The sequence below is a fragment of the Takifugu rubripes genome, chromosome 1, assembly GCF_901000725.2.
Source record: "Takifugu rubripes chromosome 1, fTakRub1.2, whole genome shotgun sequence".
Classification (NCBI taxonomy): Eukaryota; Metazoa; Chordata; class Actinopteri; order Tetraodontiformes; family Tetraodontidae; genus Takifugu; species Takifugu rubripes.
The window spans coordinates 26,300,687-26,358,786 of NC_042285.1; the positions used below are offsets into that span (position 1 = coordinate 26,300,687).

The window sequence follows — 58,100 nt, forward strand, 5'->3', positions numbered from 1 at the left end:
CTGTCGTCATAGCAACAGAGGTGACAGCGTAGCCTGACACCGGATGAAGCCGCCCGTAACTTCACGTGTCGGGGTTCCTTCTGTTTGGGAGCGAATTTGGAGAAGCAGGCGGCACCTGAATGCAGCAGGATAAACATGTTTACCCCCCCCCCCCCAGGAGCAACAAAACAAAGCGGCGCTTTCCTCCCTCGTTAGGGAGCCGTTGCTGCCTGACGAGAGCGCGTCGGAGCCTCCGATGTAAATGTGGGGGGAGCGGGGCGACGTGTTTGTGCTAATCGTCTTTTCCTCCGATTCTCCACAGCTGCTCTTTGCTGTTTGTGTCTCTGCAGGACTCTTAAGGTCTAATCTGTCACAGGCGAAGAAATTAATTACACCACGCTGTTAAAAGCCTATTAAAATGTCTCCCACTCTTTGTCCTTCCCATTCATCACCCTTTCTCCTGTTATTCCTCTTATTTTTGGTCTTAATCCGTTCCCTTCCTCTCCTCCCCCCTCTCTTCCGCCCCCTCCAGGCCATTGACAAGTACTGCCGGGTGAGTGGAGGCTTCTCGGGGGTGAAGGACGTCTACTCCTCCAACCCCACCTACGACGACGTGCAGCAGAGCTTCTTCCTGGCCGAGACGCTTAAGTAAGTCCACCGTTTGCTGCTGTAGGTGTCGGTTTAGATGCAGATGGGTGATGGAAAAGCCCCAGATTAATGTCAAGAACATCGGTTCATCGGCGCTGATGAGTGAGGCGCATGCGGCTCTCTGGCTCCCCCTGCCGGTGGCCCGTGTCTCCACACTCTGATTCATTTATTGTAAACAGAACAGGTAAAAGAGGGTTTTAGCTGCTTTGTTAGCATCCAGCCGCCTCCCTTCATCTATATTCATCTACCTGCTTCTTTACCCCCCCCCCCCCACCCCGCCGCCGCCCCTCCCCCACCACAGGTATCTCTACCTGCTGTTCTCCAGCGACGACCTGATGCCATTTGAGAGCTGGGTCTTCAACACGGAAGCTCACCCGCTTCCCGTCCTCCACCTGGGCAACATCACCCTCCCCGGCAGCGAGCCGGCGCGGCGGTAGACGGGGGGGGGGCCACCAGGGGGCGCCACCGGACAAATGTGGATTCAGCTTCACGGGTTGGACGGCTTCAGGACTGCGGATGCCAAACCAGATAAGACAGAGGGGGGGGGGGCGAGACACTTGACTGAACACCTCTGCTTGCGTCGGTGGCGGCGAGCTCCCCCCGCTCGCCCTCACGAGCGGCTCAGACTGACGCTTTTTCCCCCGACGGGCCGAGCTCCGACGTCGGGGGGGTGATTTTTGTTGATACCTTCCTGTGTTTCTTTGATATGTGACCAAACTTTGCTCCCGGACAGACTCGCGCCGGAGCGCTCGGAGCGTTGGCGCCGATTTGTGAAGGATCCGTCGCGTCGACTCCGTAGGAAGTCAGACGGGCTTTTTTTTTTTTTTTTGGGAGGGGGGGGGGGTTATTTTCTAAACAGAGACATGGTTGAATCAGCCCTCCTCATCCTCACCCACTTCAGTCTTCATCAGTTGAACTTTGCCGTTGGCGGCGGGCGGCGGGGTGGTCGCCGAGGGCGGTGGGGTGGTCGCCGAGGGCGCCGGGGTGGTCGCCGAGGGCGGCGGGATGGTCGCCTTGACTCCGCCTTTTTCATCGTGAGAGCGGCGACCCGACGTCTCCGTCTCAACGAGCGGTTTTTTAACCATCCTGCTACTTTTATATTCACCTCTTTTCACGTCTCCACTTTCTTTTTTGTTCACGAATCAAACGTTTCTGGCCTGAACTGAAATTCTGTGTGTGTGTGTGTGTACGTGCACACGCACGCACGCACGCACGCACGTGTGTTCCCCCTTCTTTCACGTCTCATGTCCACTGTATAAAGTCTGAAAACAGGTTTTTGTTGCCTCAGAGATGTAATTTTGGTCAGAAGGTTTTTGGTTTGTTTTTCTGAGTTGATGAAATATTTAAGTTCCTTTGGAATCATAAAATATCTGTAAAGAACCTGATCAGAAATTAAATTGATATATGAAGAGTTTGTGGCTGTTTTCTATGACGTTTGCAATCTGTCCATTTCTAATCCCACTCCGCCACTTGTGTGGACGTGGAGGCGCGTCCACGTCTCCCCACGCTCGCCATGGACACCGGCGTCCTCTCGTTTCTCACCGTGACGCCCCGGCTTTGATGTCTGAGGACATCCGGTATGAACAGATCAAAGGAGCTCAGAGGGGAACCGTAGAATCAGCAGCACTTAGAGGAGGTTGAACTCTCTCCACTAGGTGTCGCCACATCTCACATGCTGTGCCCCTCGCCCCAAGCGACCTTTGACCTCCCAGAGCTCTTTGTTAAAGGTTGAGCTCGACGCGTTTCGAGGCTTTGCCGGGAAATTCTCTCGTCGCCTTTTCGAGGCCGAAGTTTTTATTCATCGGCGCCGCCTGGGAGACGTCGCCACCCAGGTTTTGACTAAACAAACACCGAGGGACGATTGCTTTCGTTAATGGTTCCGCTCAAGTTTATTTAACCTCAATTGATGTTTAGTCACATGACTCAGCCGTGTCACCAACGTTTGAATATTTGTTCTCCACCTCCCATCAACATATTTATTTCCTCCCTCCATCCAAATGCCTCCTCCTCCTCCTCTCTTTAATCATCCGACCCGGTTCTGAGTTTCTGTTCCCCGTCTCCGATATGAAGCCGACATCATCGCTGCCTGTTTCTGATTGGAAACCATTGGCGACCATCCAGTCGCTGGGGGCGACGTTCACTTTGCAAATGGAGTGTTCTGTATTTGTATTTTTTCTGAACTTAACAAAAAAAAAAGACAAATTATATGTAAATATGTTTAAAATGGACACAAATTCAATAAAGATGTTACTGAAAGAGACCACTGGACGAGTTTCCTTAAAGATGACGGACCCGAGGTCGTGGATGTTTGTCGTTGTCATTAAACACATTTATCTGCTCGCACATCTATTGTGGTGACCTCCAGAGTTAGCCCCGCCCCCTTCCTGTTCCACCCAGTCATTCTGAAACGATTTATGCATTTTCATCAGCAAACGTAGTGGAACCTTTTAATGATGTCCTCCTCTGTGTGTGTGTGTGTGTGTGTGTGTGTGTGTGTGTGTGTGTGTGTGTGTGTGTGTGTTTAATGTGTTAATGGCATGGCTGTTTACCCATCCATGTCCTGGACACACTGACTCACTCCTCAGATGGCACTAAGAGAAACAGGTGGCACACACACACACCCACAAACACACACACACACACGGTTGAGCAATGTCCTGAACCACATTAATCTGTTGTCGTACACGCAGAAATAAGAACACCCTCGGTCCCCGGCTTTGATTTCCCTCACTGTTGTCCTTAAATGTTAATCTCCCCGATCGGTTTGATTTCCATCAGACATTTTTCGCAGCGGAAGGCGGCGCTGGCGCCGTAGCCTTTGAACGGCGGCGCCACGGTGGCTCTCCGAGGCCTCAAAGGCAACTACAAGGCCGAGTCTCAGTTTCAGGAGTGGTTTTTCCTCAGCTGTTATCTGTGCATTGGCCTCTCTTCTTACATCACAGTTTCACTTATTAGTGTGCAAATGTTGCCCCAAAACTAACCCTGTCACCCTGTCACCAACCAGCTGTGTGCTGCTGACTGACAGTCTTAGTTTTGGAAGCTAACGATTAGCATAGTTAGCTCAGGGGACTTGAGCTCACATGTCTGGTTATCCGTTAAACTTTCCTGGCTGTAGAATTATGCTCAAAGTTGCACATTGTTTGGGCTAAAGAGCCACAGGACCTTTGGTAGAGGAAGCATCACCTCCATACAGTCCATAATAACTCGAGAGGCGCCCATTTTCCTCGCAGCCGTCCTGTCCACACTGTAATCTCTGTAGGTGTTTTCCTGTCAACATTTTACCTGCGTGGCGACATTATAGCAGAGGAAAAGCAGGAAGCGTCTCTAATTTGGCTGAAATTGTCACGTCTGCTCACTGTGCTGCGCTAGAGCTCAGCAAACCGCTGGGACCTTCTTCCCTCTGTCAAACTTCAGAGCCTTGATTACACGCAGGGCTTCTAGACCTGCTGGGTGTTGGTCATCCTTATAAATTCCTCTCACCAAATAAAAGCAGGGGAAATGAGGCGCTGGGAGCAAAGAAACACCCAGGTTTTAATTAAAGTTTGAAGGTGATTTGGGATTTTTTTTTAATGGTTCCTGTGACTTTACTGAGGGTTCAGAGTCCCCTTCTCTTTTACGTGCAACAGTTCCGACTTTATTAGTTCTTAATTGGGTTTTAGGCAGACAGGGTTCGGTTCTGGCTGTCTTAAGTCGCTCTGTAAGCATTTTTTTTTTCCTTTTTGGAATATCGACCTGTGTGTTTTCTGTAATAAAGCCGGATCTTCGGGAACCAGCTGCTTTCTTTGATGTCAGAATGACACCAAAGAAGAAGAAAGACGGGGAAACCCCCTTTGGTCTACCTGATTCTAAATGGTTTTCCGAGTTAGATGACCTAAACGCTGTTGGGGTTTCCCCAGCAACGCACATGCAACCACAACCTCCAGCTGAAAGTCAGAACTGTACAAATACTACTTTAATATTAAAGTCACTTTTAATATTAACGTTACATTCTGTTTTATAAAGTACAGCTACTATTAATGTTACATTCTGTTTTATAAAGTACAGCTACTATTTCCCCATGATTTTAATTTTACCTCCAAATTAAAATGATTAATTAGCTTCTGTTCTTTGATTGTTGTCGGACTTCCTCTTTCTAAATAATTTTTAAAAAAGCACTTAAATGAAGAACAACAGTCGTAGGTACTGTAAAAGGGACAACATGACAGATGTGTCATGTAGTTTCTTGACATCATTGTCCATTATTCACCTCTGGTTTTATCAGTGTGTGACGTCACCAAAATAGAAACGCAAGAAACAATCCCTGTGATGGGTGGAAAAGGAGTGAATTACACAGGAAGTGTGACTTTTTTGCCCCCTGCTCTGACACCTGAGGCGTTTTCTGTTCTGTCATTAAACACTAGCTTGGAATTATTATAACTATATAAATTCCCCATGACTTTCAGAAGAAATTGTACAGTCACAAAAAAGTGTGATCACATTAACTGTACGTGAGTTTTTACGACGAATGACGTGGGACAAATGAGCAAGACTCTAGACAAACATGGGTTTTTAAATTACTTTACACAAAAATATCTTTAAACCGCTACCTAAATCGGTTTATTTACAGGATCGGGGAAACCGAATTATGAATAAAATCGAATCACAGCACGCAGTGGATCCGCGAGCTCGGTTACCGAGCAACACAAAAACCTCTGGGCCAATCACAGCCCGAGCTCGGCGCATTGATACAATCCAACTCACCGGACTAAGCGATCTACTACTGATCATAAAAGTAGTAGCTTGGTGCTGAATTATTAAGGAAATCGCTGGTGTGAGTAAATGATGGATTCAGCATCCGTGAAATCGTATTTAAAAGATTGGAAAAAGTAGTGCTCCGGAGAGGGACTGTATTTTAGTACGGCGGGTTATCAGGTTCCGGAGGTGGTAGTTCGGCTTTATAAAGCAGGCGTGTCCTCCGTGCGGGGAATGTTGGAAATATCTGCGGAGCTGCTGCGTGAGTGTCTCTGTCGGGAGGATTATGTTGAGCTGTCTGTACGAAGTTCAAACTAACATCTGACTCGAATGCTTCCAACGCACGGATTTGTGAATGTATGTATAAATGTATATTTTCCAACCTTTCGTTCGTGTGCGCCACGGGAAAAGTTGCTGATTGTGAAGACCACGAAAGCTTTGCAGCTGGTTAGATGATTGAAAATGCGCTGTCAGCCCGTTTAACGGGGTTTAACTAACTAACTAACTAACTAACAAGTTATTAGTTTTACAGGAGTCGTCGTTGTGATTCACCTGTGCTAGCATTAATGTGCAGCGGCGCTGACCACGTTAACAACTTTAACCTTTAGAGAGTCGCCTCCTGGTAGTTTTACGGGAGTTTGTTGGCTTCCACTGAACTCCACCATCGCAGTTAATCGCGGGTGAACTTTGCGTGACGGTGACTTTAAATGTCGGACGTTTTGTTCGACGCTGGTCCCTGGCGACTCGGCTCGCTGTTTGTCTCTCAGCCCTTCTGGAATAAAACAGGCTCGCGAATCGTTCTAGAAGCCTCACGCGCTGCGTGGAGCTACGGCTCGTCTCGTGCTCGCTTTCTGCCCCGCTCGTGCTGAGTGGGTGCTCGACCATTTAAAGGGACAGTCCGCCTGAAACCAAACTCCGATTGTAAAGTTTGAAATCGGTTCAGGACCAGTTCGACATTTACAAAATTGTAAATTTTTAATTGTTACTCTGATTTAAATCCCTGCTGGGATCGACTAATTTGTGCGTTTTTGCCAGTTGTGGAGGTGATCCAGAGCCAGGTTGATGTTCTCCAAAGACCAGTAAGAGCCCAGGATGGCTGCACGCCGGCTCCTTTTCTGCCAGTGTTTGAAGCTGTTGACCTTGCGCAAACATAAATACAGCTTAGAGCTAGCCGAGAACCGTCAACATTTATGCTAAAAACCGTGGCGTAATTGAGACTTTCAATACGAAATGTCGGCGCTAACAGACGGGAATAATTTTGTTTTCATATTTCGAAACCCGGAATGTGTGCGTTTTGCCTCATTTGCGTATTTTTAAAGGTGGACCTATAATGCGTTACAATCAATGTGTGTGTCGTATTTCTACGTTGTTTTGAACGTATTGCCAACGTATCTTTTTTTTTTTTTTTTTTTACAACCCGATATCGCAGTTAATCAGACAGCCGAAGATGGATCATTTGGAAGAATCGATGAGCGGTTCCGTCAGCGCCCTGTCCTGGGAGCAGGTCAGCCGTCTGGACGAGGTCCTGACCGAGGTTGTTCCCGTCCACGGAAGGGGGAACTTCCCCACCTTGGAGGTGCGTCTGAAAGACATTGTGGCACGCGTGCGCTCACGCCTGGAGCTGAGCGGCATCAAAGTGAAGGACGTGAGACTCAACGGGTCCACGGCCAGCCACGTCCTGGTGCAGGACATTGGCTGGAGCTACAAGGACCTGGACGTCATCTTCAGGGTGGACCTGCCGTGTGAGGAAGTTTTCCGGGTCAGCAAGGACGTGGTGCTGGGCACTCTGCTGGACTTTCTGCCCGAAGGTGTGAACAAAGAGAAAATCACGCCCATGACGCTGAAGGAGGTTTACGTGCAGAAGCTGGTGAAGGTCAACACGGAGCAGGACCGCTGGAGTCTCATCTCCCTCTCCAACAACAACGGCCGCAACGTGGAGCTGAAGTTCGTGGACTCCATCCGCCGGCAGTTCGAGTTCAGCGTGGACTCGTTTCAGATCGTGCTGGACTCCATGCTGGCCCACTACGAGCCGCCGCAGGCGCCCATGACGCAGGCTTCCCACCCGGCCGTCTGCGGCGAGAGCGTGTACGGGGACTTCGACATGGCGCTGGGCCACCTGCGGGACAAGCTGATCGCCACCAAGAGACCCGAAGAGATCCGAGGGGGGGGCCTGCTGAAGTACTGCAACCTGCTGGTGCGAGACTTTCGACCCGCCGACGAGGAGGAGTTCAAGGCCCTGGAGCGGTACATGTGCTCGCGCTTCTTCATCGACTTCCCCGACATCGGCGAGCAGCAGCGCAAGGTGGAAGCCTACCTGCAGAGCCACTTCATCGGCGAAGAGAAGAGCAAGTACGACTACCTCATGATCCTCCGCCGAGTGGTCAACGAGAGCACGGTGTGCCTCATGGGCCACGAGCGGCGCCAGACCCTCCACCTCATCTCCCTCATGGCCTTCCGGGTGCTGGCGGAGCAGAACGCCATTCCCGACGCCTCCTGCGTCACCTGCTACTACCAGCCGGCGCCGTACGTCCGAGACCACAACTTCAGCAACTACTACGTGGCCAACCAGAACATTCCAACGTGGCTGCCGTGTAACTGACAAACGGCGGCGCTGGAGGCGGAAGCGGGGCTGCTGCTGCTTTAGAGGACGAGACGGAGTTAAGGAAAAACAAAAAAAAAATCTCCCAAAACAAACAAAATTAAAAAAAAAAAAAAAAAAAAAAAAAAAAAAAATAGTACTGAGGCGACGAGCGCTTCGACCCTCCGGAGGCACAGTTGTATTTAAGTGGACGAGTATTTAGCTTTGTTTTTGGAATCCTCTCATTCCTAATCTGCAGAATCGTCTGGGTCATTTCATACAAAGCGACTTTTTAAGTGTAGATTAATTATTTTCTGTTGTTGTTGTTCCTCTTCCTCAACTTTATTCTGAATGGAGTTGTGTACAGTGCCTTAATATCCAGGGTTAAAAATGAGGAGGGGGCGGGGGGGGTGTTTGAAGAAGGGGAAGAGGAAAATGTTACAGCCCTGATTTTGTTTTATGATTAAAAAGAGGAAAAAAAGAGTGCGAAGGCAGAAAAAAAAGACTAAAATATGATAAAGGTGGGGAGAAAAGATGAAGACCTACCCCCCCCCCCCCCCCCAAAAAAAAAAGAAGCTGAGCACCGTTAAGTTTAATTCACTGGGGAGGGAAGGCGGGTGGTCACTCAAGAGTGGGCTGGATTACTTTGGATTTCGACCTGTAAATATTGCCGAACACCTGTGTATTTGTCTTATTTTCCACTGTGAATCTCAATGTCAGGCGAGCTCTCCCCCCCCCCCCCCCCCCCCCCCCCCCCCGCCCCGCCCCCGCCCTCCCAGTTTACTCAGCCGTGCGCTTCCCAGCTCCGGACGGACCTGCTCCTGCGGGCCGTGCAGGGGCGTGTCCCGGGGCGGCGGGCCAGCCGGTTCCCCCCCCCTCCCTTAAAAGGAGCAGCACGTGGTGGGATGCCGGGGCGCTCCCCTTCAGCCGCCGCTCCTGAAATGGATCCAGGCTCTGAAGCTGCAGGTCGTCTATAATTATCCTCCCTCGTCTTGGTCCCTCCTTCAGAACCAGACCCCAGAGCTGGGTGTGTCCCCCTGCAGCCCTCCATGTGTGGGGGGGCTGAGTCACTTCCTGTCCCGCTTCGGTCCTCCGGCTGTTCCAGCCCCTTTTGTGGTCATGGGAGGACAGAGCCAGCAGGTTTCCACTCTCCCTGACCTCTGCACCAGTTGTAACAGGGACGGTCCGGTCTATTTCCAGTCAGGGCTATACTGGGCTCCTCGTACTGAGCTCTGGCTACGCGACCCCCCCCCCCCACCACCCCCCCACCTCGAGGGGGGACTTGTAAACCTCTGAAATGGCAGCTGCCCCCTCTGGAAACCCTTCCTCCTCTCCTCACACCAGCTCCTGTTTGCAGCAGATAACCAGGAAGCTTCTTATCTAGAGGAAGGTCGCCCCCCCACCCCGCCCCCCCGCAGGTCACACCCTGGAGGTCAGGGCACCTCCTGCTGGCTCAGCTACCGAGCTTGGCGACAGGAACCCCCAAAGTCACTTTTTAAATTAAAAAAAAAAAACCACTCTGTTTTCGCTCTGGACCAAAGAACTTGAGCACCAGCAACTGGAGCCTCCGTGTGCCTTTTTGGAGAGTGATTTAGCTTTTTAAGGGTTTTTAACGCCGACCTGGAGGAGAGTTTGCCGCTTTCACCCCCCCCCCCCTTTCAGTCCTGTCACACAGCAGCTGTCGTCTGTGATCCAAGCACACCTTTGGGAGAATATATTTGTTTTTTGGGTTGAAGAGCTAAGACGTTTTGGTTTGAATTTTTTGGTATTTTGTTTATCTTTAACTTGGCTTTCTTTCTTTTTATTTAAGTTTCAGTTTATTCTCGTCTAATTTAACGTTGCTTCCCTCTCTGTCGAGGACTTTTTCTGCGTGATTTGGAATGCTAACGCTAACAACCTGCCTAGCGTGGCTTGAGCAGACAGCTCTGGCCCAGCTTTCCCAGTCCGAGGCCCAGTAGCTGGAGGTGGCCCTGCTGGGACCTCCAGCCCCCAGAGAGGGAGGGTGGGTGGGGGGGTGCTGGAGGGACTGGAGCTGGTTCTCAGGGACATCTTATTTGGGAAGTGTGTGGTTGCAGCCCAGGAGCACTTCCTGTGATGTCGTCGTCCCCCCCCTTTTCTTTCTTTTTTTTTTTTTTTTTTGATGGGCTTTGTTTTCAATTTCAAGCAGTGACATCCTGCTGTCTGAGCCCCCCCCCCCCCCCCTTCCTCCCCTCCTGACAGTCAGCTGATCTGTGTCCGCAGGTCTGAACCCGGTAAAGCCGTGAGAGGACGGGTCTCCTCTGGCGGCTTCTCTCTGACTCAACTCGATGATGGACCCACCCTTGAATGTAGCCCCCGCTTCCCCCTCTGTCTTCCTGTTAACGGTTATTGCCCCCCCCCCCCCCCCCCCCCCCCTTAGCCTCAGCTCCTGGGTCCTGGAGCTCGTGTATCTTGTGTATCGGCGCAGCGTCGGCTGGAGGGGGTGCAGAGCCGTCGAGGGGCCGCTTGCCTCGGACCCCCGTGGAGGCGCTCGTCCGGTTTCTATGTGAAGAGCTGCGAATGTTGCGCAGCAGATTTGTGTTTACGTGGACGCGCGCACGTGCGAGGTCGCCGCGAATAAGTGAGGGGGAAAAAACCCATGAACTTTGTGGCACTATATGTTTTTGTGGAATAGAGGAAGAGCGCTTTTGTCGGCTTTGTGACGATGAGTTTGGTTACGACCGCGATGCTATTTCATTTATTTTCGGCACTTTTACCTTACTTGAGTTTTTCCTTTGAATGGAAACGTGTACACGTACATCGGGAGAATGTTTGACGAGGAAATATGAAATAAAGATTATTAAATGCATCTTTTGCCATGTGTGTGGAGCTTTTGTACGCGTTTAAACTAAATTCTAGCATGTTTGAGGCTAATCTTTGTTAGCATCTACAAGTTCTTCTGGATCCAGCCCTCGAGGGTCACGATCCAGCCGGCAGACAAGGGTTTGGTTCTACCGGGTAGGTCAGGAAACCCGGCTGGATTACGGCATCTCCAGTTTAACGGGACGTAAACCCATGAAAACGGCTCCTGGAGGGGAACTAGCCTGTATCCTCGGGGCTGAGCGGGTCTGTGAGCAACACTCATCATCTAAAGGCTTCAGATCCGGGGCGGCCACCTCCCGACGGAGTCTGAGCGGCGCCTCACCCGAAAGTCCTTTGGGTCGTTTTAAGAGTTGCAAAGCAGCACCTGGGCCCCCCTGCTGGCCCTGAGGTTCTCTGTGAAACCAAGATTTGCTTCACGGCAGGAAGTGAGGCGACGTTTCTGCAGAACCGGAGCTCGGAGAAGGAAAGTCGAGCTCTTTCTCCATCGCGCCTCACGGTTAAAACCTACAACTTCCGGTTTCTGTCACTCCCGACATCCTGACTGACGTTGGCAGGTTATGTCCTTGAACGCACCACGCTTTCACAGAAGCTGACTAAGTTCTCAGCCCCCGACCAGCACATCGTCACCCCGCACCACCGCAGGTGACTGACGCGCGCGCGCGCACGCTCACGCTTCCTGCGAACTAACCCACTACAGCCGTGACCTGTTTTAACCTCATAATCAATCATTAGACTTTTCTGTGTCCCCATATGATGGTTGATTACCCGGAAAGTTGTCAGATTTATTTACACACGCACGCGCGCGCGCACACACGGCCAGCAGAGATGGGCCTGAACGCAGAACGGTGGATTTCTGGGAAAAATACTGATTCTCGTGTTTTCTGGAAACGGAGACAATAGTCCGTGAACGTCGCACGCACGGGGGCGTGGTCGCTGGTTGCTAATAGCAACCAGAGAATTGACTATTGAAGATTCACATCGAAGTCCTTTTGTGGTCTTATGGTCGAGCCCACTTGTTATCGGAACCTTCCGGCCGTAGAGGTGTGATCTGAGAAACGCGCGGCTCGCCCACGTGTTTGCGCGTGGGAGTGGGTGCGATGACTCACTGGATCGTTTGAGTCCATGAACCTTTGAGCAGCGCTAACGTGATCCAGTATGGCTCTGGATCCGCGGGGACCTGGTACCGGGCCGCTGAGGTTGTCGGTTCGATCGCAGGTTTTTCAGGAAAAGTTCCGCTTTTGGCGGGAAGCGTCGCGTGTGTTTAATTATTAAATACAGGCGTGAAAAAACGTGGGAGTTTGAGCAGCTCGTGAGAAAAGGCCGCGCGACTCAGAGGGTGAACAAGCTGAGCAAACCCCGCCCCCCCGGCCCCTGCTGTGGACCGTTTCATGTATAGACACTGGTCCCGAGAAACAGGTGATGCGCGTGCGTGTCCTGGGAGGGAGATGTGTGGCTGAAACAGAGAACCGGTATATTCTCGTGTACCCGTTCATGCACCGGTGGGTTGGTTCCCAGAAACATGTGCAAACACACTCACGCGCACGCACGCAGGAAGCGCGTCCGAGGACCCTGAATTTGGTTTCTTCCGGTAACCAAAAAAAAACCACGTGGTTGACAGCAAGTTGATCGGACTCCTGTGTCGCTGCGTGGCCACGCCCCTTCACCTGTCCCGCTCGTGCCGAGCTCGGACTCAGGCGATCCAACACGCTCGCGCACGGCGTGGTCACGCTTTACCGAGTAATTAACGTACAGTAGCGTACAGCGTGGTCCTGCTCGGGGTTTCTGTCCGTTAAAGAGTCTCTCTGAAACGGTTCGTTTACGTTAATGAGCAGCTTAATTAGTTGCTAACCAGGGTTGTTACTGGAGTCTATCCAGTTCTCTCTCACACACACGCACGCACGCACGGCTCCAGTTGCAGTTTAATCCGATGACCTGGTCAATGTCCTCCGAATATCACATTTTCTCCCCTTAATTCACCTTCAAATCCAAAAGTTTGCCAATGGTTTTATAATTAAATACGCGAAACTGTAAATGATCTCCTGAACTGTGTAAAAGACCTGGAAGTTTCTCACGGTCACCACGGCGACCAGCTGTCGTCCTGGTGGGTGTTTGCAGTAGCTAATCTCCACCTTTCACACAGGGAGGTCTGTGGAAGATGGATTTGCTGCTCCGCTCCTTTCACCTACTCAGCAGACAGAACCCCCCCCCCCCCAGAACCAACCAGGAGATTAGGTGAGAGGCTTTATGCAGGATGTGGGCAGGTGTTGCGAGGAGGATGAAGGTCCTTCATCAACCACTTCAGCACTTCCCAGCTTCCACGCGTTTCCATGTAAATATCCAGCTATGCTAATGCTACGCTAATGCTTTTCTGTGCGTTATTGGTCTCCAAAGGGCCAATTAGCCTCAGAGGACTCTACAAGGTCCACCATTCACAGGTGTGGCGCTCCACCCAACCCTGCTTCGAGAAACAGGAACTTTCAAGTGTGAATATTTGGGCGCCCTGGAGCGTAAAGTTAGCGCAGGTTTCTAACATTCACAGGTCACTTTTTCCCGTTTCCGTCCGAAAAAAGAAGAATTTGAGAGGAAAATCATTTTAATCGCTTGGAAAAACGAAACTATCAACAAAGTCTGTCAAGTGTTGACCAGCGTAAGGAAAGACTCAGAATGTGGCTGATTTCTACATAATCACAGCTTTGACAGCCAAGAGTTTATTTCAGTTTTAAACCCCCCCCCCGAAAACATCCCGACAGTCGGAAGGTCCGCTCCCCCGTTTATTCTCGGCTTTAAACCTCGTGGAATCCTCCCAGGTCCCAGACTCCCATCATGCTTTGCGAAAGAAATCGCGGTCGGCAGATTGAAGCAACTGCAGACAGATTGAAGCTTCGTTGGCGAGGAAGAAAAAGGTTGATTCCCCCAATCAATGGGGTTTCAACCCCCAGGTCAAAGGTCACGGAGCCACTGGAACTCTGGACGAGCAGCCACGTTCTCCACACGCACGCCGGCGTGGGTCAGGGTGGAATGTTGGAGTTTGCGTTTCCGTGTCCGGACTCTGGTCCGGTTCTGGTTCTGGTGTTGGTCCATCTCTAGCTGGGTTCCTGGATGAATTTGTACTGGGAGAACCTGTGCAGGTGGCATTTCTGCTGTTTAAATCTATAGTTCATTTGTCTTTGATGTGCATGGTTCTAAAGTGACATGTGGGGGGGGGGGGGGGTCCAGAGGGTAGACCAGACCATGTGACAAGTTCCAGCGCTGACTTTTATTTTGAAAGTCTCCCAAAGTCTCTCAAACAAGTCCACAGTGAGGAAGGGGGGAGGTGAGGACGAGGCTTCACGTCCAGGGTGGTGTCCGACAAACCCAGATCCAGGATCAGTCTGGGGCCGGTGATAACGGCGCCGCCCAGGCCGCGCGCAGCCAAACGCGGGTTAGCTCCCGAGGGAGGGGGGGCTCCAGCGTTGGTTCTTGTTCTGACGGGGAGGGTCAGAGGTCCCGGCGTCGTCCCCTCACAGACTGGAGGAGTCGGGGGGTCGGTACGGCCCGTTCACCTGGAGGAGAGTCAGAGTCGTAGAGGTCAGAATGGGGGGGGCGGTACTGCTGCTGTATCAAACGTTCTACAGGCTAACTGGTCCTTTCCTGACCCTCACAGGCAGGTGAGAACGCTTTAGAACCTACACGCCACAGCTCCGATCAGGTTTCCATTAAAACACAACAGCTGGAGGCTGTGACGCACGCCCCCCCCCCACCCCCATCCCCCACCCCCCCACCAGGTTTAACCACTTACTCGGGCGTCGTACTCCAGCACAAACGGAGGGATGTCGATCTGCTCCGGCCTGATGCAGGTGAAGAGCTGCTGCAGGCTGTCCAGGTAGTGGACCTTCTCCTTCATCCCCGACACGCTGAAGGTGGTGAAGAACCACGTGGACACCTTCAACGAGGACGACAACCGAGACACATCTGAGGACGGAACACCTTATCCTGCGTGGCGGACCCAATTAGCTAAAGTGTTGGTGCTTAGCGGCGGCGCTTTAGTCTCACCTTGGAGCGAAAGTTCGGATGCACAAAGTAAAAGGCCTTTAGATTCTTCTTAAACCTGAACACAGCGATAATAACGGCTCGTTAGCTAAATCAACAACAAACCCAAGGATGCATAACCGCCGTGCGCCATTAGCCAAATGCTGCATCTTTAGCATAAATACCATGCAATTATCGCTTTGGGTTGGGGAAGACTTTAAAGAAGATTACAACACGACACCGAGATCAAAGCAGAGATCAAAGGACGCGGCTGTGATCTGATGAGGCTCTTTAGGGCAGCGTTTAATGGGAGGGAGGACGTTTGCGCTGGGAGGTGCGGCGGCAGATAAGCGCTCATAATTCACCTGCTACGTCGGGGCAGAACTCAGAAACAGCCTTCAAAAGCCACAGACCTCATTGGAGGCATTTAACTTTAATCGGGGCGTTCAGGCTCCACCTAAACTGTCGGAATCCTCAGACGCCGACGAGATCTCGGTCCTCCTGATGTCAAAGACCTTCCGACCTCTGAGTGGTGGCGGAAGCCTGCAGATGTTTCCCGTTTCTGATCCAGTCTGAGGACGCGGGAGGATGATGGTGCTGATCCGGGCCAGCGCTGGAGCCTGAGGCTACCGAGCTAATGGGGAACGTCTCGGGACCGTCGGTCTTCTGGACAAACTAGTCAACGTCTTCCTCCTTTGCCAGATGCTTTTGGAAACCTCAGAGGGGACGTCTGGCTTCCAGGAAACGAACCGAGCCTGGAGCAGGGCCGGCGGTTCCGTCAAATTGATGTGGGACCGGGGAAAACATCTGAGATCTGGCTGAAGATCTGGCAGCGCGAAGACGGACGGATCAAAGTCAAAACCGTGGGGACTAAAGCTCGCGGACCCAAAGAGGACTGAAGGTTCTGGGTCGGTGAGCAAACCCAGATGGTCTCCAGGAGGATCGCCAGCTTCTATGAGTGTTGAAGAGAGGAAGACGAGGAGGAAGAGGGCTGAAGGTTCCTCTGAGCCACAGCCATGAAGATCGTCCACCAGAAAGGATGAACTATCAAAGTGAGGACATTCTGTCTGATCAAAGCTCAGAGGTGGTTGGTGGGTCGGGAGGTTTGGACCCAACGTCCTCTGTGTGGCTCCACCAGATGGGTCAGAAGGGCCGACGTGAGCAGGTTCTGGTTCTACGTCCGACCCTGATTAAATGGGATGCTGCTGTACTTCACAGCTTCGTTAGTGGACAATTAGATGGAATAGGCAACAATTAATGAAGCCAAGACAATGTTCTCGGCCGGTTCTGACCAGGACGCTGCTGCCAAACCTTTCAATCGAGTCCGTCAGCACCAGAACACACTCCAAGTTTAGCGTTCTGTTCCTAATACGGCAACTCGCCGCTCCAAAACCAACAGTGAAACAAGAACGCTGAACGGCTCTTACGCTCTTCCAAAACTCAACGCAGGCCACCCGGGCCAGCGGCGCCGGAGCGTGAAGAACGCCGCTGCAGACGTCAGAACGGCGCCGCAGCGCCAGCAGGAGGTCAGAGCAAGGTGAAAAACCTCTAAAGTTGGTGGTTGATCCATCATCAGGAACAGTCAGACTGAGCTATCGTCTCATCCGTTTAGCGTCACTTCAAAGGAATTTCCTTCTGGATCAAAGCACCCCAGATGTTAGCATAGCACAAAGAGTTAGAAGTCGGACTGACTTGTAATCGACGATGTCGTGCAGGTTTTTCAGGAACTCGGAGTCCAGGTGGTTGTGCTCGGCGGTCAGGGTGTGGAAGTAAACCATCACGTACTCCTTCGCCGTGATGTGGTCCATCACGTGGATGAAGTAGAGCAGCGCCTGCGTGGGCCAACGTCACACCGCCCCGTTACAACAGGCCAATAAAACCCGCAGCTTCTCAAATGGTCCGTTCGCAGGTTACCTTTTCAAGGTCCAGGAGAGTGACTGGGATGTTTCGCCCGACCACCACCATCGCCGTCCTCCCACACATGTCCACGCCTGCAGACACGTAACGCAAACTTAAAACACGCCGGTTTTACCCGTTAAATCCCCCGACACCGACGGATAAACACCGATTCTTGGCTTAAACCTGACGTATATCATCCAAACCGAGTTCAAACACACAAAACTAGAGCATAGATCCAGCGGGGCGACGCTGCCACCTAGCGGCGAACGGAAGAAATGCCGTCACATGACGCGCCCCGCGAGCGCGCGCGCGCGCGCACGTACCAGTTTGATACAAAGCTTTGAGCGCGGCGATGTCCGACAGATCCTCTGCACGCGCTCGACACAGCCAGCGACTGTAGCTGTGGGACAGATCAGAGAAGAAGAGAGAACGTTGCAGAAGCCTCCATGTTGGAAATGCTGCGATGATGATGACGATGATGATGATGAAGATGAGGGGTACTTTCTCTGATGCTGCTTCTGCACGGTTGCCTCGGACATCTGGCCCTGCAGGATCTGCTTCCTCTGCTTGTCCACGTCGCCCTCCATGCGGGCGAAGGCGTGGGTCCCCACCTGGCCCAGGTCGGACTCCAGGTTCTCCTCCTCGGAGGCGTCTGCATCACAACACAGAGCGAAGCGTGATCACCTTGGCAGACGGAACCAGAACAGAACCATCGGCCGCGCATCTCATGCGCATCCAAACGTGCATTCCTTCCGAGTCAGCGTGCACGCGTCACGGTGCTGGTGCTGTTGATCTTGGGCTGCACCCTGGAGCCACATCCCGGCCCCCTTTTGAAGCGGGCTCCACGTTTCAGAACACGTGAAATCCAAATAAATGAGCCCTTCTGTGCTTCTTGGCCACGTTCGACCCGTAAAATACGGGAAATTTGTTCGACGCCGTTTCTCTGGAGCTCCGAATCTCCAGAGAAGCTTCAGTGCTGCTGAAAATAGACTCTCAGTTCCTGGAAATGTTTTCAGGCAGAGAACGACCACGACGCCGCTACGCTCTCAAAGGATTCTGGGAAATCAGAGCGTTAACACAAACATGTGGGATCAGGGGTTCCTGTGATGCGTTCAGGGCCACGTGCTACTTTGACTGGGAAGCCTCCAGTTTGTCTTCCATTTATTTCTATCAGTGTTTTTATGTCCCACGTGATGAAGCGGATCGTTAGAACGCGGAGCAGCTGCCGCCTCCGATGGCGGCAGCTGCTCGCACGCACCCAGATGTCGCTTCTCACCTTCCAGGACGCCCGGTTTCTCCGAGATGCGGATCTGCCTCTCTGGGACGATGGGTTCGCCCTCCGAGTTGCCGATGTCAGCTGGGATCAGAGGTCTGAAGGCCCGCTCCTCTTCCTCAGAGCGAGGGAAGTACAGAGGCAGCAGCTTCTTATAGACGGGCTGGAGGGGAAGCACGTGCACACCTGGGTTAAATGGAATCGCTGGGACATGGGCAGCATGGGGGGGGGGGGGGGGGGGGCGCCGATATGAACCTCTTCTGTGTCTGACGCGGCGAACACCACGGCCTCGATGCTGTTCCCATGTTTCTCCAAGAACCTGCGCACCGTCCCTGAAAACCACACACACATACAGGTTAACAGGAACAAAGGGTCCATCATCCATCTGGCTAGTTCAGGAAGTGACATCAGAAAAACCCCAGACAAAAGCAGAAGCGAGGGATTATTGGGTGGAAGTTGACCCGAACCGAAGTGTGTGGGACTCACTGAGGGCCATGTGTGTGGAGTCCTCCAGCGGGTACCCTCTTTTGCTGGTGGTCACTACGCACAGGCCGACAGACGCCATGGACTGCTCCCTGGGGAGGGACAACCCACCAATATGAACTCATGTCAGCCTCACGTGCTCTACACACTCCTCATGAAACACCTCTGAGGTCAGAAACGGCCCAGATACGACAAATACGGACGCCGTCGGGTTGGAACAGGCTGTGAAATCAGCCAGCAGAGGGAGGAGGAAGGGTGCGAGGGGGGAAACGTCGTTTCCCGTTTCTAAAGTTCCGCCTGGTTTAAGTCCGGCTGACCCGGCACTTACACAACCAGCTGCATGATGTTCCTGTAGCAGCTGTACAGCGAGCTCTCCGCCGCCGTTCTGTACTTGGTCTTGAATTTTGGCCCCACGGTGTGGATGATGAACCTCGCTGCCAGCCCAAAACCTTTGGTCAGCTTGGCCTCTCCTGTCCGGCATCCTGCACGCACACACCCCAGGTGATCACTGGTGTTCTGCGGTAATGCTGCCCCCAGTGGCCACTCCTGGTGTGACACTGCCGCGTGTGTTTCCTGGGTCTTTTTCTACCTTTGAGTTTGAGCAGCTCGTCTCTCAGTTCTGGACCCGCCAGCTGGTGGATGCTGTCAGAAACCGGGTTCTTGTCGTTGAGCGACTCACTGCTGGTGTTGACGATGGAGGTGCAGTTCAGCAGGGCGACGTCGCCTTTGCTGTCGTGAAAAAAAAGAGGCGAGCGCTCATGTATTAGAGTGGAGAGGAAGCGAACGCGCTGCAAGTCCACCGCAGACAGACCTACCACGTCTTTACACAGGATCAGGTCACCTTTTAACCGCAGCGTCCTGGCAAACACCACTCACCCAAACATAAACAGATTCTCTGTCTCTTACGGAGGCTTTAAAGAAACCAGGAACAATGTTTGAGAAGCTGGTCACATGACAAGATTAGCCTCCAGGAGCGAGGAGGAGTGGAAACACACATACACAGATTTAACACACACACATACAGTCAAACGTTTCCCACGTGTGAAGGCCATTTTCTCCTAGGACTTTGGCCATGTCGGTGCACCAGGAACGCATGCATGTGCACGTGCATGCGCACGTGTGCCCTGAAGGCAAAATGATGGCAGCGTTATTATAACAAGGCTGCTTTTATAAAGAGATGTAAATGGTCATGTGTTTCTCCACAAAGAGGATTTAAGATCCGCTTTGGACTCCGAAATGTTCTAGGAAGCCTTCATGCCACACACACACACACACACACACACACACACACACGCACGCACGCACGCACGCACACACAGCTGCTAAAACCTACAACAGTTTAAAAATGCCAACCCTCTGAAAGTGAACCAACCACAACCACATTCACACCCATACAGAGGACGAAGCTGTGGTGTCAAACGATCCAGTTTAAACCCACAAATCTAAAATTTCACCCATAAATTAAATATGAACGGGAGAGAAGTCAGGATTTCCTGAACAAAACAACCCCCAAAACCCTTGGGATTTAATAAATAAAGACCCAGAACATCCACAAACATCAGCCAGCAGCAGCTGTGGTGTGAAGAGCCAAGTGTGGGACTCACAAGAGGATGATCTTTGAGTTGATGTCTGGCCTGAAGGGGAAGGGAGAGGGGACGTCCTGGCCGTCGCCCTGCTCCAGGGAGGTGGCCTCGCCATCCTCCTCCAGCTGCTGAGGCCACGTGGGGAGAGTCTGGATGTCCACGAACTGGGAGCGAGCACCCAGAGGATCCATCCCCCCCGACACTGCAGAGCGACCCTGGACGCACAGGCACAGGGAGAGAAATCTGCAGATTTAAAACTTAATGCCACAAATCCTCGTTGATAAACTCACAGTAAGAAAGTATTTGTATGGAGCAGTAAAAAAAATGGATATTTTAATTCACAAGTGATAGTTCCAAATATAAACTAGAACACTGGTCTGCAGATTATTATTATGATTATTATTTCCTTTCATATAGTTTCCTTTTTCGACCGTTTTGAACAGATTTTTGGGGATTTTATAGAAAAACGTTCACGGAAAAAAGCATGAAAACCAAAATAACTGTGGTTTATACAGTAATCTTGTTAAATCGCCACAAACAGCTGCAGTTTATAACATTAATTATAACCAATTAGAGTAATGAGTCCGTTGTAGTTGTAAATATGACCAAAACACCCGCACGTCATGATTCGGCTCATACCTTCCTAAAGAAATGTATAGAAATGTTTCCCAGGAGAAACCTTTGCCTTATAAATCGAAAGAAATGCACTTTGGCCAGTCTGCAGCTGCTAAGCAGAAATCAGCATTTCCTCACCAAGCAGCTTCAGTTTCCTCCAGCCAGAGGTAATCTTCAGCAAAGAAGACTAACGACGATTAATTAACCCTGGCAGGACAGGCCCAAACATTGGGAGATAAATGTCGTTCTTTTGTGTCCTCAAAATAAAGCAAAGAGCGGATAATGAAATGAAGTTACACAGGTTTTAGCCAGTATGCTAGGTGCCTGAAGTGTCAAGGCTGACAAACGGGAGCAGCACCTTCCGCCTAAGAATTTCAAAGTATAATTCCAATTACGTGACAAAAAAAACCCACACTGTCAAATCCCGGTTTTCTTTTTTTTTTTCTTTTTAAAAAAAATAATTGTTTATCATCTATAATAATTTGAATCATTATTGACCCACTCGCATTAGAAAAATAATACATTTAAATTTATTGTTCGACTTGTGAAGCCCAAACGAATGAACGTACATGTAACAATGGTTACTGATATTTTATGTACTTCTACAATAGTGTCTACAATAAAGCCTCATTTGACCAATCATTACGTTTGATATCAGCGGTTGTCTAGGCGCTTAAAATTGGAATGACGTCGACATGACAGCATATTTATAATGGTATCTTATTTTGTATATGTAACATCGGGCATATCCGGTTATGTTCCCAAACTTGAATTCCTCATCAGCTGACTAAGGATCTACTTCCGCTATGGTTCATTAAGTCACTGCACTTTCCAAAACTGCCACATCAGTGGTTCAGAACAAACTCTGACCGCTGATAAAGTAGCAGTTACACATAGCACTCGATATTTAGAGCTAACACCGATAACAAATCTAATATCTGACAGAATTAAAGAAAGGAACGTAGTTGCACAACCTTCCGCCGACAGGCAAAAGCAAACGATTACAAAAGCGTTCGATGAGACGTAATTGATTTCGCAACAAAACGCTATTTGAACGCCATTTTTGGATACTTACACATCACAACATGACGAATATTATTGTAGGAACTATGAATGTTCGAGTACATGTTTTATTTATTTTCCTGTATGTATCGACGAGTGATCGATTGATATAGTCTGATAAGTGTAGTACCTAGCACAACACAAGCGTTAGCTAAGAGCCGCATTTCAGAGGTAAGGAGACGACTAGAGCTAATTCATCAAATGTCCAGCTAGCAGAATCGTTGTAGATTTGCTGTACAACATGCACAGATACGAATCTCCATCAGAAATGTTGTTAAAAGCTGCGTTCTTTCACAAACGTCCCCACGTGGGTTCATAGATTGAAACGTCTTGACCGGGTATGTTTGTTTCGTTGTGCAGTCGCTACTGGCCGGACGGAGCTTACGGAGTATTGAGAGGCCTGTAACTATAGCTGACTATTTGGGCAATGCCTGTAAACAAAACAAACGTACCATTTCCCCACATCACAAAATGTGCTACACCGTGCTAAAAAATGCAAGTAAAAGTGCATTACGGCTCATTACATGTTGTAATTAGAATTCATTGACACTGTTAATTCTCTTGTAGTAAAGTTAATCTTGGAGGTGAAACGGAAGAGAGCCAGCTTGTGTGTTGTGAATCTGCACATGCTACAGCAAAACTGAAGCTAAAAATCATCAACAGTTGAAATGTATGACTCAGAATAACATGAAATAAAGTTAATAACACCACGTTAGTGTTAACAGTATACTTATGGAAAAATACCACTAACTGGTTATTTGCTCTGTAATTACTACACGCAGTTTGGGTCCAACATTTGCATTAACAGTGGTGTCATTCCTGTTAAAATAAGCTTTACTGTCTCCAATTTGTTCTTTTGAAACAGAATTCATCACAACCTGCTGGTCATGGGGTTGACCAAGCAGTACCTGCGCTATGTTGCCAGCGCGGTGTTTGGAGTCATCGGTAGCCAAAAGGCCAACATTGCCTACGTGACCCTGCGGGGGGGAGAGAAGGGTCGCTACATTGCTGCGGCGGCGTGTGAACATGTGTTTATCTGGGACGTGCGAAAGGGAGAGAAGGTTAGATTTACAAGCTTTGTGGTCACATCATCAGTCACCATTTCAGATGTTAACTAACCTTCCTCACCCATGTGTAGGTGATGATCCTGGAGGGTCAGAAACACGAGGTGACCTTTCTCCGACCCTCACCCGATGGCGTCAGTATTGCGGTAGGTTACGAGGACGGCGCGGTGCGGATATTCAGCCTATTAAACGGCGAGAGCAACGTTTCCTTCAATGGCCACAAGTCTGCCGTCAGCATCATATGCTACGATGAGCTTGGAGCTCGGCTGGTCACAGGCTCCAAGGTGAGTCGGGAAGATTTCCGGGTTTTCACTTGGTTTTTTTTTTTTGTGACAGATTTGATCGCATTCATATAAAAATCTACGTCTACGTTTTAGGACACCGACGTTATCGTGTGGGACATCATCAACGAATGTGGACTGTACAGGCTGAGAGGCCACAAAGGCCTCATCACACAGGCCCTGTTCCTCAAAGACAAGAACCTCCTGGTCACGAGGTAACTGGGCTTCAATCTCATACCTCCCTTGTTCAGAAGCTGTCAGCTGGGTTGTAGCAGCGGGGTTCTGTCTTGTCCACAGCTCCAAGGACAGTTTTGTGAAGTGGTGGGACCTGGACACTCAGCACTGCTTCAAGACCATAGTGGGACATCGTAGCGAGGTGCAGTTCTGGAGACATTTAGTAGCACCTTCCTGTGTGGGTGTCTGTGAGACGGGGGTGTCCTCTGTGTGTGGCAGGTGTGGGGGATGGTGCTGCTGGACCGGGAGAGCCGGCTGTTGACCGGCTCGGCAGACAGCGAACTCCGAGCCTGGGACATCACCTACCTGCAGGAGGTGAGCGTGAACAACATGAACCGCGATTTATGGTGTTTTAAACATTCCGTTTGTCGCTCTTTCTTCCCGTCTCGTTGCCTCCTGCTCAGGTGAAAGCCGAGGGGGAGCCGGAGGAGAAAAGGGGGAAAATTGAGCTGGTGGAAGATGAAGACGAAGGCGACCAGGAAGATGAAGCTGATGAAGGTCCCGAAGAGGTACAGGCGACCAATATTTGGTTAATGGTGTATGAAGCACAAGGGGACTTCAAGGAAGATCAATCTGGGCTGCTGGGAATGTTTTTACACAAAGGTTCCACTCAACAAGGCGAGACAGTGGAAAGGAAAACTGCCCTTTAACAGGAAGAAACCTCCAGCAGGACCACGCTCAGTTGAGGGGGGGTGTTCCCACCAACATCAATCTTTTCTTGTCTTCTGTCTTTTTCCTTCTTTCAGCGCATCCTGAGTTGTAAGAAGGTCGGCTCCATCCTGAGAGAGGCCAGAGACCGAGTCGTCTCGCTCGCCGCGGACGCCAGGACCGGCGTCATCGCCTGTCACGTGAGTGACGCCGACGTATTTTCCAGTTCAGGAAACGCAACTCGGCCATCAGAGACGGTGACGCGCACCCGAGTCACGCCTGAGAAAAATCATCAGGTTTTCGTGTCATCAGGGGAACGATTCCATCCTGGAGGTCTTCAGAGTGCTGCCAGAAGCAGAAGTGCAGCAGAAAATGAAAAAGAAGGAGAAGAGAGCCCGAAAGAAGGCGGCCCGGTAGGTTCAGGGCTGTAAAAATGATGATGATGGTGAAGATTTATGAACCAAAGACAAGTTGATCAATCTAGAAGGTTTAGTGTTGTTTAGTACTCAAAGCTGTAGCCAGTCCACAGTGGGGGGGGGGGACAGTGTGCTGAAGGTTCTGCTGCCCCCTGCTGTAGAGCTCAGGAAGAAACGGGCGAGGACGCAGGAGAGTTGACGGTGAAGAGGACGCTGAAGGACGAGATCACCAGATTGACCCACATCAAGGCCTCCGCGAAGATCAGGTCAGTCTGACGCCGAACCCGGCGTCTGTTTCTGGGACTGAGTCAAAAGTCCCTCTGCTCCCCCCTCTCAGATGGGCGGAGTGCCTGTCGTGTCCTGGCGGCGAGCTGAAGGTGGCGCTGCTGCTGCAGAACAACACCATCGAGACCTACAGCCTGAAGGCCGCCAGCACGACGCCCACCAGCAGCAAGACGGCCCGCTTGACGCTCGGCGGCCATCGGACGGATGTGCGGACGCTGGCCTTCAGCTCGGACAACCTGGCCGTCCTGTCCGCCTCCGGAGACACCATCAAAGTCTGGAACAGGTGAGGCTCCTCGGCGGGAGCGTTGCCCTCACGGCGGCGGTGGTCTGACGGGCGGATCTCCTCCGGTTACAGGGCGACGCTGCAGGTGATCCGTACCATGGCGTGCGAATACGCACTCTGCTCGCTCTTCGTGCCTGGAGACAGACAGATCATCCTCGGAACAAAGGTTAGCGAACCCGCGCCGCTTGGTCCCGTGAGTTCTCCGTCAGGCTGCACGCTGAGCGTTTCTCTCCTCAGAGCGGGAAGCTGCAGATCTTCGAGCTGGCCTCAGGAAGCCTCTTGGAGACCGTGGACGCTCACGACGGCGCCCTGTGGTCGCTGTGCCTCGCCCCTGACCAGGTACTTCTGACCTCCTGCAGCGTTCAGAGAGTCTACGCTACGTCTACTCTGACGGGATTTCAAAATAATTTTCCGTAGAGGGGGCTTGTAACAGGAAGTGCGGACAAGACGGTGAAGTTCTGGGAGTTTGAGCTGATAAAGGATGGAGAGATGAGCCATAAGTAAGTCTGATTTCCTCTGCTGAGCGTCTGTAGCTACATGCTAGCACTAATGGAGGGGGACCCGTGTCAGAACTTTAGCTTAAAGTGAACATCCGTATACATTAAACCCAATCACTGTAGACGCCAGATCTGGCCTGTTTGTGAAATTGTATCCTGTCAGACTGAATTCAGCTGAAGCAGCACTTGATGCTTTGTCACACAGGCGTCTGACGGTGAAACACAAGCGCACTCTTCAGCTGGAAGAAGACGTCCTGTGTGTGAAATTCTCCCCCGACCACAGACTTTTGGCTGTCTCTCTGTTGGACTGCACCGTCAAACTCTTCTACACAGACACGCTGAAGGTAACGATCCATAACCTGATCCATAACCTGATCCAGCCGCACGCTCTCACATTTACGTCTGAACCAAATTCTCCTCTCTGCTCCAGTTCTTCTTGTCTCTGTATGGACACAAGCTGCCCGTCCTTTGTCTGGACATCTGTCATGTAAGTAATCAGAGACACAAATAATTCAGAAACGATTTATGGCTTTACAAACGTCCTGCTCTGCTGCCACCTGGTGGCCAGAGTCACAACGACCGGAAGGCGTCGGAAGTGACGTGAAGGAGCTTTAGGATGCAGCTGCTTTACAACCATATTTAATTTGATTGATAATGTAAAAGAATTCTAGCCTCTTGAATATTCTCTTGGCCCAGAAAATGACTCTTTAGGGTCCACAATCAGAACACAAACTAAAATAGAAGCAGCTGGAACTGATGAGGGTCATATTTTAGAGCTTCTGGACCATCGGTTTTCATCATCTCTCAGTTTTAATTGATGTGATCCCAGCTGCTGTGGCCTTTTCAATGAAAATGTAAAGAAATGACCAACATCGCTGCGTCTGGCCTCCTCTTGTGTCGACCAGGACAGCACGCTAATCGCCACCGGCTCTGCTGACAGAAACGTGAAGATCTGGGGTTTGGACTTCGGCGACTGTCACCGCTCCATGTTCGCTCACGACGACAGGTGACTCCCAACACGGAAGCGCAGCCTCCGAGCCTCCAGCTCTGACCTCACCGCTCTCTCCCTGCAGTGTCATGTTCCTCCAGTTCCTCCCCAAGACTCATCTGTTCTTCACGGCCGGGAAGGACAAGAAGATCAAACAGTGGGACGCCGACAAGTTTGAGCACATCCAGACGCTGGAGGTGACGTCCTGCCTCGCTCGCTCATATTTGGGGTCACGGAGCTTAGTGAAATACTCGGCACATTTATGCTGCGGCCTTAATTAGAAGCATTTTCTGCCAAAGCAGGAAGTTTGGTGACATCAAGACAAAGTTAGAGTTGAAAGATCCACACGATGAAACAGGAGATTTAAAAAATAAATAAATGAAAATCCAGGGAGAAAATAGTTTTTTCCCCCTCGCGCCTCGCTAACGAGGCTAAATCGTCCTCTCAGGGTCATCATCGGGAGGTTTGGTGTCTGGCCGTCAGCCCCAGCGGCGACCACCTGGTGTCGGCGTCTCACGACAAGTCGCTGCGCCTGTGGGAGAGAACCAGGGAGCCCGTCATCCTGGAGGAGGAGCGAGAGATGGTGAGGAGGGCGGGTCCGGGGCAGCTCGCAGCTTCCTGCTCCTACTGACTGTTCTTCCTTCCTGTCAGGAGCGAGAGGCGGAGTTTGAGGAGAGCATGTCCAAAGGCGACATCCCAGTGGTGAGCGCTCAGAGGTCCGACCGCTCGCGTACGTCAGGCTGATCTCTGACACATCGGTTTCTGTCCGTAGGTACCCGGAGAGGCTCCAGGAGAAGCTGCCCCAGCCGGCAAGAAGACCATCGAGACGGTCAAAGCTGTGAGTCCAGAGTGCTGGATCGCTTGATGGCGTTTGGATGCACAGGAAGCCAGATTAGCTTCGTTGGGGGGGTGAACCTTTAGAGTTCAGGTCCCTTTTTGCTGACCATGCGCTTTTTCTGTGCAGGCGGAAAGAATCATGGAGGCTCTGGAGCTGTTCAAGGACGAAAACAGGAAGATGGAAGAACACAAGTACGTCTGCGAGGCTGCAGGCAAACAGGTAGCGACCCAGAAGCCAAGTCCTGATGCTTTGGTGTCTGACTGTGGGGCCAAATGAGCAGAATCCTCTTCCCAGTTCTAAAAGACATTCTGGTTCCGCAGCTTCCGCCGCCCAATCCCAACCCGATCCTCGTAGCCTTTGGAAACATCAGCGTAAGACGAGAAGCTCACCTCAAAAAACCTCCCGTCTCAATCAGCACCTCTGACAGTTGTAACCTGTTTTTGTTGCAGCCGTCGCGCTACGTTCTGGACGTCATCAGGAAGGTCAGATCCAGGTAAGACCTTCACCTGCGCTCAGACGCTCATCCTGGTGTGTGTGTGTGTGTGTGTGTGTGTGTGTGTGTGTGTGTGTGTGTGTGTGTGTTAACATCTGTGTGTCTCCGTCAGCGAGCTGGAGGTCTCCCTGCTGGTCCTCCCGTTCTCCTACGTCCCCGAGCTGCTGAAGCTCTTCAACGGCTACATCCAGCAGGGCCTGGAGGTGGAGCTGGTCTGCCGCTGCCTGTTCTTCCTCCTCAGGTAGGTGGCGCCGTGCCCGCCAAGCTCCGTCAAGGCGGTTCACCCTTTAACGGGGACTTGGGCTCCTTCCAGGATCCATTTTGGGCAGATCTCCAGTAACCAGATGCTGCTGACGGTCATGGACCAGCTGCGCACCAACACCGTGGCCCAAGTGCGCCAGATCAGAGTGAGTATCGGTGACATCACTTCCTCCTCTTCGTGGCTCCTCCTCATCGCCTCCTCCGCTTCCCGCTAGGACGTGATGGGCTTCAACAGCGCGGCGCTGCAGTTCCTCCAGCGGGAGATCGAGAGCAGAGAGGAGGTCACGTTCTTCGCGGAGGCCACGGGGAAACTGAAGGAGAGGAAGAGGAGGAGGACGAAGAGGGAGCGGGTCGTGCTGACCATCGCTTGAGTGGCTGCGGACGTTTTTGGGCCCCGAGTTCACTCGTTTTTGTAGGTTCTGAGTCCGATCTGTGTACGCAGCAGTCCCGTCTGCTGAAATAAACCTGGAGAGAAACAGCCTGAGCTCCTCCATCGTCCCAACACACCGAGACCCGTTAATGATTTAGGGGGTCCGGGCCGGGGGGGGGGGGCACAGGTGGTTGTTACCGGAGCTCCAGACCACCTGGGTGGACCCGCGAACGCGCAGCTCCTCTGGTCTCGTTACCCGGCTGAATTTATCGTCCAGTTCTGCTCGTACGTGTGGTCGGTATGTTTTACGTGGGGGGGGGGGGGGGTTTCAGGTATCCTCTCAATCACCTGAGCTGCTGCACGTCCCCTCTGACACATCTGGCGGCTTTACGGCGTTTTTCTCAGAATATAATCCCTCCATGTGCACTTCAGGCGGAGTAGGAATATTTATGCCCTTAAACCGCCTGGACTGGTGATGCTGGGATGGTTCAGTCCACATGTCCCACTTCATGTTTACCCACCGAATCTGCTATACACCGCCCTGCCGCTAGGGGGCAGCCTGGCGTCGCCTTAAACAACTCCTGGAGGGGAACCGGTCTGATATAATTCTGCACCGAAGGTCTCTCTTATTTATTTATTTTTAATTTCTCAACAACAGTCACACGGACGATGGGTGGCGCCCAGAGGGAATTATGGGTAAACGGTTTATCCTACGACTGTATCAAAGACCGGTTGTGTTTTGATTTTCCCACATCTTTGAGGACAACATAAAAGGACACCTGGAGGCCGGAGCCCCCCCCCCCCACACACTCACACACACACCTCCGCTCCTCAGAAAGGCGTCCAGTCAGACAGCAGAGGAGTTGGACCGGCTGGCGGGTCGTTCCTCGGCCCGCCGGGCCACCAGTCATCCCTGGTGTTAAATCTGTGTCCAGCAGTCATGAATGAGCTGCTGAGATATGAGGTGGCGGGCGGATTTGATGAGCCAGCAGCCTCATAATGGGGCTGTTCCAGCAGCGGGGAGGGGGGGGGGCGGCTGCTGGTGAGTGATGAGGTGACGGTGCATGTGGAGACGTCCAACACGCCCGACCGACCACCGGCTGAACTGCACACGTCTCGCACACGGACATGAATGTTTCCTTTCTCTGTTCACGCCGCTTCTGCTCCACCGCCGGCTTCACACCCTCCCGGACAGGGCGTCCGCTGTGAGGATGCTAACAATGGGTAGCATTGTTAGCATCCTCACGCGTGAAAGTCAAAAATAGTTTCATGTGGTTGGCTAAAAAAAAAAAGCCCCTTTATCTGTATGGTGGAGTGGAAACGTTTTAATCACCAGCGTCTGCAGAGACCAGGAAGAGGAAACCATATTTTAACTCCTGCACCACACCGAGGTCGGTCCTCTGTGGGCTCACGCACACACACACACACACACACACACACGCGCGCGTGCATGTATGTCATGTCAAACACGGGGTCATAACACTGCAGCACACAGAAATAAAGTTAAGAAGTAAATTGACCTCAATTTTTTTCCTTTTTTAAGAAACAAGAAAGGTCTGAAAGGCCACAAAAAGGAGATATATTAGCTTTCACACACACACACACCAGTGCACCTTTTAAGAGCGTTCCCCAGAACTCTCCACGGCTGATGTAATTAGTGATTTTAGAGCTCTGCACTTCGTATTACAAGTCATAAACAGACATTCAATCCGGGCTTTGAGAGAGCTGTTTATTCTGGAGTTTTATGGTCCAGGCAGGACCTTTCTGTGTTTATTCTCCAGGAACAATAATGCCACTATGCCCCCGCGCTGGAATGCCGTTCATTTGTCCAATTAAACACAGAAAATAAATACGAGTCCAGCCGACTGGTTCGCTCCAAAAACACCGGGACTGGAGGTGTCCTGCTGGAGGATTTACAGGGTGACGTTGGCCCAACGACGGAGCCCTGCGGAACTCCGGCTAATGCTTCATTTATTCCCCGACATAAAGGTGGATTAGCAAAGGGGGGGGGGGGGGGGGGATTTTGGAATCACACTTTTGAATTTCAGCTGCAGCTTTAAAAACAAAACCCCAAATGCTGTGGTTGCATCATTTAAGAAGAAGGCCCTAGCTAGCCGCAAGTAACGCCAATGCTGCAGTAAATTAGCATGCGGTCACAGTCGGGGTAGTGATTTATGAGCAGCACGCTGACCCGCCGTCCTCCCGACAGACTTGCAATTTCCTGTGTGAGAAAACACCAACTTCATCCGCGCAGCAAAGAAACATTTTGTCCGTGAATAATCGGCGAGCGGCTCGCCGCGGACGCCAGATGAGACGATCCGGCCGTCACTTCTTAGAAACTCCGATACGCACGTCATAAACGTCCGAATGGATCGAAACACGTGGCAGCAACGTCTGAAACCGCCGCGCCCGTTATTAGAAAAGCCTCCAGTAAAACTGGGAGCTGGACGGGATTTGGTCGCAATTGTTCATTCACATTTTTCACTGTGGTTAAAAAAAACAAAAAAAAACCCAAGGCTAACATGCATTTTAGCTTTGAATGAGGCTGAACTTGACTTTTTAATCTATTTTTAAAGTCCAATAAAACCAAATCGTCTTTGGTTTTTCTGCTGAACTTTGGTAGCATCCCAGTAACCAAAGCAGCCAATTACTGCCTTTGGCCTCCTGTGAACTCCGTAGCCCCAGTCGTTCTGGGAGGGGGGGTGTGGGGGTTGGGAAGGGGGGGGGGTCACACAGATGTGACCAGTAGCTCATCATGCAGCCGTGTCCAAAGCCGTGTGTTTGGTCTAACATTGGATCAAGGTGTCAAAACTACCACAGAGCCACCAAGAGGAAACAGGGAACATTCAGGCAGAACCGGGAAAGATCCGAGGAATGCCTGTGAAGTCTGGAGGCTGGTCAAGACCCACATCTGGACAAGGTGTGACACTTGAAGGCCAGAAGGTCAATGGGTGTTTTCAGCTTTTAGCAAGGCCAGGGATTTTAGCTCTCTGTGGTTCCAGGTCGACACAAACACCGAAGGATGATGTTCACCTGTGTGTAACAGGTACGGAACAGAAACCAGGTCGCATATGGAAGACGGTAAAGCAGAACGTTCAAAGGGAAGCTAATCGTTGGTGCTGCTATCGTTAGCAAAGGGTTGAACCGCGTTTGCGTTCATATGTCCAACACACAGAAGTGAAACCTGGTTCTTTTCAGTCCTGTACGGAACACATCAGAACAGCCTCTGGGGTTGTGACATCGCTAATACTGTTATTCCCTTTCAAGACCCCCCCCCCTCTTCTGTCAATCGCCTCGCACCCACTCACACAGGCCAGAGACCACCCAGAAGCACTAGCGAGCTGTCAATCAAATCCCATGAAGGCGTAAACACAGAGGGATTTTGTTTCCGCAGCAATATCGCTCCGGTTTGCGCTACCTTATTGCAGCTAGCATTTCGCTGCTGTTGTCATTATATTTTTGGTAAACTTTTTGAGCCACATCTATTGCAAAATGCAACAAAATCCCACAAACAAGGATTAGCCTTGATAAGAGCGTTAGCCCCAAAACACACTTCGTTTCATTCCCCTCCGTGTGTGTAGTTCAACAAGGACGTTACTCTGAGGGTGTTCTTGCATGTACACATTCTGATCGTTAGCTTGTTAGCATTTCTTGTTTTCCTTTCGGCCTGATCCGCTGTCCGACAAAGACGAACGACGCAGTCATCACTGCGATAAAAACACACACGGCGATGTCAGACGGGGGCGCGAGCGCCGGCCGTCTCACGAGTGTCCACCGATTCTCAGGGGCAAGTTGTCTGTCAGCACAGAGGCTTGAACCTTAAGCTCGTTGTAATCCTTCTGTCAATAACTGGACCTCCTGCCAAACACGCACACACACACGACCAACCTCAACTCTTAACATCAGTCCAAACACAACCTGCTGCCGCCCAGACCGCCGTGAGGCCCTCCGGCAGCCGCCTAATCTACGAAGATTTAGGAGAAGTTCGTGTGAACGGCGTTCTTCTTGTGTAATGACAGACAAAGTGACATATGGTTACGCGCTGAAAAACACGGAGGGGCACTGAGCGATACTGACGGGAGCGCTAGCTAAAGCAACAGGCGCGGAAACATCAACGCGAACGAGAAAAATAGCGATCCGTCAAGTCAAAATGCTACCGAGCCGATCCGCTGCTGTGCTGATGTGAGGAGTCATGCCGCCGCCGCTAATAAAGACGTGAATGTTGGAGGTAGCTGCAGCTGATGCCGTAACATCTGTACAGGCTAAAATAATACTGCGACATTAGCCGGGCTCACCTGTACCCTCATAACTCAATTTCTTGAGGGTATAAATTAAAGGTGTAACTATACCGTGTTTTTCTGGTGAAAAATAGCTTAAAAATCTGCAACCTGAGACTGAACAAATGGACGCCGTTGGGAAAACCAGGGTTTCAACACGCCAAGGGCACGTTTGTACATGTATGTGAAACGTTAGCAGAGGTGCACTCAGCAGGACACGCATGTTACAACTTTGTTATTCTTAAAGTTGATTCTGTAATTTGATTTAACCTACACTTTTTGGATAGGCAGCATATGGGCCGGTAGCTAGCTGCAGGCTTTAATGTTAGCATGGACCTGGTTAACTCAAGAAAGATTTTGTGGTTTTCTTGGTGGTGGGGGACTTAAATCTGAAACATTTGAACCTTTTAAAAAAATGTCATCACCCTGGAAATACGGAGATATTTATTAGCTAAATTTACGATCAATTTACGATCATTTTAAAATACTGGAATTATGACTAAAACCCAAATCAAACTTTTATTTCTTCACACGCGCACACACACACACACACACACACACACACACATACACACACACACACACACACACACACACACACACACACACACACACAGACTGCTTCATATTAGTGTTTAATTAAGTTAAAAGCGCTCTCTGTAGTCCAGGAACTCAACTGAAGTTATCTATTCTTTCACGGCTCTGAGCCGCCATCGTGCAGCCTGGGATCACAGACCATAATAAGCAGATCATGGTAACACTGGCGCAGCCCCTAGAGACGCCTGCAGCCACGGCCCGCGTCTCACTTCTGCGATTAACTCAATCAAGCTATTACGCAGACCTCCCCCGAGCTTGCTTTGTTTGCTTTTCTCTCTCGTCTTTGATGTTTTGATCTTTTGACCAGCCTCTAAACGCCACGGCTCACATGTAGCCTTGAACCAAACGTCAAAACACATCAATTTATTCTTCTGAAACAAGAGGTGACGAGTGGCCAATAAAGGAAAGTGAAATGGCCCAAATGACGGACGAATGCTTCCTCCACTCAGACACCTTCAGCACCTTCTCCGACCCCCTCATCACCTCCTTCCTCCTCATCCTCCTCAGCAATGACAGGTCTCTGATCAACACTTCCAACTTTATTTTAGCACCGATTCCTGGCCCGTTCCGGCCCCCGGAGGCTTCCCCTGCAGTCCTGCTGGGATGTCGGGGAGCGGGCGTGTTATTTTCAGCCTGTTGAAAGCAGAAAAGTCTTTTCAGCTGAAGATTAAAAATGAGTGCGAGGGAGATAAGATTAAGATAAGGCGGCTCTGGATCGCTTTACTCTGCTTTTTCCGGTTTTTACTTTTTTCCCTGACATTCAATCCTTCTTTATCCATCAACATCCCCCTTTTTGCAGTCCCAGCTGAGTCCCCTGAACTTTTCTAACGCTCGTCTCTCCAACTTCTGTCCGGTAACCTTCTATTTGGCTAACGCGCAGGGGTGATAAATCTCCTCTCGCGCTCCCACGCTTCCATCGCACCTCTTTGGAGGTTATTTCCGAAAAAAGGCCACTCCAGTTTTCTGGTGGGGAAATGAAACAAAAGGATTAAAAGGCTTGTTGAGCATCTGTTTTGCTGGCGATGGAGCAGGAGGGACCCGGCGGGGATGAAAGGGGAGGTGAGGGGACAGGAGGCGAGACGCGGGGATGCTCGGTCCTAACGAGTCGCAGTAACTCATGTCAGCCGTGAGTTACGACCTCCTGAGCCACAGTGGGGTAAAGTGTTTTCATTCCCCAACCAGCTGACACTGGACCTCAGCGTAGCGTGGACAGCTTTATGTATCTGCTGAACAGTTTATTGCTTTGATCATCGCCTTTATTAGGCCCGCCCACTGCCTCCTAAAGCTAATTAGCAATTAGCAGCTTCATTTTTGAGGTTTTTTTTTTGTTTTGGTCACATTTAGGAGGCGGGACGAGAGCAGTCGGACAGAAATATCGAGGAAGAGGAGCGACCGAGGATCTTGGCTGACATTTGGGAGTGTAATTACCATAACGGTGACCCTATGACACTGAAAACTTCATCTGCGGGGGTGGGTTTCAATTGACGTAATCAGGCGGACTTGTTCCTGATCTGACTGATAACGCGCTCATGCGTTGCTGGTGAGGCTATTTTCTTCTCACGTCCCCAGTCATCAGCGGACACATTTCTGTGAACTGATGCTGCGTCTCAACACCCAGTCAGGGTGTTCCACCTTCTAAAAACCCACCGTGTAAATTAGTTTTGTGCTGAATGAGGGACCCCTGTTCCATTCGATATCATTCCATTTCTGTCTGAGACAGCGAAAATTAAGAGAATTTAAATTGAAACTCAGGTTTGTAAGACGGAGCGCTGGTCCCTGTTAAGCTCAGTGAACCTTTTAGACTCTAAAATATTGTTACAGACACCATCGCTCCATGTGAAGCAGCCGTACTTGGCAGCAGAAACAAGGCACTCACGTTACAAATATCATATTTGACTGGCTGTTGCCGTGACCTCCCCTATGACCGCCCCCCCGATCGTGTTAGCGTCTGGCACCCCCGCTGACTGTGGACTCATTGGGGAGGCTGGAGGTAGGAGATACTTTCCACCATTTTGTCCAAACTTTGATCTGATTTTTTTATGATAACAGCGACGCCTGGAAGGAAACATCTACAGATCCCAGGGATCGCTGTTTAACTAACTTGTCGGTATTCTCGTTTCGATTCTCCGACATTCTGTTTCATGCCATCTCCTTTCCCTCCTACGTCTCTATCACTTTTCCTTCTTCTCCAAATCTCTCCATCTCAGCAGGACAGCAGCGAGATGCTGAGTGTCGCCCAGCTCGTAAATCTTGCCTGCTGTGAAACAGAAGATGGATTCCGAGGACTGCTGGGAGGTTTTCTATCACGGTAGTCTTTTTAGGGCCGTCCACCGCCACCCCACGTATGTCACTGAACCCACACTGTGGGTTTGGCGATTACGAGTGTGTACCCGAGATTCTGAGACCCGAGATGGATCAGAGGATGAGACTGAGCAGCAGGGCAGGAGGAGGTTTGAGGGAAGGCCGAGATGTGGAGGAGCGAAGTTCATCTGTTTGTGGATGGGGAAAATCGTGGGGTTGCGTCCTAACAAGATTAACACAGAGTTGATGGGAAGGTTTTCACGACAGGGTGCCAACAAATAAACACAATTCAGGGATGACACCTCCCCCACGGGGTGGGCACAGTGGAAGCTGATCCCATTCCTCAAATTCCACCAGGGTGATCTGGTGTCAGGTGGATACAGCCGTTCTCTACTGGCCCCACAGGGACAGAAAGGTTATCCCGTCCTGCAGGAACAGAGTATAGGGGGGCCGCGATAAGGTTCTCCGGGACAGCTGTGGCTTAATTTCAAATCCACACCAGCCGTTTACGCAGCGCTAGCAGATCAGAGCCGGTCACCCGATAGCAGTGTGAAAATGAGACAATTCGTTTTGAGATATAGACAAATTGATTTGCTTGCAGTTGCGGAGCCCAATTTTAACGGCGGAGCATGAGGATCGAACATAAAAACAGATACACCATCCGTCACCTTGTCAACACAATCACAACAACTGGCAAAAATCTATTATTGCAAATTAAGACTACCGGCTGATAACAAGAGGTTGATGTCAATCATGTCTGCATGTTCACCTTGAGTTGACATTGTTTTGACCCACAGAGTGTGGGTTTCCTCTGAACCACCACTATATAGGTTCCTGTATATCTCACGGTAGTCTTAATTTAAAGGCAACTGGGCAAGGAACCTAACCAAATCCTTCTAAACTGGAGAAGCCTCTGCCTCTGGAGGATGTTGCTGGCAAACTTCTTTGATGTCTCAGAGACTTGGTGAGGTTAGAAGCTCATGTTTAAGGCGAATGAAGGCACTAACTCGAGAAACAAAAGAAAGCAGAAGTTGATACAGACACGGCTATGATCCCCTCCCCGGGGAAACAAATTGCCCTGCTTGGTCATCTTGTTTTGTCCTCCGCCAAGCTAAACCTTCATTCTCAATCTTCTCATCTGTTACTGTCCCAGCATGCTGTGGACTTACAAGCGGCTGTGATGGGAGTTACACGCAGGAACAGATGGTAGCTTATTAGCACTGGACACATTCGAGCAAATATTTTGCCGCCTGGTGAATAAACTTTGTGGTGGCAGACAGGCATCTGAGTGTTGAGTCTGAAAAGTCCTCAAAAGATGTTTGACACCCGCTCCGCCAAAATGTGCAGGCTAAAAGAAGGAGAGAACGTCAGAGGAGTGACAAAGTACGAACGCTAAGTGCTGACAAGAGCACAGAGAGGAGCGTTGATGGACGGAAACTAATGCTCGCCTGCCACCGCGGGGTATCTGCAATACTGTGGGGGTATATGTGACCTAAACCAAGAGTTTGTGCTGGATTCATCTGAGCAAAACCAGAACCAGGGCCTCAAATACCTCCGATTGTTTACACGGGTGATAAGAGCTCATGGTGCAGAGTAAATAAGATGCTCTTATCTCCAGATTAAACCAAGACAGCACGAATAACTCAAAGGAAGTCCGAGGATCTAAGACCTAAAGCCGATTCTCCATCTCTGCGTCCTTCACCATCACTCATCATCATCTAGGCCTCCGTGTCCACTTCATCATCTAACACAAGTCTTGTTGTCACGCAGCATCTTAGCGGATACGTACGGATAGAACTATCTTACTCCCAGTGGCGTTTTTAGCATGGCCCTGCTTGTCAGAAATGGACTGTTGGGAATGTGAGTCCTGAAATAAAAATCCTTCTAATTCCACCTTGCACCTTGGAATCAACCCAATCAACCCTGGCAAAACCTTCGTTTGGATAAAATGTTAAATCCAGAGATATGCGATAGATACGCCTTCCTGTGTTTTCCTTCAGCAGCTCAAGGTTCTGCTCTCACCTCATCTGTTCGCTGATTCGTTGGTGCGGGTGTCCTCCCTGACAGCTCGTCTTCATCGGGACTGTGGCCGTGGAGATTTGGTAACAGTGTCACCTTCAGTACCAGGAAAGCACCCAGCACGTTGGGGAAATGATCCGGGGCTCATCCTGCCTGCTCTGTGACCCCTGTCCAGCGACCCTAGCAGTCAGCCAAAGACCCCACAAGGACAGAAACCTGAACACAAGTCAAATCTAACATATACTGATGTGTCTGAGCCAACAAGGACATTGAAGAATCCAATTTATGTGCAGGTGTGCACAAGCACCCCCCCCCCCCCCACACACACACACACACACACTCTTGTACTACTGTTATTGTGAGGACTCAAATGATATAATGTGTCCGAAGGGCCCTCACCCTCACCACAATCGTGACCGAACCCAACTATAACCTGAATCATAAAACCAAGTCTTAACCCTCAAACAGACCTTTGACATTATGAGGACCACATAAAATGTCCTCACTTTAGGAATGAAATGCGCATGCCGGTCATCGCTATGTAGCACGAACAAGAAAAGTGTCGCACCCGCACGAGTCCTTTTGTCAGACAGGATAATTAGCGCCGCCTCTCTCTCGTTAGAGACCCATTGTAGCATTAGCACATTGTCACAGCCGCTGAGCCTCTTCATTTTAACACTGTAGCGCTACAGATGAATGTATTTCCCAGGAGAGGAGGCGTTAGCACGTGTATGACATCTTGTTAGCATTTTTTCTATCATGCTATGGATAGAAGAATATAAAAAAACACCATCTTCTCCTTTGTCACATCTCCAGGATATACAATCAAACTCTTATTTCTGATCATTTATATTAGTTGAACTTCACTTGGATCGTTGATCGTCCGTCTGTGGCATCTCTAATTTAACGAGACTTTTCATGTTTACTAAAGGAAGAAAAACAAAGTTAAACTACTCTGCAGATATATTTAGCATCTGAACGAACCTCCTTTCAATTAACCCAGATCTAAAAAAAAAAAAAAGGTCGCTGAATTAGTCGGGACCTCTCAGAGGTTTTACGACAACAAAACTCAAATTGAAAGGTGGAGATAAACACTGAACCACATGGATTTAAATACTTGTCGGCAACATAAAACCAGCTGAAGAGCCGAAGCCTCTGCTGAGAATACGAGCGAGCTAACTCAGCGTGTGTGTGTGTGTGTGCGCGCGCGCATGTGGGAAGGTGTTGAGTATAATGTTCAGCATTAGTTTCAAGGTCACAAGCCCTCAATACCTCCACCCACCGAACACACACACACACACACACACACACACACACACACACACACACACACACACACACACACACACACACACACACACAGGATGGTAATAGCAGTGGTGACTGATATGTGCGACCAGCTGAGCTGGAAGCCTCTCTGGTGGTTGAAAGCTCTGAAAAGGCCGTCCGGACACTTTTAAATATCAGCGACTTACAGCAGCAGAGAGAGACATCTGTAAACAACCAATGGGAACACACCAGGGATTATTGGACATGTAGACGAGCCTGACAAATGGCTCACTGGAAAGTAACCTGTGGATATCAGACATTCACTACCTCCTTTCATCGGTAGTAAATATCAGTAAAATTGTCACATATTCAAGCACATCGGTATTTTTGTCTCGCTCACGTTCTCGGGAATTAGGCAGCGACATTTGAGCGTCCAAATATGTATTAACCACAAAATGTAGACGGAATTCTTTCCTTCCAAGTGAAAATGTCACATTTTCTGGGAACAAATCTGGCACATGTTTCCCATGTTTTGCTAGCAAAGCTGTGGATCTCAGCTGGTTTTCTGCTGTGTCGGGGGACTCTGCTGGCTCCAGCAGTCGGGTCCTCTCCTTGGTCACGCGCCAAATTCCAGCTAACGTCCAGCACCTGGCTGTTGACAGTCATGGGTCTCTGTCAGCTTAATTGGTGTTTGTGCACAAGCACGTGCACACCACAGATCAAAGTGTTTACTCGTAGAGAAGGATGCTATAAATACTGTGAACAGCATGAGACACCTATGATAATATGAATAATAAGGCTTTGTGTGTGTGTGTGTGTGTGTGCGTGTGTGCGCGTGTGTTAGTGGTCACCTGTGTCACATTACGTTGTGTGAGTGAGTGTGAAGCTGAGAGGTTTCGCCACCTCGCTGATCCACCAGCAGTCTCTCACTATGGGTACTTGTCTGTACTCTCCCAAGTACGTACCTGCATATTTTCCCATTAGGTGGGCGGAGCATCTGAGGTCCCCCTGAGGAGGTCCACCTGAGGAGGTCCACCTGAGGAGATCCACCTGAGGAGGTCCACCTGAGGAGATCCACCTGAGGAGGTCCCCCAGAGGAGGTCCCCCTGAGGAGGTCCCCCTGAGGAGATCCACCTGAGGAGGTCCCCCTGAGGAGGTCCACCTGAGGAGGTCCACCTGAGGAGGTCCCCCTGAGGAGGTCCCCCTGAGGAGATCCACCTGAGGAGGTCCCCCTGAGGAGGTCCACCTGAGGAGGTCCCCCTGAGGAGATCCACCTGAGGAGGTCCCCCTGAGGAGGTCCCCCTGAGGAGATCCACCTGAGGAGATCCACCTGAGGAGGTCCCCCTGAGGAGGTCCCCCTGAGGAGATCCACCTGAGGAGGTCCCCCTGAGGAGGTCCACCTGAGGAGGTCCCCCTGAGGAGAACCAGAGAACTGCTGTTGAGATGTCTAGTGAGAAGAAAGAACAACTCTCTACTAATCTAGCACCCCCTGCTGGACAGAAAAGCAGTGCAGTTCGGTTAAGTTTGATCTAATCTTTAATCTTCTCATCCGCGATCGTTACCGTGGGAACATTGAGATCCACCAGCGTCACCTTCAACAACCTGAGGTTTTGTTGGGTTTGGGTCGATGCTCCAGGTCCCCTGACAAAGACGGTGTGTTGTTCAGACTGAGGAGCAGCTGGAGAAACAAAAGGTCACTTGGGATCAGGCTTTCCCTCCGAACAGCTGGCTAAACAATTCTGACCTGGCTACACACACACACACACACACACACACACACACACACACGCACACACACACACTGAGCAACACCTAACTCTGGTAACGAGCCCTCGTGAGCCTTCACCTACACGAGCTTCCCGATTCAACAGGTTCGACAGCGATAAAAGCGGATTTAAGGCTCTGAAATTTAACGTCTTTTAGAAAGAAGAGAAGCGTCACTCAGAACCGCCATCTCGACCACAATCAAATCTTGACCATGACGTTAACGGTGCTTGTAATGAGAATCATGTTGGAACATTAAATATTCAAGACAGAACAAACGGTAACAAAATAAATTCGCTGTAATTCCCAAACAGCAAATTAAAAAACTAACAACTTAAACCTTTTTTTTTTTTTTTGCTTTGATCACATCTTGTTTGATTTCAAATCCATTTGGGAAGAATATCGATGAAAAACTGCAATTTTTGCTGTAAAAAAAGTCAAAATCATTAAAAATCCCCCCGTTAATTGTATTTTAATCTGTATCTTTTAGGTCTAAAATTCCTGGTTCCAACCGAACTAAAGTGTGTGACATTTATCTGATGGGCCGATTAAAAAGATTAAATCAGTTTGTAATATTCTGCTAAAAACATACCTTTTGGTCTGCACTATGATCCCCTCTTACACTCTGGAAGTGACCACTAGGGGCCGCCAGAGTCAGAACTATTCCTGCACAAACTGGCACACGGATGAATTGTCAAGTCGTCTCCATAAAAACCAGCAGAGGTGAAATTTATCCACCATTTCATTCGGCCCCGTCGGCCCGGAGCAGCTCCGGTTCCGGGGTAAGTAGCCGCGTACCTGGGGGGTGGGGGGGGGGGATCTGGGGTAAGTAGCCGCGTACCTGAGGGGGGGATTAAACCCAGCTCTGCTCTGTGTGAAGCGTCTGCGGTGACGGATGGAGTGTTTACGCTGTTAAACGCAGAGCGGCACGTCAGCGTGGAGGCCCGATTTATGGCGCTCTGTCCGGCAGCTCCTCGCCGCGTAACCGTATCTGGGAGCACGAACGTGCACGGACGTGCACGGCCCGCACGCTGTCTGCGCAGGATTTAATGGCCGGCGAACGCTCTCCGACACAATAGGCACATCAAGTAACCAAAACCCAAATGTTGTTGAACATTATGTGACCTCCACAGGGCGGCGGAGGTGATCGGGATCGACCGTAAGTGTGTTTACGTTACAGAGGAGCTTAAAGACACTCAAACTTAAAGTTCGGTTCTGATAAAAATCCAATCAATGGAAAAAGTCTTAAATGCTGGAAAGATTTGTCAGGTTTCATCAACGCTCACGTTTGTTTTCTGTCAGATCCCACGTCTGAAGGGCCGGCGACGTGCTCCCAGGAGGTCGGGGTCAAAGGTCAAGGCGCTGAAACTGTAGGCCTCGGTTACTATGGAAAAAAGCTTAATCATTAGATTAGTGAATAAAGCAGTGATGTGATAGGGTATGATTTGTACTCTACCATATTTACATTTTTATTATAATTTAAAAAAGAAAATAGAAAGAGAAAAATAATAAGAGAAAATAATTTCCATCCAGACAAGAGAAAGAGAATTAGAACTGGAATTTAAAAAAAAAAAAAAAGTTTTAATAATTGATCACTGTGTCACTGTGTCTCCAGAGCACGAGGTCTCCTGGATCCAGAGCTGCTGCCGCTGTCGCTAGCACTGCTGTCGCTAGCACTACTGCCGCTAGCACTGCTGTCGCTAGCACTACTGCAGCTAGCACTACTGTCGCTAGCACTACTGTCGCTAGCACTGCTGCCGCTGCTGCTGGCCTCCAGATGTGTGGAAGGGAGGAATTTTTCAGTCTGACAGACTCTGCTGCAACTCTGCCGCCCCCCCAACCTTAAACCACACACACACCCAGCCACCGACACACACACGCCGACTTATCAACGTTGTCATGTCATGTAGCCAAGACTTCCAGACTTTAGATCTATCATCAGAAATCTGATCCACCAAACATAAAGAATATTAGCCTGCTTCTGCTGTTGCTCTTGCCCTCCTTCTTACTTTTCACGTGAGTGATGTGTTATTTTTACGTCACATGTGGAGGAAGCCTAAGTGTCCTCTCATGCTAACACTGCTACCATGCACTTAAAATCTCCCTTATTCTGGTTCAGAGCTTCAGATCTTTATTGGTTATACCACCGCCGGCCACCAGGGGGCGATCAACGTGATTGGCTTGTGTTGTGTTGTTGGACTTGTTTTTTTTGGGGGTCAAAAACAAGACAACACTGTGGCCACAGCGAAGCAAACAGCCCAACAACTCTTTTTTTTTTGTAAAGACAGACTTGTTGACAGCACAACCAGGATGTCATTTTGGAAAAGGTTGTGAATTTTGCTAAGCTGGACGGGCTCTGTGCTCCCCCGCTGTGTGACTGATGCCGTAACGAGTGTGTCCGTACACACACGGGACACGTTTCCCAGCTGAAACGCCGTTCTTTCCCCCTCGGTCTCTCACGCTCCCTCCCCTCCACGCCGCTCCCTCCGGACGTCAGACAGCGAAGGGTCCGTCCACAAAAGCAAGACGGTTGTATTTACTGCATGTAGACACGTGAAGGTCAGACACGTAAAGTGCTCCTGATGGCTTTGCCAAATGGCAGCGCTCGCCGTCGCCCCCAGACGAGGAGTAAATGTCATTTCCACCACCGGAGGCTCGTTTACGCCTCCGCGGTAAGAATCCGGAGCAGCGCCGCAGAGGCGACAAAGAGAGGTCTGTGCTGGCATCGGGTCATTAGAAAGCACCGGCGACTGGATCGAACACTGCTGGACTGGTCTGTGCAGGGAGGGCAGCCCGGGTCTGGAACCGGACTATAAAGGGACGTCACCGTCATGTCCCGGTCACCATGGAAAGTTTTTTCCCTCCTCAATTTGAGGGGGTCGTGGGTACAGATCAAGGACCATCAAGTGCCACTGATCAAACACTGTTAAGCTGGAGAACTCCTCGGTAACCACCTCGGTAACCACCTCGGTAACCACCTCGGTAACCACCTCGGTAACCACCTCGGTAACCAGCGGAGCTGCAGAGAGGCTCAAAGCCTCTCTCCGTTTTATGTCTCCGTTTGCTCCTGTTGTAACGGACAGGTGTTAAACCCATCCAGGGTCCGTAGCGACACCTGCCTCGGCGCTGTTAAAGTTACAGGAGACATTTCACACACAGGAGGTGTGTGGTCGCTCAAAGGGGGGGTCAAAGGTTAGCGATGTAAAACTTAAATCAGGGCGTTAACGTCTGATCGGACCACGTTTGAGATGTCTGACAACTGAAAACACAACCGTCAGCCATGCTGGTTGCCTCCAGTCAGCATCCACCACTGAACAATCATCACACACAGTGTTTCCAGCTGGCTGAGAAGCTAATTTAGCCTCTAGCTAGCTGTTCATCAGCAGGAAGGTCCAAACATTCGAGTCTGGTCCCACTCAAGGTTTCCTCCTGTCAAGAGGCAGTTTTTCTTGCTACAGTTTGGTTGTCCAGGGATGTACGCGTGAGAGTATCTGATCTCCCTGCACGTTGAGCCCGCCCGCTCCGGTGGACCTCGCAGCAGTGCCAGGCAACGAGCGCACGTATCGGGGGGGGGGGTTACACCCTGTCACATCACAGCGGGATGAAAATGTGCAGTAACAGCTCACAGCCTGCACAGAACGCCCTGACGGACCCAAGAGGAGTTCCGGGACCCGTTGGGTCATCCCGCAGGACTGTGATTTAAGTGTCCTGGCTGCACACAAACAGCCGGCTCGGTCCAGATGCAGGTCGAACTGTTCTTCTTACGCAGAAGTCGTTATTCTAGCTTGTCGGATGACGCCCGTGTTCCTTCCTGCTGTGGCTGTTTTCGCAGGCTGTTGCGACTGGCAACGCCGACTGGTTTTATTCTGTTTTGCCTTAATGATGCAATAGCATCGAGACTCCGGAAGAACGGGGTTTTGCCGGTTTGAAGGCATCAAAAACTGGATCTTGCTCTGGGAGCACCAGCCGGCGTTCCCTTTAAATAAAAGGCGCGTCCCAACTTTGGAAAAAAATCTCTCAGTCGTTCAAATTTAGAGCAAAGCAAAGCTCATTATTTGGCCCCGGCAGGATGTTACATCTGAAGAAAATGAGCTTTTGAAAGCGTTGCCTACGTTTGCCAGCCTATAAACACCAGTTTCACCATGAAACACCCGACTATGGGCCCTTTTTCTTGTGGTCGGCGGCGCAATGTTGCACCAAATTCTCGCCGAATCTCCGCTTAGTTTCAGGAACCTTTAACATCTGGACCCGGACCACTGGGCAATGACCTGAATGTACACGAGCGCGCGCTCTCACATTCACCCTACAGCCGTTCCAAACTCCTCGTTCACCTCGAGAAGCATCGATTGTGTTAACGTGCAGGTGTGAAGACAAACACGCTTAAAACGCAAACGCAGCTGCTTGAACCAATGCCCAAAGTGAGTCACTCACGCAAATATGCGCACTTTTATTGATGCTAGCGCATGCAGCATTGATTACCACCGCTGCATAGCAGCCAGGCTCCGAGCCCCGCGCGCCACGGCTTCCAGAAAGGACACCTCGGCCCAGGATTTAATTTTGTGTGGCGGCGGGCGTTAGGAAAACACATGATGTAGCCAGTTGTTTTGGAGGGCAAATGGAGCGGCCATAATAAAGAGCAGTTTTATTAGCTGTTGCTTGATTTGTTCCTGCAGCCCACGGAGCGAGACGCTAAATCAATGCATCCAGCTGTTCTCAGAGCTCGGCTGGGCTCTCTGGACACGCAGCAGGTGTAGCTGCCCCCCCACCCCCCACCCCCCGAGTCACACACACCCGCTCACATAACAAATAATAACGGCCTCCACAAACGGCCCATCCATCACTGTTATGGCTCAGCCCGGGAGACCGCCACTCACACAAGCAAGCGCCGCCTGTGCGTGCATGCGCGCGCGCGCTTGTGGAAATTCCTGCACATATAGTTCTACATGCAGCGTGGTATTTCTATACTTGTGGGGGCCCTTGTTGTCTGATTTCCGTGGAGTCTCACATGACAACATGTCTGCGCTGGAGTTTTAACGTCCAGCAGGAAAAACAAACACAAAACGCTCTTGTCTTCTAAAATGTCCATAAACGCCAAAAACCAGCGCGTGCGCCCATATGTGCAATTACATAATTGAGCCATTTGTAAGATTTCACAGTTTTCCCATTGAAGATTTACTGTGCAGCCTTTTTCTGTAGGACCTTGTGGTTTTATCCACCTCCAGCTGCCAGAGGAACTAAAACTAAATGACCTCCAGCACCATCCCCGACACCAGAATTACATAAAGCAAAACAGTTGAGTGAAAATGTGTTTTAAGACCAGGAAACGACCACAAAAACATTTAAAATGGGTAATGTGACAATTCTGCATTTGTAGGAATCTGCTGATGGCGATTGGATTCACATTTAGATGCAACTGCAGCTGGAAACGGATGCAGAAGTGCTCTGAAATCTCCGCTACGTTTCCAGAGGCACCGATCACGTGTGACCAGTGAAGCCGAGAACCTTCCACATGTTCCCGGTACCGAACCGTCGTCGGTTTGAACCGTCACACGCTTTTTCTTATCTGCGCTGGAAACGTGACAATTGACGCACTTTAATCAGAAGATAAATTACTGCTGCGTCAGACTGGAGGTGGGCAGGAGAGACGGGCAGCAGCTGGACCGCAAATCAGCCAGAGTCCACATCTGGTGTAACTTAAGCCTGCAGGAGGGGAGGAGGGGAGGAGATCCAGCAGGTGAAGGCAGCAGACTTCAGCAAACTGTGACATCCAGAGGAGGGGGGGGGGGGGGGGAGGAGAGGAAAACCAGGGTAAGGAAGAGGAAAGAGTGGAAACAATGCTGAGAGGAAGATGTTAGAAATGAGGAGGAGGAGGAGGAGGAGGAGCTGGTTCATGCTTTTAAACATGGCTCCTCAGGAACATGCTAGCCTTCACACCCAGAAGGTCTCTGGAGTAAAACACCATGACATTTCAGATTAGTACAGGAGTGTGTGTGTGTGTGTGCATGTGTGTGTGTGTGTGTGTGTGTGTGTGCATGTGTAAGCTGCAAAAGCAACTGCTGTTTGGGGGAGGAGCATATCTGTTTTAGTTCTTAACAGCTGGACCCTGCAGTTGCCTTTTTCCACACATGAAAGGGGAACAGGCACAGTTTGTGTACACGCCGTGTGTGTGTGTGTGTGTGTGTGTGTGTGTGTGTGTGTGTGTGCACGCGAGCATAAAACATGAAAGACAGGAGCAGGCATGGCGAGGAACATGCGTTGGAATTCAGCTCAACAGCGACGGATGAATGGATGCTTGTTTGGATCCAAATTGTGGGAACGTGTGATATTGATCCATCGGATCCATCGATCACTGCCATATTAGTCATTCAGTACCAGAATAATCTCCGTGGGATACAGTCAATCACAGGCTATTGAATCTCCTGGTTTCATAATCCAAATAAGTCCTGTCACAGTTTTGACCAACCTATAAGGACCAAGATTTATTCACACTCCTGGATTAAAAACATGAATCAATTATTTGGATAATTGGACACATTAATGCTGTTTATCGCAACATAACGCTCACATAACGCTCAACACCTTGATGAAGTGAAAGGAGTTCTGGTTTCAGGTCGGTGAAGACTTAAATTACCGGTAAGGAAAGTTAGCTGCATTGTCACCGCAGCCTTGACCTCGTTCGGTCGGTGGTGAAAACACAGGACATAAAAAGCTCCGTTTCAGGACTCAGGAGTGGCTGGTGTCAGTTACTGACCCACGACACACATTTATTAATGCTGCCGCACCCACTTATGAAAAGGAAAAACCCTGATTTGGGCTCTGACGTGCGTTTATGAAACAGTCTCTTCAGGTTTCCGTGTGAATTTAAGTTAGCACGACGCCGCACGACCACCCTTTTCTTAGTGCCCGTGTTTTTCCGAGTTTTCCAGCTGGTAAATGTTCGACATGTGGGAACACGCAGCATTAACACGCTTCCAATGCGACATTTCATTTCCTTAGCATAATAAGGGGGCGCTGGGTGGACTTCCATGGCAGTTAGCTTTACAGGGTGATACATTATCTGGTGTGAACCAGGTCGAGACTATAAGGGCCAATCAGCAGCAGACGGGCGACAGAGGAGGAAACGGCTGGAAAAAGCTGCTAAAAATTCAAGCTTGTAATTAGCAAACGGGCACAGAGACGAAATGAGGGATGGTGCTTCAGAGAACCCCAGGTCTCCACCAATATTAGACATTTGCATAACCATAATAAGCATAGTTCTAGCGTTAATTTGAAACTTCCAGATGTTTGCAGCTGCTGCTGGATACTGGGCTGCAGCTGCTCATTATCAGCCTCTCCATCTGCAGGTTGCTGCTTGAACTGGAAATGAATGAGGACCAGTCCAGAAGCCTGATAAAGACACACACAAGAGGAACTATAGTTTGATATACTTCAAACTGAGGTTCCTGAGCTCCAAAACTCACTCCATCAGTTCCTGGTAAAAGTTCCTGTCCTAGAAAAAGGGCCTCTGCATTCCAAGAATTATGTTTAGTACTTTAAGTTAACATGCTGTGATATTTATTTTGATTTTATTTTGAAAAGCAGCGTGAGGATGGGGACAAAAGCTGATGTTTTAACGGTAACGTCTCGGACCAGAACCGAAAACCAAGCGTCTCCAGCCAGAGTGACAGATTAGTGCTCATGCGGTTCTGCTGACAGTCGCATGGCTTCACTTCCTCACAAACTATCATCACCTTTCTCCTGCAACTGGGAGACAAAACAACCCCAAACAGGGCCCGTTTGGTCATGACCTGTGCAGTAAAAGGGTGACACGGGGTTGTATTTTACTTCCTGGCAGGAGTCGCACCTCGTTTTTCTCCCCTTTGTGGTGTTTGGGCCTCTGCGACTCCTCAGTGCCACAGACCCTCCAGCAGAGGCTGCGCTCATTAATCACAGTCAGAGCAGAGGCCAGCGAGCAGGAGAGCAGGTGACCCTCCATCATCCAGGCCCCCACCCCCAATAAATCCACGGAAGGGCTTCGACCCAGCCTGTTTGTCATCTTTTCACACACTTCCTGATGTGACGGTGGCAGACGAGGCAGCACTGACAGCCCACAACAGCGGGATCTGTCGGCGGTGAGCGGCGTCCGCTCTAGGTGCCCAGGCTGCTGCTCTTATCTCTGGCAGCAGCCTTAAATAAATATGGTCTGGAATAAATAAAGTACTGAATAAAAGTGCTTCATTTTCCAAAACGACCTGGCACACTTTCAGTATCCGCCTGTGGGATTTTCTGCTACTTTTGCTTGAACTTTTGCAGAATCCAGACATCGGTGGCAGCTCAGCCTGTAGGGGACTGGGGTTAGAAGCAGAGGGTTATTGGTTCAAGCCCTGGTGGGGACAAAACACAGGTGTGTTCGGGTCTGGGGAATGTTCAGAGCACTGCCAAGGCACCCTTGAGCAAGGTACCAAACCCCCAAATGCTCTCATAGGGCCCTGCTATGAGGTGGTGTCTCCTCTGGGGGATGGTCCGGCACCCTCCCCGTGAACCAAAAGGGATAAAGCGGTCAAGGAAACGAAACATTATAAAAGAAACAACAAAATCTTTGGTTATAGTAAATGGGAACAACCTCATGACAGGACGGTTTAATTCCAGATGTTTCTATGCAGAGGCTGCAGGTTCTCCCCATGTCTGTGTGTTTTCTTCCACAGTCCAGAATCCTGCGCATCAGGTTGGTTAGAGTCTCTAAACCGTCTCCAACTGTAACTTTATATTCTATGATGAAACATCAGCTGAAACCAGAACAAAATGGATTTTTCCGCATCTGCATCCAAAATGATCCATTTCAAAGGCAATTGAGGAAGTAAAAATGGATGCAGTTCACAGCAGTTATGTGGAGGCCCTGGTCTCTGTGAGGATCCAGCAGGAATGGCTGTTCCACTGCTAATACTTGGATTCAGTTACATTTGCAGCACACAGGATCAGCTCGTCCTTTCATCGCCGGCCAAGACCAGAAACAAAAGACGGCAACAGCACCTCCCACATGTGACAACAATGCCATTGCACACAATTTTTAATACGTGAACCTTCAGGAGTTTAAAAACATTTAAAAAATACCTCATTATTTAAACCAACAAATCTGACCTAAAACAAGGGTAAAACAGTTATGTCACCTTTTCAATAAAGTAAATACTAAGCGCTTTTTTCCAGTGTTGGAATTATCCTTCAATTTCAGGTGTGTTGGGTTTCTCTATTGTATCATATAAATGGTGATGGTTATTTTTACTGTATGACTGCTGGATAAATGAAGCCGTCTGTGTCAGTCAGGAGGATATTACCTGGTCCACTGGATCCCATCTAGGGCGCCACTGTAGTTGCTCGAGCCCAAACCGGATAGAAACTTTACAGCATTGTGTGTTCGACCTGATATTCACACCATCTAGTGTTATGTTCACTTACCTCATGGAAGTCTCCTTGAACAGTAGGGGACATGGAAATCTATATTATAAAGAACACTCAACAAAAGAACAAGGCCATTTTCTCAGAGTTGGAGGATAGCAGGATTAGTCAGGTTTCAGTTGCTGCCCTAAGGCTATGGTCCATGCTGGGGCCTATACTTCTTACAATAGATGGTCACAAATAGCAATGAGCTTGACCTTGTTTTGGGCCTATCCCAGAGGACATACGTACCTATAAAGACCCCTGAACACAGTCTGAAGACTTCAAAACTATCTGCAACGGGCGAGGAGCCTTCAGTGGAAACGTTGAGGTTTTGAGTGTCCTGATCTACAGCACAGCTGAAGAGCCACGATGAAGACTATTTTACTTTTGCTATCTATGATAGCAAGAAGTAGCCAGCTAACACTGGGCGAGTGTGGAACAGAGGCCCGACGGCCACAGCTAACCGACATTGCGGTGGTGTGTGGTACTTCAGCCATTAATCTGGCAATCCAGGTCTGCCCCGTCATCTACACTGGCTACAACGAGACTCTTCTGATCCTGAACCACATGTTGGACCCTGCCTGTAGAGCTACCCTTGACGATTCTGTGACCCCACCGGTCGCCCGCTTCAGTTTCCCACTGAACACGACCAACGCCTGTGGAAGCACATTCATAACCACCAGTGCAGCAGGAACGGGTATATTCTCAGACTTTTCCAACATCCAGACGGTCAATATCAGCGGCGTCATCCGGTCCATTGATCCCACCACTGGTACCATCACTTACAATGCTGAGCTGAAGTACTACTACTCCTGTGCCTATCCCCTCGAGTATCTGGTCAACAACACCCAGGTCGATGTGTCTGCTTCCTCCATTGCCATCAAGGACAACAATGGAAGTTTCATCAGCACTTTAAGCTTGGAGCTCTTCACCAACACCAACTACACTCAACCGCTGGTCATGCCGGCGCTGGGGATCGAACTGAGGACCAGCGTGTACGTTCAGGTCAAGGCCACCAACTTGACAGGGCAGTACCACATCCTGCTTGACCGCTGCTATGCCTCCATCTCTCCCCTGCCTGATAACTCCAGCTACTTTAACCTGCTCGTCCCCTGTTCCAAGGATCCGTTCACCACCATAATTGAGAATGGAGACAGCCAGAGCGCCCGCTTCCACTTCCCGGCCTTCCGTTTCATCGAGCAGCAGAACCAGAGCGTGTCAACCTACTACCTTCACTGCATCACCCGGCTGTGTGAAAAGAGCACGTGCAGCACCTTCAAGCAGTGCAACAACCGGAGGAGGAGGAACGCCGTGGACACCTCTAATTTAGACACGTCCAAGACTTACACCCTCTCCTCTGCGAAGATCGTCACCAAAGCTCAGACCAATGAGCAAAACTCTGCCGGGAGACTTGGCCTGCCTGTTGGAATCCTTGCCTTTGCTTACTTTACTGCTGTTAGCGCTGGAGCTGGGTTTTAAGGCTCCAGAACTAGGGAGATTAATCTCTACATTCATTTTGCTTTTCTGGTGGAGGTTCAGTTCATCGTTGCATCTGTTGGGAAGACTTCTCCTTAATTCCTATAGCTCTAACTGTGTGTCTATCATGGATAAATAGTTGGGAGGATGGTGCATCTTCAGAGGAGTCAGTAGATGTTTTTAGGGTTGAGTAATCATTTCCCAAAGGGGCAAGCTTTGAGTGTTACTGCATGTCTGCACTTTATAAGCTTATAGAAATCAATCACTAACTAAATAAAATAGTGGGGAAAATGGTGAGTGGAGGGAAAAAATATATGTTTAACAGAACAAATCAAAGGTTTTACACTCTGTGTAACTATAGGTGTGTGGACTGATTTGGGTAAAAGTAGTAGCTTTCAAAGTATTATGTGTAATTTATTGAATCAACTAACAAAGATATTCGACTGAAAGCTCAACTCATCCATAAAAACAAAAAAGCCTAAATCATTACGGCCTTCTGTAATATGCTAGAAAAAATAAATAAAAACTTTCTGAAAGACTGTGTTCTCTGCTAATCTAGTTCATGCACAAGAATTTCAAACTGACAGCACCAACATTTAGACCTGTGAAAATGTAGGTGTAAAAATGTCCCCTTACATTATCTGATATCTTAATATTGTATGTTTCTCCTAACACTGGTATTACATCATGCCTGGAATTTTCCCCAGCAGGTCTCTGGTCCCTCGAGGACTCGTGCATGTCAGAGGAGGAAGCTGCCTGCCTATCCAGACACACGGGGCAGTATATCTCTGACCCCAGTGGCCCACAACTGGCCCATCTCTCTGCCCCCAGAGGTGAAGGGTGATAAATGGAAAGAGTAGATTCAGAGTTCCCTCTTGAGGGTTATTCGAGCAGGAAAGTTTTCTTCATTCTACTTCTTTTAGTGGTTTTTTTTTTGTAGGTCTGCATAGACAGCCCACTTTCTGCTTCGGCTTGTCAGAAACTGATAAAATAGAAACATATTTTAATGCAATTACAGAATTTCTATTTTGAACAAACCTGAGTTTAGGATGATGATAATGGATAATAACTGTGTCTGTTCCCAAGATGTGGTTACAAATGAACCTTTGTGATAGAGAAACCAAAATGTGTGTGTGTGTGTGTGTGTGTGTGTGTGTGTGCGTCACAGTGACCTTTTGACAAGCACATCTAATCAGTTCATCATTCAGTCCAAGTGAACAGCTGTGCCAAATTCAAAGGATGAGACAGATGTAGAACGAGCGATCAGACCACCCGGATATCACGACACCTCCAGCCACAGCAGACCAGGAGGGTACAACCTCTGGTCCTGGTGATCTTTGTGGAGGAGTGGATGGTCTCGTGTCTTGCGTGAAAAAAGAGAGAAACCTTAGAGAAATCTAGTAGGAACATGAGTAAATATAGGTCCGAAGGGCAGCTAGCCTTGTTTGGTGAGATCTGCCCTTGAAGAACTTTTCTTTAAGGACATTTACAGATACTTGTCCACTATACCCTCAATCAGAATTGAAATATAAATAACAGGATTTAATTTCAGAGGATAAATTATGTACCGACTGGTTAAACATTTAATAAATCTGGCTGAGCCATATTTCAGATCCCACCCAACTTGCTCCCCAGGCAGGGTGAACGAAAGGATTTCTTGTAAAAACTGAACGGACAAGTAGAGCTTGTAGGAAATAAGTCATCCTGGGCCTCACAGTAAAAGAGCTGTAAATGATGGGCCAGTCAGCGCTGCAGCCTTCACGTCTGCTGCGGGGAGTGATGTACAGAATAAAGATGGAAACTACAGTTGCAGGAGAAACATTTGGCATGGCTGACCCCTCATTGTTAGCTCTAAACACACATGTGGGCTACTCGCACAGACACCACATGGAGTAAGTTATACACGGGTTTCATACTAAACCCAAAACCTGATCGGATCATTATTTGCGGGGGGGGGGGTCTGGGATTGAACCATTTCCCAGAGTCACGCAGGATTTGATGTATGTTGGTTGAGCATCCAGCGAGTTTTGGCTCGGAAACGATAAGAGGCTGAGAGGACAGGGAGAGGAAGAGAGCGGGAGCTGGAGGGAGAGGCGGTAGGAAGGAAGCCAGGACTTTGATTGCTCTCCCGGGGACGGGCATTATATATTGTACGAGATTTATTCTCTACAACGTTCTTCAAGGGAGTTTAGTTTACTGGGAAGTCTATTTGTCGACCCGACTGTCCCTGACTCCAGCTGGCATGTGGAAATATGTATGGAGCAGATTGAATTTCATTTATGCAGCGATTGGAACTCTAGAACCATCCTGCAGACTCGCAGAGTTTTTCTGGAGGGTAAAAATGTCGCTGGCTGGCTAGAACCTCAAAGAGCAGCAGAATTTATGCAGAACCAAGACTTGGAAAACTCTGACCATATTTGTTTGATGCATTTACAGTAAAAGTTGGTCTGAAGGTTTCTCAGCAATCATTAAGTCAACTGTGTTACATTTTTATAAGCACTTCAAAGCATGTTGGTTAGCTGTGGTATTGGATAAATGTAGTAGACATTTAAAGGCACAATGAAGGAGAGCATAATTATGCAGAGAGGTCACAAGCGTATCACTCCATTAAGTTGCCTCCAGTGGAACCACAGACATGACTGCAGAACATGTTAAACATATCAGAGGAGGCAGCAGGAGTCTCGTTTGGAGATAACCAAAACTGCAGGAGGAAGGCAAGCTATCCTAAGCTAAAAGTCGATTTAAGCATGTAGAAGCATAAATGAATGTGTCTGCTGGTAAACCTAAAGCAACTGGATATGTTAAACTGGATGCATCTTGGAAAGTTAACGTGCTGTTCTGCTACTCTTTTTTGTGGACTTTTTCTCATGATTCTTTGATGGTCGCGTCCCATTTCCTTTAGAAATCTGCATTTTGAAAGCGTGATGTAGTTTTAATATATTGGAGTCGTATATACTGCATAATGTTTGGTCAAAAGTTTTTTTGCATCACTTTTACTGCTTAGCAAGTTAAAATCCGAGACAAGTTATTTAATAACCCAAAGGTTCTTGTCCGAATCGGTCCATAAACTGCATTTATTGTGGTACATTAGCTCCTGTGGATGATGCTTGGATGCTATTTAAATAAAACTTTATCATAAAATATCTAAATGAGCCTAACCTAATCGTAATGATGTTAGTGGTTAAACATATGTATGAAATATGACTCACTACTCAGGTGTCAACAGTTATATGAAGAGTTCTGTGACTCCTACATTAAGCAGTTAAATACTTTAAGGATTTTCAGTCATTTGAATTGAATTTATGATGGCCTTAAATCATCCCCTGCTCCAGAAAGAAAAGTCCAAATTTCCAAAAGCCCAATAGAAATTCTAAGCCAACCAAAGATTAAAAACACACAGAGAGGCAGAGCGGGACCTCAGCATTGTGAAATTATTTACCCCGGACGTGTTTCTTTTGGCACATTGAGCACTGCTGATATCTGCAGGTTTGAGAGGGGCGTCAGATCAGAGGCTGTAGAAGTGTGAGTGGAACGAGACGGGATGAGTGAGGGCTCCCTGTTTATTTCTCCACGGGGGAAGGGCTGTCATTGCCGAATTCCTATGAATGAAGTATAGCGCTTGATTCCTGAGAGCCGACTTATTCACAGTTGTATGATGTTTCCGACGTAGATGCGAGAGTTCATACCGGGCCTGTGACTCTGCAGCAACTGATTTTAAAAAGTTTTTTCATCAGTTTTTTTGGAGGTAAATTCCTCAGCAGGTAGGAGAGAGAGAGAGAGAAAGATGGTGAAGATGGAGAAACCTGAGGACAGACTCATGGAGGACAGAGTAGAAATCAAGTAGATTAAAAAGAAAATCAAGCCTAAGAAATTCTCTTCAATGAAAACTTGGTTGTCTTGGCGTAGCCCACATGTGCTGCAAGCCTGTCCATTTGTAAAGTTGGCGTCCGATCCCCTCACCTCCCCCCGCAATGTCAGAATCATGATAACTACCGACTACTGTAAAAAAAACCGCGAGGGGCCAATATCTTATAACCAAGTTGTTGAGATTCAATTCCACTAATTTGTACCAGATCAGTTATCCCGAATGGGTGCTGCCGAGGAAAAGGGCCCATTTTCATATAGGCTGTTCAACATATGAGACTTCCTCTTTATTTACTGCCTGCTGACAGCCAAGGTCATCTGAAAGGCAGCTGATATGAGTGCAAGACAAACACCTTTTCCCCATTAAACATTTGGTTGTAAATCACGGCCACACTCGCAGGTGCAGTCCTGCAGTTTTTCAGAAAAAGTATCTTAAACGGATCATTCCATTCAACCAGTCCAAAGACTTCTGTCCAAAATTCAGCTTCTTGCTGTTAACTCGGTGTATCTACAAGGCCGTCCAGTTTGGATAAGGTTATTTCCCAGCCAGGAGGACAGTGTCCCCCAGACATTCCCAATTGACCTTTGGCACGGTGTCCTTCCATCCTGGTCTCTGAATTCCTTATTCCAGGTCTCCATTATGATTTTGAACTGGCTCTTTTTTCATCTGCTGAGACCATGAAACCCAAACTGGCAGTAAAGAAGCAGGACAACAAGGAGCAAAACTTTTTGCCAACTCCAAAACACGCCAGTTAGTCCTTTGCGCTCCATTAATGTGTTGGAGCCATTTGGACCAGGGAAAATCAGAACATTTCCAGCACTGTTTCCCGCCGTCTCTCCGCACTTTTATCAGAGTTATTGTTTTACGACCAGAGTGCAGGCTGAGGACTCTGTGAAAGTTATTTAAAATTTCGACACCCGCATTCACCCCTTCATCGCTGGCATGTCAGACCTGCAGTGGAGCGTGTAATCGTAACACCATGTCCAACGCTGGACAGAACTCACAGACTAAATTGTCCATGTCATCGCCCGCTCCTGGCTGTGAAATACTGGATCTGACATCGGCCCTGGTGAAGGGGCACGGAGGGACTTGTAGAGGGGGTGTGCCGAATCGGACACAAAGTGATGGTGTTGTGAGGGGGCAGCTTGGAATGCTGTATCTGTGGAAGTCATTAGATCAACTCCCCCAGGTAGACATCTAAAATTATTACCAGGTTTCCTTTTTTTTTTACGATGTTCCTTCAACTCATTTTGTCCTGCCATCATTATTGATAGAACACACCTTCCGATACAGACGAAGAAGACACCTGAAACTTCCAGCAGGAACAAAAGACACCCTTGAACCTTCCAACATGGCCAAAGGACGCATCAGTAGAGCACGCCAGAATGTTGCGACAGGGCCAAAAGACACATCAGAACCTTCCAACATGGCCGAAGGACAAACCAGAACCTTCTGACATGGCCGACACGACAGAATCTAGCTAAAGGAATCATCCCAAAAAAGGTAATCCCAATAAACTTATTAAAAAAAACATTGTTATGATGCAGGTAAAAAGACTTTAGAGTCCAACAAAAGTTTCCTATTTGTTACCGTAAACCCCAGTCCTTGTTATGAGGCCTCTCAGAAGATGGGAATCAGAACAAAATGGAGCAGATTGTCTTCCATCAGGATTCTGCTCTCTCAGTTACGTGGTTCTACCATGAGGACACTCTATCAACAAAGTCAAATTAAAAAATGTTAGACATTGATTTTTATTCACATTGCTAATGCTACTGTTGCAGAAAGAAATCTGTTTAGCTTTAATACTTGTTGCCAAATGTGATAGAGTGACAACTATATAACCTGTGGTGATTCAACACTTTTTCAGAGTGGATTGGATTACGCAATTGCAATTTCCTGGAGGACCTGACTATTCTTGTTCTTATTTTTCTAATTATTATTAAATCTTTAGGATCACTAATCTGTATCTTACCCCCACAGATCATTTTAAAATGGTCATTTTGCGGCTGCTGATCCTGGAATGGAGGTCGTGGACTTGGGCAGCTGTGACCTCAGGAGACCCAGAGGCATCTTTGAAAGGGCCTCACCGGTCCCTTCAAAGTCTCTGACAGTTGAAATATAGTGGTTTAATCTCTTTGCCCACCTCAGGGACACGGACGGAGAGAAATACATTAGTCCTGACCTTGGAGTTGAATGTTCAAATACATTCTGAAGCAGAGAAGCGGTTCTACCACCAGTGGCCCCTGACAGCTTCAGCTGACCAGCTCAGGCTGATGCAGGTTTGACCAAACTAGCCACTCTAGTCTCTGTTTTAGAAATAGAAAACAAAAAAAACCCATTTCTCTTCTTTAAATCTACAAAATAAGATATATAGAAGTTAAATCTAAACTTAGCTCATGTGGTTAATTTCAAAGTGAAGCCTTGTCTACACATAAACACTTCAGATATGGAACCTGAGCCCCTCCCCATCATACTCAGCCGGGAACATGGTGTTGAATACCTGGACACGTCTCTATTTATATCAGCTCCGTTTTATTTAAATGTGATCAAGTGAGAAACAGAAGAGCTTGCAGGGTTATATCCAACCACTGAGAGACTGTTCCAGGGAAACCGAGAGGGGCCGTGTTACGTTCTGGCTGGTTCCCTTGAGTACATTTGCAGAGGTTATCTACCTCTGTTTAGGGATGCAAATTACTTTTCCTTAAAGCTACACACCAAGAAAATAAAAAATAGAATCAGTTTAAAATGAATTTACTACCA

General features: G+C 49.3%; 5 protein-coding genes and 1 long non-coding RNA gene across 8 annotated transcripts in view; 5 read left to right on the top strand and 1 right to left on the bottom strand.

Annotated features, from left to right (window-relative positions):
* Window positions 1–2,887, top strand: part of man1a2 (mannosidase, alpha, class 1A, member 2) — a 32,232-nt gene extending 29,345 nt beyond the window's left edge. The window contains 2 exon segments of the mRNA XM_003962244.3: window positions 512–627; window positions 929–2,887. Coding sequence (XP_003962293.1) covers window positions 512–627; window positions 929–1,064 — 252 coding nt within the window. The 3' untranslated portion in view covers window positions 1,065–2,887.
* Window positions 2,888–5,562: 2,675 nt separating this feature from the next.
* On the top strand, window positions 5,563–9,438 carry tent5c (terminal nucleotidyltransferase 5C). Its single transcript, XM_003962243.3, has 2 exons — window positions 5,563–5,715; window positions 6,788–9,438. The coding sequence occupies exons 1-2, from the start codon at window positions 5,689–5,691 to the stop codon at window positions 7,955–7,957; spliced, it is 1,197 nt and encodes a 398-aa protein (XP_003962292.2). The 5' UTR covers window positions 5,563–5,688; the 3' UTR covers window positions 7,958–9,438.
* A 3,915-nt stretch (window positions 9,439–13,353) lies between these two features.
* On the bottom strand, window positions 13,354–20,994 carry gdap2 (ganglioside induced differentiation associated protein 2). Of its 2 annotated transcripts, none has more exons than XM_003962242.3 (14): window positions 20,777–20,994; window positions 20,045–20,238; window positions 19,030–19,169; window positions 18,769–18,922; window positions 18,444–18,532; window positions 18,213–18,289; window positions 17,961–18,120; window positions 17,186–17,336; window positions 17,008–17,084; window positions 16,700–16,776; window positions 16,478–16,617; window positions 14,810–14,864; window positions 14,556–14,699; window positions 13,354–14,319 (listed from the first exon to the last, which is right to left on the bottom strand). In XM_003962242.3, exons 2-14 carry the CDS (start codon window positions 20,212–20,214, stop codon window positions 14,278–14,280), a joined length of 1,476 nt encoding a protein of 491 aa, XP_003962291.2. In that variant the 5' UTR covers window positions 20,215–20,238; window positions 20,777–20,994; the 3' UTR covers window positions 13,354–14,277. The 2 variants fall into 2 exon arrangements, with proteins under 2 accessions (XP_003962291.2, XP_011611898.2); XM_011613596.2 differs by lacking the exon at window positions 20,777–20,994 and adding an exon at window positions 20,663–20,680.
* Window positions 20,995–21,730: 736 nt separating this feature from the next.
* Window positions 21,731–28,492, top strand: wdr3 (WD repeat domain 3). 2 transcript variants are annotated; one of them, XM_029841862.1, is made up of 27 exons: window positions 21,731–21,871; window positions 22,566–22,761; window positions 22,839–23,048; window positions 23,142–23,260; window positions 23,343–23,421; window positions 23,499–23,594; window positions 23,684–23,794; window positions 24,026–24,127; window positions 24,240–24,340; window positions 24,505–24,609; window positions 24,681–24,911; window positions 24,984–25,077; window positions 25,149–25,250; window positions 25,329–25,411; window positions 25,614–25,752; window positions 25,839–25,895; window positions 26,314–26,414; window positions 26,482–26,593; window positions 26,845–26,979; window positions 27,048–27,098; window positions 27,169–27,234; window positions 27,361–27,453; window positions 27,555–27,605; window positions 27,684–27,727; window positions 27,840–27,968; window positions 28,041–28,134; window positions 28,204–28,492. In XM_029841862.1, exons 2-27 carry the CDS (start codon window positions 22,588–22,590, stop codon window positions 28,357–28,359), a joined length of 2,835 nt encoding a protein of 944 aa, XP_029697722.1. In that variant the 5' UTR covers window positions 21,731–21,871; window positions 22,566–22,587; the 3' UTR covers window positions 28,360–28,492. The 2 variants fall into 2 exon arrangements, with proteins under 2 accessions (XP_029697722.1, XP_003962218.2); XM_003962169.3 differs by having other exon boundaries at window positions 23,684–23,788; window positions 28,204–28,442.
* A 12,781-nt stretch (window positions 28,493–41,273) lies between these two features.
* LOC115251216 (uncharacterized) lies at window positions 41,274–43,180 on the top strand. Its single transcript, XR_003889780.1, has 4 exons — window positions 41,274–41,367; window positions 41,466–41,744; window positions 41,888–41,955; window positions 42,201–43,180. It is a non-coding gene; the product is annotated as an uncharacterized lncRNA (long non-coding RNA).
* Window positions 43,181–50,395: 7,215 nt separating this feature from the next.
* Window positions 50,396–51,478, top strand: LOC101070799 (zona pellucida-like domain-containing protein 1). Its single transcript, XM_003962241.2, has one exon. It carries the CDS (start codon window positions 50,396–50,398, stop codon window positions 51,476–51,478), a length of 1,083 nt encoding a protein of 360 aa, XP_003962290.2.
* The last annotated feature ends 6,622 nt before the right edge of the window (window positions 51,479–58,100 follow it).

Coding starts and splice junctions, on each gene's coding strand:
- gdap2 (XM_003962242.3), bottom strand. CDS start 20,214: ATGGATCCTCTGGGTGCTCGCTCCCAGTTCGTGGACATCCAGACTCTC. Junction 18,290..18,443: donor CTCCACACACATGGCCCTCA/GTGAGTCCCACA, acceptor TGTGGTTTTCAG/GGACGGTGCGCAGGTTCTTG. Junction 17,085..17,185: donor CAGAAGCAGCATCAGAGAAA/GTACCCCTCATC, acceptor TCTGTCCCACAG/CTACAGTCGCTGGCTGTGTC.
- tent5c (XM_003962243.3), top strand. CDS start 5,689: ATGCTTCCAACGCACGGATTTGTGAAT. Junction 5,716..6,787: donor CAACGCACGGATTTGTGAAT/GTATGTATAAAT, acceptor CCGATATCGCAG/TTAATCAGACAGCCGAAGAT.
- wdr3 (XM_029841862.1), top strand. CDS start 22,588: ATGGGGTTGACCAAGCAGTACCTGCGCTATGTTGCCAGCGCGGTGTTT. Junction 23,261..23,342: donor AAGAACCTCCTGGTCACGAG/GTAACTGGGCTT, acceptor TCTTGTCCACAG/CTCCAAGGACAGTTTTGTGA. Junction 28,135..28,203: donor CCCAAGTGCGCCAGATCAGA/GTGAGTATCGGT, acceptor GCTTCCCGCTAG/GACGTGATGGGCTTCAACAG.
- LOC101070799 (XM_003962241.2), top strand. CDS start 50,396: ATGATAGCAAGAAGTAGCCAGCTAACACTGGGCGAGTGTGGAACAGAG.